At 52.1% G+C, this 54,382-nt stretch overlaps 2 protein-coding genes across 5 annotated transcripts; one reads left to right on the top strand and one right to left on the bottom strand.

The window, feature by feature from the left end:
- The first annotated feature begins 58 nt into the window (after window positions 1–58).
- Window positions 59–18,195, top strand: TMEM259 (transmembrane protein 259). 3 transcript variants are annotated; one of them, XM_053295168.1, is made up of 11 exons: window positions 59–1,764; window positions 4,222–4,491; window positions 8,437–8,554; window positions 9,846–9,956; window positions 10,493–10,615; window positions 11,140–11,240; window positions 12,258–12,315; window positions 12,429–12,512; window positions 12,878–13,010; window positions 14,673–14,772; window positions 15,629–18,195. In XM_053295168.1, the coding sequence occupies exons 1-11, from the start codon at window positions 1,543–1,545 to the stop codon at window positions 16,391–16,393; spliced, it is 2,085 nt and encodes a 694-aa protein (XP_053151143.1). In that variant the 5' UTR covers window positions 59–1,542; the 3' UTR covers window positions 16,394–18,195. The 3 variants fall into 3 exon arrangements, with proteins under 3 accessions (XP_053151143.1, XP_053151142.1, XP_053151144.1); XM_053295167.1 differs by having other exon boundaries at window positions 8,437–8,608; XM_053295169.1 differs by lacking the exons at window positions 14,673–14,772; window positions 15,629–18,195 and having other exon boundaries at window positions 8,437–8,608; window positions 12,878–13,014.
- Window positions 18,196–20,617: 2,422 nt separating this feature from the next.
- Window positions 20,618–53,693, bottom strand: GRIN3B (glutamate ionotropic receptor NMDA type subunit 3B). 2 transcript variants are annotated; one of them, XM_053295165.1, is made up of 10 exons: window positions 52,969–53,693; window positions 42,239–42,834; window positions 41,545–41,836; window positions 38,744–39,505; window positions 37,264–37,409; window positions 36,103–36,218; window positions 30,813–30,964; window positions 29,201–29,365; window positions 28,428–28,495; window positions 26,841–27,379 (listed from the first exon to the last, which is right to left on the bottom strand). In XM_053295165.1, exons 1-10 carry the CDS (start codon window positions 53,467–53,469, stop codon window positions 26,986–26,988), a joined length of 3,192 nt encoding a protein of 1,063 aa, XP_053151140.1. In that variant the 5' UTR covers window positions 53,470–53,693; the 3' UTR covers window positions 26,841–26,985. The 2 variants fall into 2 exon arrangements, with proteins under 2 accessions (XP_053151139.1, XP_053151140.1); XM_053295164.1 differs by lacking the exon at window positions 36,103–36,218 and having other exon boundaries at window positions 20,618–27,379.
- Between the last annotated feature and the right edge of the window lie 689 nt (window positions 53,694–54,382).

Raw genomic sequence — 54,382 nt, 5'->3', positions numbered from 1 at the left:
CCTTGGGCCGTGTCTTCCTCCTCCCAGCGTCCTTTTCGCCTCCGCTTCCCCCCTCCCTCCCTCCCTCCGCCGGCTGACGTCATCGGGGCAGCCGAGGGAAGAGGCCGGGCGCAGACTGAGAACTGTCCAAGATGGCGGCGGCCGGAGCGTACGCGAAGGGGGACTGAGAAGAGGCACCCAGAGAACGGGGCGCTCCCTCGCTGTCGTCGCCGGCGCCGCCGCCCACCCCCCGCAGCCGGGAGGGCCTGAAATTGTGGGGGGGGAGAAGTCACCGCAGCCCACCCCCCTCCACCGGCCTTGGCAGCACCGGGCGTTGCTCCCTCAGCCTTGGCTGCTCCATTTCCGCCCCCCCCCCAGCCTTGGGTCACTGTGGTGTTTTGCGGGGGGCCACACACAGACCTGACTAGGCCCTATTATTATTATTATTATTTTGAAGGGGGTGTGTGTGTAAGTAAAGGTCCTTCCCCTTACCCCCCCGCCCCAATTCAAAAGTCTGTCAAGACGCCCCTTTTAAAATAATAAAAGTGAAGAAGGGGGAGAACCCCATTTGGCTGGGTGTCTCCCCTTCCAGTTGAGGGTTTTGGAGGTAGGCCTTTCCTTTTTGTTTTTCCCTTCTCTCTCTCTCCCCCCACCCTTTGATTTTTCTAGCAAGTCTTCTTTTCTCCCCCCCCCCCCACCCCGCTTGGCACACTCCCATATTTATGTAGAGAGTCCTAATGCCAACCCCCCCAGCCCCGTTTGGGCAAAGCCGCTTCTCTTTCTCCACTCCTGAGCTGCATCTCTCCCCCCCCCCCCAGCAACGCCCCCCCACAACAACTTTGTGGCTTGACAGACAAACTCCCCCCCATCACTTTTTTCATTTCCTCTTGGCAATTGGCTTAACTTCTCCTCCCCATTCTGGTTTCCATTAAACCCCCACCACCACCACCACAACCTGCCCTCCCAGACTGAACACCTTCTATGGGAGACTCCCCCACAGGCTGGACATTTTCTCCTCCCACCCCATCCTCCCAGGGCACTTATTGTGCCCCCCCCGCTTCCCTTGTGATTGTCACCTATTCTGTGCTGTTGGGGGGCATGGCTTTTTAAGAGGCCTTCCTTGGTAAACGCAGCCCTCTTCCTTCTTGAGTAAGAAGTCGCGGCTTTGTGGTGGGTGGATCTGGCGCCTCTCCCCCCACATCTTAGCACAGTTATTTCCCAATCAAACTCCGCATGAAGCAGCTTCACGTTTGCCTCGCTATCTTAGGGGGCTGCCCCGTTCGGCCTCCCTGCCCTGAGCATCGGGTCACTTTCGGGTTTATTGAAACGTGTGTATTGGACCATATAAGGGTGATTTGTCCTCTGTTTTTGTGGCCTCAGGATATTCTCTTCTGGAGTAGCGTTTATTTTTCTCCTGTGGGGTGGAAGTGAGACTTCTTCTTCTTGCACCTTCTTTTTGAGTGCCTTCTCCTGCCAGAGTGAAACTGCTCTGCACCCAAAGCGCCTTTGCACGTGTGAACTGGGCTTTTACCTCCCTCCCTGTGAGAGGACACTGCTGTCAAGATGTCGGAGAATCAAGCCAACCACCACCATCCGATGAACAACAACGTGGCAGCTGGGGCCCCTCCGGGGAACAACCGTGGGGTCCGCAACTTCAACCAGAACCCCCTCATCAATGTCCGTGATCGCCTGTTCCATGCGCTGTTCTTCAAGATGGCTGTCACCTATGCCCGCCTCTTCCCGCCGTCCTTCCGTCGCGTTTTTGAATTTTTTGTGCTCCTCAAGGTAATAGTGGAGGTGGTTGTGGGGCAAACAAAATGTGTGTGTGGAGAATGGGGCAGGAAAACTTTCCCTTCTCTCTGCATACCCTAATATTTATATAGGGCTGCAGAAATAATATACAACCCTAGATTCTCTCTCTGGAGGCTTGTGTTGTTGACTTAGTTTTTAAAAATTCTAGGTTCACCCTAAAGCCCACCAACCTTATTTGGGGGTGGGGGACATACATACATTTCGAATTAAAGGTCTGTCTGGGTTTGTAGTCTGCCCAGAAATATGTTTTCAGCACCAGAACTGAGCTCATGTTCTTTTCTCACTTGGTGCCATTCCTGGTTTTCCTTCACACATTCTTCATTTCAGTTGCTTAATTGAGAGAGAAAAATACTTTTATTATTGCAATGGTTAAATAATCTGGAGTTGGAACCCCTTGCAAATCACCAAGAGATCAACCTTCTGCCCACCCTTGATGTAAAACTGTCAAAGTTGCACAGGTCAAATTAGCTGCCTCTTTATATTAGTTAGAGTGGGGCCTGTGAGCAGATTTTGAGTGGTGTTGAATGGCCCTTTCCTCTGTGAGTGGGTTTTGTCCCCAGTTGGGAAGCTGGGAGCTAATTCCCCCCCACCACAGTAATCTTGTGATGTGAGTTATTTGTTTTGAATATTTCTCTCTCGCCACCAAATGTGGCTTGGCTCACTTCTCCGAGGTATCTCTTTGCTCCAGAAGTACCTCACTGCAGTGCATCTGCAGATTTGATTGTGAGTGGGCTGGAAGGGAAACTGATGGATCCCTCTTTTGCACAGGCCTCAAAAATAGCCACTTCCAGTCCAGATATTCTCAGCTAACTGCCTTTTGATTTGTCTGCAATCAAACCTTGGTCAGATTTTCTGTGAAGCTAAGAATGGTGCTGTGCAGACGGCACCTTGCTTAAAAAAAAAAAAAAAAAGTCATTACACTGTTTTTCAGCCAGGGCAGGCGTGAGGGCCTCACCGTTGCCTGGCAGCTGTTAGGGGGTGCTCTGATGACATATTTGATAAAGGAAGCAGAAAAACCAGTTTGAAGCCAGTGCTGCTGAGGCTTCTGCAGCAACTGGCTTTCATTGCTGTCCTTCTTGCTTTCAGTTTAGTTTTAGTAAATGTGGCAACTGTCAGCTGACCTATGCGCTCCAGGTTAAAAGCCAAAGAAAAGAACTGTCCAGCAGACCATTCAGATGGATAGAAATCTTAACTTTGTTGCAAGTTATAGTGATTCAGAAGTTAATTTTGTTGCTTTTCTCATTCACATGTTGAGCAGATCTTTTCTTTCTTTGGCCACCAGAGTGCCCTACCTTTGTACTGTGACGGGGTCTGCTCCAGCCCACAAATATAAGGGCAGCCCTGCTGGATTAGGCCCAGTGTCCCTCTTCTAATCCAACACCCTGATACCCATAGGGGCTCACCAGATGCCTCTGGGAGGCCCATGGGCAAGAGATGAAGGCAAGTCCCCTCTCCTGCTGTTGCTCCCCTGCAACTGGGATTCAGAGGCATCCTGTTTAGCTGGAGGCAGCAGTAGCCACCAGAACTTGTAGCCATTGGCAGACCTGTCCTCCACAAGTTTGTCTAAGCCCCTTTTAACGCCATCCAAGCTGGTGGCCATCACTGCTTCCCATGGCAGAGAATTCCATTGATTAATGATGGCTGTGTGAAAAAGTATTTTTGTTGATCCTAAATTTCCTGGTAGTCCTCTTCATGGGATGCCCACCCCACCCCTGTTCTAGTGTTGTGAGAGCAAGATGAAAACTTCTCTCTGTCTACTCACTCCACACCATGAATAATTTTGTAGACCTCTATCTATTCATGTCTCCCCTTAGTTGTCTTTTTTCCTAAGCACAAAAGCCCCAGGTGCCGTAGCCTAGCCTCATAAGGAAGGTGCTGCAGGCCCCTGATGATCTTGGTCACTCTCTTCTGCACTTTTCCTGGTTCTACAATGTCCCTTTTAGAGATGGTGACCAGAATTGTACGCAATACTCCCAAGTGTGACCGCACCCTAGATTTGTATAAGGGCATTATAACGAAAGCTTCTGCCACAATTAATTTGCAAGCCTTTCATGCAGCACAGGACTCTTTGTCCCTTTTGCCACAGCAGACTGAGCAGTCTGCGATACTAGTGTTCCCTCATTTATAACCTGAATGAGTTTTCTTTTCTTTTTTAAAATCTGGGTGTTGTGAAACCTCCCTGGCTGGTCACCTGTCACTGCTTCTGACTCTCCTCTGCCAACTAGGTTTGTGCTTTCACTCATACTAATGTGGCTCAGTGGCAGAGCTGCCTCCTTTGCATGCAGAAGGTCCCAGATTCAATCCCTGGCAGCTTCTCGGGAGGGACTTCTGCTGCCAGTCAGTGTAGGCCAGACTGAGCTCGATGGGTGAGAGGCTAGCTTCCGGTGCCACCAAGCTCTTAACCTCACTCGAGCATCCCTCCTTCACCAGGCTCTGCTTGTCTTGTTTATCCTGGCTTACATCCACATTGCCTTCTCCCGCTCACCCATCAACTGCTTGGAGCACGTCCGAGACAAGTGGCCGCGGGATGGCATTCTGCGGGTCGAGATCCAGCGCAACTCCACCCGTGCCCCCATCTTCCTCCAGTTCTGCGACGGCGAGCGGTTTCCAGGCATGGTGGTTGAGATGCCTGTTGGGGAGGAGGAGGAAGAGGAGGAGGAAGAGATGACCGTGGAGATGTTTGAAAACAGCTCCATCAAGGTAGGCGGAGAACAGAGGGTGTCTCTCCCCCCCACCCCACTTGCTGGGTGCTCCCTTCTCATGCTTCCCCCATCTCCTTAAAAGCGATTCAGGGTTGGTAGAGGCCTGCTGGGCGTTTATCTACAGCTTGATCAAGCAAGTACATTTCAAGTCCCTGCTAACTGAGCAAAGGGGCGCCTTTTAAAGTGGCGATTCTTTTCCTTTTAGCAGGGGGAGAGCAACTGTCCCTCACCAGCCCCAGCACAGCATCCCTCCAGGGGCTATTGCCGGTCTCTGCTTCATGTTTCTTTTTAGACTCTGGGCCAGGGAACCCCCTTATTATTTTCTGTGTACACTGTTTTGAGAATGTCTGTTGAAAAGTGGTATATAAATGTTTGCTGTTGTATTAGTTTCAGTAGTGAATGGAACCCACTCCAAGGTCTAAGAATTGTTCTCGTGGCTCTGACCAGAGCAGCTCTGCCCATTGCAGAGCATTCCATGGCTGAGGGGAGTCTTGAACCCAGGCCTCGTTTGTCTGTTGCTCTAACCACTATGCTTCATTGGCTCTCAGTTCCACTGGAGCTGGACCACTGCAGCCATCCTGGGTGTGAAGGATGAGAGCAGCACCAAACTGGCAGGCTTCATTGGGCTGTTCACTCCTAGTGCATTTATGACAGAGCCACTGGCTAACCGGGGTCTAGCCAAGATCAGTCCTTGATGGCTATCAGAAAGGCTACAAAATGCATGAAAAGTTCATAATATACTTGTTTTTGATGTCAAGCGGTGGGCGGAGTACAGCAAGTTTCTGGTCCTTATGGTTATTTCTTTTATTTTACTTTATTTTTACATTCATAATCCACTCTTCCTCCAAGGAACCCAGAGTGGTATATACATAAGAACAGCCCTGCTGGATCAGGCTCAAGGAGGCCCATCTAGCCCGGCATCTGTTTCACACAGCGGTCCACCAGATGCCTCTGCAAAGCCCACAGGCAAGAAGTGTGAGGGCTTGCCCTCTCTCCTGCTGTTGCTCCCCTGCAACTGGGATTGAGAGGCATCTTGCCTCTGAGGCTCCCGGAGGTGGCCCATAGCCCTCAGACTGTTTTTGTTTATCCTCACAGCAACCCTTTGAGGTAAGTTAGGCTGAGAGATAAGTTGACTGGTCCAGAGAGTCTCATGGCTAAATGGGGATTTGAACTCAGGTCTTCCTAGGCCTAGTCCAACAGTGACCATTACACCATGCTGGCTCATGCTTTAGCACATTATTCCTGCTACAGTGCTGCATTGGAAAAGTTGCGGAGTTGAGATTCCTGCCAGAGGTGAGGTTTCCGTACCCTCTCTATTGTTCCTTGAGAACTGGGAGCAGAATAAGTCCTGCAGAGTAAGCGAACCCCTGCAAACGGCTGTTCATAACATTTTATTTTATGTATTTATCATTTTTTTCTATGTAAACCGCTTTGGAAACGTTTGTTGAAAAGCGATATATAAATATTTGTTGTTTGTTCAGTTGCACACTTTCCTCAGAATTTAGCTTTGATTGGCACTGAATACCATCTACGTATTTTTATTTTTTAAAAACGTTACAGCTGTTTCCAATGAAGTTTCCTTGGGACAGTTCAGCAGATGAAGTGTGCTTACAGTTGGGTAGAGATTTTGCCCTGAGGTCTGATTGGGGCCTCTGAGGGGTCTTTCTGCCTGCCTCTGCAGTTTGTGGCTTGGCTCACTCACTTTAGTGACTTGGAATGACATGTCCTGTGGTGCGTTTCTGCTCTAAATCGGCTTGCATTCACTCGTCTGGGCGGGTGTCAGTAGGTAATCCAGCCTAGGTGGATTTGAAACAACAACAAAACCTGGCTCGTCCACAACCAGAATAAATGAATATATTTTTGCTTCATTTTTCTAACCACGTCCCAGGTGGATGAAGAGTGTTAAGGGTTTCTTAAACAAAATTAATTGCTTGTGTGAATGAAAGCCAGTGTCTTGAATACCAGGCGCCCCACAGTGGCAATTTACTGACTTAACTCACTTAATTTACTTCCTAATTTTATTTAACTTTCTCAATATGGTTCCCTTTTATCTCCTAGGCTGCTGGCAACCCAGAGAGGGAATTAAATAAGTCAGTGGAGCGCTACCGTTGCTCTCTGCATTTTCTGTGCTAAAACAAACCTCTATATTAGACCTAATCAAACACGTAGGAGAAGGGTTAAAATTGTCAGTGCCAAGAATCAGCTGTATTTTCTCATTATGAGTTTACTTTATCTTGGGGGTGTTTTGTTTGTTTTTAATGGCTTATGATTTGTTAACTTCTTCACAGTTTTTCAGTAAATTCTATCCCGCTGCGTCTTAATAATGTCAGCCAGATTCTTCCCTTCCTGCGGTGCGGTATTTTTCTATAGTGTAATTGTAACTAATGTTCTTCCTGAGACAGCTGCAAAATATAATGTGTGTGTTTAAGAGAAGGTTGGGGGGAAATCAAGTTAAATGAAACATTTATACTTGTATTGAGAAAATGGTTTTTTAAAAAGTTGCCTAATTAAATTGGGGGTGTCCTTTTAGTCAGTTGCAAAGGTTTTGTAATAATTAATTCAACCAATTAGAGCAGGAATCCCCATCTCCTGCCCTCCAGGTGTTATTGAACTAAAGCTCCCATCATCCCCAGCTGGAGTGGCCAGTAGTCAGGATTAATGGGAGTTGTAGTTCATTATCTGCAGGAGGGCCAGGGTTGTGCAGGCCTGGATTAGAGACTGCACTGCAGCCGTAATGGAAATGGCACTTTGAATTGGTACCGGAGGTCTGTCAGTAGCTAGTGTGCCCACAGGAGAAGTAGCAAAACTGTTAGAATTCGAACTTGCTACCCACTGTCACCTGGAAATGAGCTGCGGCTCCCAAATTGTCTCCAATGGCAGCCATTTTTGCCTGGGCTGGAATCTACCTTCTATCTATCTATATAATTCTCTAAGGCATACCTGTGGCTAAACCCATGTGTGGCAGCTCTTGCAATAGTTTGCGAGCAGAAGCACCTGATTGGGCAGTGGGGATTCCATATGCATATAGGGGGGAGGAGCCTGTGAAGGTTAAGGTCAGTTGGAATGCAACTGTTATTGGTCGGAAGATGTTCTTGATTGTAGAGGAGAGGAATCTATCTATCTATCTATCTATCTATCTATCTATCTATCTATCTATCTATCTATCTAGGATAGTGGGCAGGGGTCTGCGAAGAGAGGGGTGGTGACGAAGGAAAGAGCCCCTTCAGGAGAAGGAGGATGCCGTTGTGTGAATTAAATGAGGAAACAAGATGAACAAAATCTGTTAACTCAAGGAGGGAGGAAATGAAAGAAAAAAAGAAGGGAGGGAAAGAAAGACAGGGGAAGAGCGAGTGGAGGAGAGAAAAGAAGAGAGGGGAAAAGAGAAAGAAGGAAGGACAAGGGATGGGCCCGAGCCTGTCAGTGGCCTGCAGAGAACAAGCAGCTATGGCAGCCGCCGCAGCAAGAAAGGGACCAGGCAACCGCGGCTGCTGTTTGGGGCTACCGAGGCCATTGGCAGAGGGAAGCAGGCAGGCAAGCCATGGTCCTGGGCCTGTCTGCAGCCTGAGGGGAACGAGCAGCCATGGCGGTGGCAGCAGTGAGGAAGGGCCCTGTCAACTGCTGCTGCTCCTGTGGGGAGGAGCAGGAGCGGGGTTCGGGTTAGGGTGGGGAGGTCTCTGAGGATAGGGGGTTGCAGCATGGCCAATAGGCACCAGCAGCGCTGCAGCCGTGACCAAGAGGGGTGACGGGGATGGAGTAAAGGGGTGGAGGAGGAGGTGCAGGATGGGGCTCAGGTGAGGGTGGAGAGATCTCTGAGTGAGGGGGGCTGTGGCAGCGGGTCAAGGCGGCAATCAAGGACTAGCGTGCAGATGCTCTGCATGGGTCAAGTTAGTTTGCTTTAATTCCTCTGGATTTCTCTCCCTCTTCTTTCTCCTCCCACCAACAGTTTGAACTGGACATTGAGCCCAAGATCTTTCTCAAACCGTCCCGGGTGAGCGGCGCTAAGGCGCCATCCCCCAACGGAAGCCAGGAGTTCTCATTCGCCAGTGAGCCGGCTCCTAAAGGTATGCAGCCTCTCAGCGAGACTGTGTCCGAGTTTGAGATGCTAGCCAAAGCAGGTAAAGACACTCCCCTCCCTCTCCCCGTCTCCTGCGTTCTTGCCTCGCCTTTTATCTTTCCCTCTGCATCTTTCATTTTTCATTTTTCTTTTCCTCTCTTCCCCATCCCAAAGATCTGGTAACAAAACGTTTCTATCTTTGATCCAGCTGTCCGGCTGCATTCTGAAAGCTTGCAAGACCAAATGGGCCTTGAAAGGATTTTCCTGGAAATAGTAACCTAGGCACTTTCCCTGGCCTAATTATTCAGCTTTTGCCTGATTCAAAAGATCTCTATTGGCTAATCAAACTATTTTTTTTAAATCAGTGAACTAAATCTACTAAACCTGCAAAAAATATGGAAATGACTAGAAGAGTGTTTTTTTAAGAAACAAATGTTCGTTCTTTCTTTGTTTTTAGATGGTGAATCTTGGAAGAGGCATTCTCTCCTGGATGAGAGAGAAGGGGGAATGCCTTTTCCATGACAAGTGCTTTTACATGGTGTATCTACAGTATATGTAGCAGCAGGAGCCATTTTAGGAGAGGCATTCCCTCCTGAGTGAGAGAAGAGGGAATGCCTCTTCTGTGGCTAGTGCTTTTAGATGGTGCATGTATATGTTGCAGCAGGAGCCATCTTAGAAGAAATATTCCCTCCTGGGTAATCTCAGGGGTCATTACCTCTACTGAGAAGGGCCTCTTTCTGCCCAAGATCCTGGTGAGATGCTGCCAGCTAGAGTAGGCAGCCCTGGGCTAGATGTAGAAATGCTCTAACCCATTATAAAACAGCATCATGTCTCCTCATATATGACTACAACATTTAGTCCCTCAAGATAATATATGAACAATCTTTTGATCAATTTTAAAAAGATGCCCTTGATTTATCAGACTTCAAAAACAATTTTGAGTTTAAAACAAGGACTTACAAAAACCTGCTGGCAACAGGCAACGTTTTGGAAGAGGCAAAGAACTTTCCCATTTGAGGGAATGCCTCTTCTGAGAAGAGGCATGCAAGGGTTGTACCTGTAATAATCTAAAAACAGTTGCTTTTTTTCTTGTCATGAATGTTCTTACTAATATGTTGTAGATTTAATCAATTAACAAACTGAAAGTCATGGGAGTTGCCAAGGAGGATTTCTCTCCCACCAGGCACTATGTGATATGTCTTTAAAGAGAGGAGGCCTTTCATCAGCATTTCTGTCCTGAGAGCTCTCCATTTTGCCTCCTGGCTTTTTACAGTCCTTTTCCTGGCACTCTCTTTCAGTCTGGCCACAGGAAGAGTATATTGTCGAATATTCCTTGGAATACGGCTTCCTGCGCCTGTCTCAAAGTACCCGCCAGCGCCTCAGCATTCCGGTCATGGTGGTGACGCTGGGTAAGTGTTCAGATTTGAAAACAAGCATGCTGTCGGCCCCTCAGATTGCTTGCAAGACACATGGAGGCATTGACTGTTGCGATTCACCTCTTTAAAGTTGAAGCTGTCGAAAGTAGAAACATGTACAACAGGCCTGTAAGGTAGGCCAGTGTTCTCACGGCCCTGTTGCAATCGAGGGGTCATGCAGCACCACCTGGTGAGTCCTTAGCAGAGGTGAGATTCAAATTGAGGACTTCCTGGTTCTCTGAATCGCCACGCCCCATCTGCTCTTTCTACCTGTAGCGCAAGAGTCCCTTCTGCCCCAGGCACATCAGCTTCCGCTTCCATTACAGCTGCTGCTGTGGCATTTAGAATGCTAGTGACCCTTCTGTGACATCACAGCAACCAGCCAATTGCAAAGGGTTTTACCGCTAGGTGTGAAATACATGCCATCCTGGGAGTCATGATTCCCAGCTGGAATGCTTTGGCATGGTCCCACCCCTCCGCTCCCCACTGCAATGCTACGGTGTGAATTATTTCCTTGGTCTCCCCACCAGATCCCACCCGGGACCAGTGCTTTGGGGACAGGTTCAGCCGCCTCTTGCTGGATGAATTTCTCGGTTATGATGACATCCTGATGTCCAGCGTGAAAGCCTTGGCTGAAAATGAGGAGAATAAAGGTGAAAAGACATGCCTGTCTATTGGGAAGGGGTGGGTTTTGGACGCCAAGATGAGGCCGTGGTCAGTGGTCTCTCTCACTTTCCCCCCCATCTGTGTGTGGAATGAGTTTTGTTCTGGGCAGCAGTATCAAGGCAGTGTGTGCGTATGTGCATTCAGAATGGGATCTTCCTGATTCAACCTGAGTGGGATCTAAAATTAACTGAGCGAACATCAAAAGAACTTTGTGCCTTTCCTCTCGCCTGCGCACGCCTTAGAAGGAACACTGGATGTGGGGCCAGCCTGTGTTCAGCTACGTCGTGGGATGGGGTGCTTAGGGTGAAGACTCCCTTCACTGCTTGCTTCTGGGCTCGTGGGTTCTGGCCATGGAGTTGAGTTGAGGGGGGCCTGATGGGTGAGCCAGGAACAGGTCTGTGGTCCAAATCAGAGCAGTCCGTGCCAGGACTGGAGGTGGATGAAATTTTAACATTCTCATACGAGTGCACACCCTAATCCCCCCACCATTTCCTCTCCCACCTACCTTCAGGATTCCTACGCAACGTGGTGTCCGGGGAGCACTACCGTTTCATCAGCATGTGGATGGCCAGAACGTCGTATCTTGCAGCCTTTGTCATCATGGTGATCTTTGTGAGTGTTTTGTTGTGTGTGTCCGTATCCGTGTCCGTGTCCGTCCTCATTACAGAATCAAAGTGAGGGAAGGACCTTGGAGTTCTTCTAGCCCATCCCCCTTGCTTAGAGCAGGAATTTGCCAAAAACTTTATTTATTTATTTATACATCTATATCCTGCACTTCCTCCAAGGAGCCCAGAGCGGTGTACATGTGGTGGTGTTTATCCTCACAACAACCCTTTGAGTAGGCTAGGCTGAGAGAGCTGCAACTGGCCCAGAGGCACCCAGAGAGTTCCATGGCTGAATGGGGCTTTGAACTCAGGTCTCCCTGGTCGTGGCCCAACACGTTCGTACATGCTCTGACCACTCCACCACACTGGCTCTCCAGTGACAGGTGGCTGCCTCAGCCTCTCTTTGGAAACCTCCAGCCAAGGAGAGGCCACCACTGCATGAGGCAGGCTGTTCCGCGGTCCAGCAGCTCTTACAGTCAGGAAATTCTTCCCCACGACTAGCCTAAATCTGCTTCCTCATCTCTTCGGTGAAAGAGCTCCCGAGGTTGCTTCATAACAAAGGCAAATAGTTGAAAACACAATCACCATTGCAGTTCCTCACTTAGTTGTAGTGATGTACTCCTCTCCATATGCGAATGACTGTTTGCAATACTGACCACAGAGCTTGGGCATTGCACACACCTCTGTATCAGTTCACTTGACAGAGTTGGGTCTCCTTGGGAATGCATGGCCCCGGCATCCCTGTGGGCTCTCCGTTTCCTTCGAAGCACAGCTCAAGGCGACCTCCTCTCCGTCCTAAGCAGAGGGTGAGCCAGAACAGTGACTCATGCAGAGATGCCGCTGAGGCTTGGAACCCCCCCTGAAAGTGGGGAGCTCTTGTTGGTGTCCTAGAAGCAACCCTTTGGGGTGATGTGAGAGTGAATCTGGGCCTTCGGTTTCAGTTCGGGCCAAAGAGCATTTCTCAGCGAGCAGAAGGGTGGGTGATGCTCCCTGGGTTCTGAGCCGCCTCTGCCTTCCCTTTCAGACCCTGTCCGTCTCCATGCTGCTGCGGTACTCTCACCACCAGATCTTTGTCTTCATCGGTAAGTGCTGCCAGGTTCCCCCAGCCAATGAGCTCTCGGGCTCTCCTGCTAAGCCCCGGCTGCCCCCCATCCTCTCAGGCATCACTTCTGCTTCTCCTCCTCCTCCTTTTCAGTGGACCTGCTGCAGATGCTGGAGATGAACATGACCATCGCTTTCCCGGCCGCCCCCTTGCTCACCGTCATCTTGGCTCTCGTAGGTAAGGAGCCAGGCCCGGATCTGGGCCCACTTCCCAAGAGAACGAAGTCGGCGTTGGGGACCATGTCTGTGGCTGGCTGGATTTCCTTTGTGTGAACACACACGAGATACTCTTCTTAAACAAACAAACAAACAAAAACCCACCACCCAAGAAAGGAAGGAGGAGCTTCCCAAACTTTCCATGCCCCCTCAGAGCTCAGTCCTGCTCTGCGCTTCAGTGCACACCCTTCTGGAGTGCTGCAGCAGTGGCTCCGATTTCCTAACCGAAACCTCCTCTCTCCCTTGCTCTCCCCGGGGGAAACCATTGATGGGGCACGTTTCAGTCTCCAGCCACTCCTTGACTCTCTCTGTCCCCCCCTCCGGCAGGCATGGAGGCCATCATGTCCGAGTTCTTCAACGACACCACCACGGCCTTCTACATCATCCTCATCGTGTGGCTGGCAGACCAGTATGACGCCATTTGTTGCCACACCAACACCAGCAAGAGACACTGGCTAAGGTAACTAGAGCTTGAAGGCCAGCAGTCTCCTTGAGTGGCGGGTCCCTTCCTCTTGGGGACTGCAGCCAGCCAGCAACCAAGACACAGCGGCTTCTTTGGGAGATGCTTGTTGGCTGGGTTTTCCTTGAAACCTGAGCCACACGTATCAGTGCCGTCTAGGTCCTCTGGATTAAACTTGAGGGAATGCTGCTAAAATGACTCTCGCCCTGCACCAGAGCAGAAACGGGGCCCAGCATCCAGTGTCTTGCTTGCAAGGGGGACACAGAGCCTTCCCATGCTGAGGAACACAGAGGAGGAGAGCTGGTCTTGTGGTCGCAAGCATGACTTGTCCCCTTAGCTAAGCAGGGTCCACCCTGGTTTGCATTTGAAAGGGAGACTAGAAGGGTCAGCGCTGCAAGATATTCCCCTCAAGGGAAAGAGCCGCTTTGGGAAGAGCAGAAGGTTCCAAGTTCCCTCCCTGGCAGCATCTCCAAGATTGGGCTGAGAGAGACTCTTGGAGAAGCTGCTGCCAGTCTGGGTTGACAATACTGAGCTAGCTGGACCAGTGGTCTGACTCGGTATATGGCAGCTTCCTGTGTGTTTCCTGTAACCCCAGGGAAGATCACGGAGCTTCTGTATAGCCATTATGGTTGGCAGCTGTCTCATAGGAATATAAGAACAGCCCCGCTGGATGAGGCCCAAGGCCTATCTAGTCCAGCATCCTGTTTCACACAGTGGCCCACCAGATGCCTCTGGGAAGTGCACAGGCCAGAGGTGAGGGCAGTCCCTCTCTCCTGCTGTGGCTCCTCTGCAACTGGGATTCAGAGGCATCTTGAATGGAGGTAGCCTCTAGCCATCAGATTAGTAGCCAATTTGATAGACTGGTTAATTCTAGACTCACTAGTTAGTGCTGCCTCCTGTGCTGATGGCCTTTTTTATTGCCTCTTCTGGATCAGCTGCTGATCGCTTTCACTGGGTGACTCCAAGTTCTAGTATTATGGGGACGGGAGAAAACATTCTCCCTCTACGCTCTCCCAGTGGGGTTTCTGCCTTCCACTGCAGCATGTGACTGGGCTTGCTTTCTTGACATCCACGTCGGGTAGTGTGACTTGGCCCTCTTTGTTTGGCTTTGTTTGTTTATGGTATTTTTATACCGCCCAAAACGTATGTCCCGGGGCGGTTTACAACAAGATGAAAACAGAAAAAGTAAAACATCAGTTTAAGCAAAAACAAAAAGTTTAAAGCATCACAACATTTTAAAATAATATTTTAAAATGGCATTAAAACAATATTAATTAAAAAGCCTGGGTGAACAGATGTGTCTTGAAAGACTTTTAAAAAGCTGTCCGAGATGGCTGTTGTTGCTGGCTGGACCCCTGGGTACCCTCGCTCTCTCCCAGCACCCTAGAGTGTTGCCTTCAGCTGCCATTTTCTCTCCTTCTCCCCCCACCCCCCATTCCTGCTGTGGAGAATGCCCTGTGTTGCTGCTGTGGACGGTCTCCCTCCATTCCTCTCACCAGCCTGTTTCCTTATTTCACCCTAAACCGGGCACTAGTTTGACCTTGGAAGACAACTGCTGTTCGTTTTCAAGCTGACCCACATCTCTGAAGCCGAATGAGGCTCAGTCCGGGATTCATAGCTTTGTGTCTGTGTGTCTTTTAATTGTGCTTGGCTTCCCCACAGGTTTTTCTACTTGTACCATTTTGCCTTCTACGCCTACCACTACCGCTTCAATGGACAGTACAGCAGCTTGGCCCTGGTCACCTCTTGGCTTTTCATACAGGTAGGCCACGGGTTCTGCAGTGTCCTTTAAGGGGTGGGTGGGAGGCACCTCGGAGGAGAGGGCCGTTGTACCCTTGTGAGACCTCGGAGCACAGAGAACCTGCCGGGTACAGGAGTGAAGTACCCAAGGAGCTAGTCCTCATGGTCATGAAGCTATGCTTGAAAGTGCAGCCCAGCCAAAGAGGCAGCTGACCCAGCTGTGCGTTGGTTGGGGTGGCTGGGGCCTGATTTCCGAGCCCCTGGCTCCCTTCCCCATGTCCAGCGAAAGGGAAATGAAATGGTGTAAGATCTGGAATGGTGGGGCCTGAAGAGATCTGGTGGCGGCGATGGGCTCCACTGTCTGTCGCAGAGAGGCTAGCTTGGCTCTCAGTGGCTGGGCTGTTCTCACCCTGCCTGTCCTTGGATGAGCCGCTCAGAGCCAAGAGAGCAGGTGTGGAGGCAGAGGAGGGGAGGGGAGCGAAGGCAGGAAGTGGTCCAGGGGATGAGGGGAAGATAGGCCCCAACTGTAGAGGGGTGTGGGGAGGAAAGTGGCCAGACAGCTGGATGGGTGTCCAGGAGCTTTGACGTTGAGGAAGACTACGTGGGACCGTTCTCCCATTTTGCTGTGAAATAACATCCAGCCTTGAATAGGGGTAGGGAAGAAATGCAGAACAAACCATGCTGAAGTCTGCAAGTGGGGCATGATTTGACACAGGTCCCAGAATTCAGGTTTTCTCCCCTCCCTCCCTCCTGTGTTGTTTTTTTAAAAAAATTGGGGTGGGGAGAGCAAGGGCCCTGCTTGATACCTGTCCTGCCTTGCTCGTGGAAGGCGCGCTTTGGCAGGCGTGGCCGCTGACATCTCTCTGCCCCGCCCCCAGCATTCCATGATCTACTTCTTCCACCACTACGAGCTGCCAGCCATCCTTCAGCAGATCCGGATCCAAGAGATGCTGCTCCAGAACCAGCAGGTGGGAGCCCAGACCACCCTCCAGGACAACCTCAACAACAACACGGTCGCCCCTGCTGACCCGGCCGGCCAGCGGCCCCACCTGGATGCAGGCCCGGCTGGGAACGGGGGCAACCCCCTGGTTTCCCCCGAGGGCCACGCAGCGGCCGTCATGGCGGCCGCCTCCCTGGGCAGCGACTTGAACTGGGTGGCGGAGACGGCGGCCGTCATCACGGAAGCCTCCTTCCTCTCCGACTTGAGCTCCTCCCTCTTGGACCCGGGCGCAGGTCAAGGCCCAGCGCCCAGCGCCGGACTTCAGGACGCGGCAGCGGCGGCTTCTTCGAGCGTGGTGACCCGGATCCTCGTGAGCAGCGACCACCCGGAGGCTCCCGTGGGGTCCATCACCATCGAAGTCACGTCGACGGCTGCGTTTCCCTCTGCACCGGCCCCTTCCCCTGCGCAGGGGGTGCCTGCTGCCGCTCCGCTCCCGTCGGGCGAGGCCACTCCCCAGCCGGATGGGGCCCCGGAGGACTCCGCCAGCCCAGCCATGCCTCCAGACACAGACTGTGGCGCGGGCCCTTCCTCATCGTCACTGGGCTCCGCCTTGAGGAAGGCCCCGGGACAGGCCCCCGAGGAGTCTGACGCCCGCTCAACACCCCCGGACACTGCAGACCCAGACCCCCGCTGCCTCTCCTGAGTCCCCGCTATCCAGAGTGGACGCGGACACCTTTCTGTTCTTGTTTCCCGTCCTTTCCACGCGCACCCATAGTTCCTCTGAATGGAGCAGCCGAGCTGGAACCCCGTCTCCGCTGGGATCGAACTTCCCCTCTCAGCCCAGGAAAGAGAATGTGAATGAAGAAGCGGGTTGCAGTTTGTAGGTCTGAGTCCCCAGGTCCGAATGAAGGGATTCCGGTTGCTCCCCTCGTAGCCAACACCACGGCTCCTGCATCTTGTCCTGTCTGGCCGACCCAGAACCTTTTCCTGGGAATATCACAGGGAGCTCCCTTTTGGTATCCTCTGGAGAGCTTGACCTAACTTCTTACTTGAACATCTGGGTGTTTTGGCTTCCGGTTCGACCAAGAAAGGGGGAACTGGAAAAGAGATCAGGTATCATAGCAAACAGTATTGAATGCAGGTCGTGTTTGGGGAGGGCTGGACATGTGAGTGGGGGAGGAGGAAAACTAACTCGCAAGTGGAAATGGGTGGCAGAATAGATCTGGAGTTCATTTTTTAAAATCTGGGGCGGCTAGCGAGAGCTGCCGTGTCAGAGTTTCCAATCTCGCAACACCAAAGTCTTAGAAACGCAGCCCTGGTCCCTGGCCGTGTGGGCTTATCTTCTTTTTAAAACAAATAGATTAGAAGAATCTCTTTAAGAGGGAGGCATTAATAGGATTATTATTATTTAGGGGCTGTGGTGGAGTGTAAATCGGGAGACTCGTGCTTGGAGAAGGAGCAGCAGCTGGGCTGGTGGCTGTCTGCCTCCCTCGGAGGCGGAGTGCCGCTTCCTGGGAATGCCTGCTTCCGTTTTGGGAAGCCAGGGTTGTAAAACAAGGATTGCCTGTCACAGCTGGCTGTGTGGGGGGTTTGTGGCTGGGCTGGTGTGTGCTGCTGCTTTCCCCATCTCTTCCCAGAATTCTGCCTCTGCGTAAGTGGGGAAAAACAACCAGCCGCTCTAGGGGTGGATTTCCTTGCATTGCTGGTCCCAATTTCAGTCCGACCTCAGCTGTTGCTTGGAGGCCGGGAGAGAGGTGTGGGTGTAGTCTGTTGGGGTGAGGAGTGAAATTGTGGGTTAGACTAGATCAAACAAAACTGAGTGAAAATTAATTTTCCATTGTATTATTGGACTGTGTGTTCCCTGCCTGCTGCGCCACACATTTCACCTCCAGAATCTCCTTTATGGTGCATGGTGACGTGGGGAGTTTTCCTCTCCTCCTTCCTCCCCCAGTGCCTTGTCCTCTGAGATGCCTTCATAAGCATCCAACCCCACCCCGCACTCCCCTTCCTGGAAATGTGGCTGCATAGAACCGGCCCCTAGAGACTGTGAAAGCCACCACTTGCTGGAATGGAGCTCACCCCATAGATGGGGGTCGGTTGTAGCATCGCAGCTGGCTTTTAGTTGGTCCCCAAATTGTGGTACTTGAGTGCCTTCGTAGACGCACCAAAATTTAGCAATGGCAAGGAATATTGGGGGTCAGAAAGGTCCTGAGAGCAGAGCTGTGAATTCCCCAAGAGGAATGTCCTGCCAAATGTGCAGGAACAACAGTGCCCTGGGGATTTTGGAGGCAGCGTAGGCTGCAAAAAGGTGCCACCCGGGGACTGAGGACAGCCCTCCCAGAGAGAGCGGAAGGAGAACTGCTCCGGGCCGCGGAAAGGGTCTCAGGACTTCATCCTCGCTTAAACTGTAGGCAGCGTCCCAGATTCTTCTGTTTTTGGTCAAGTAGGCGAGAGCCATCTTTGCGCTGCTGTATTCCAAATAAAAGCTCAACATGAAAAATGAAATCATAGCTTGGTGGACTGTGCCTTGGCTTGGAGGGGAGGGGAGTGGGTCACAGGCGGGGTGGCAAGATCTGTTTCATCGCATTGGTAGTGGTGGTAATTCATATGGGGAGGGGGCTAGTGGGTCACTAGCTGTTGCACTACAACTCCCATTACCCCATGCCACCAGGGCTGCTGTGGCAGGGGATGATGGGAGCTGTAGTTCATTTCTAGACCCACATTTGAGAATGTCAGCCTTAGGGTGCACTATGTCAACTGGCCCTCTGATCACCAAATTCACTTAAGAGACAAAGTTGCTTGTGTCTACACAGAGTTTTGGGGTTCCAAGATTTTGTTTGTTTTTTGTCATGGCTTGTTTTGGTGGCTGTGTGGCTTTCACATTTAGTTTCTCTTTTGCATGAAAAGAGACAGAGGGAGGAGCCAGCTAGGGCTCAGGTGAGTCACACCTGGTGGGAGGGGCCACATTACTATTGAGCCTGGTTGCCTCAGTTTGAAGCCTTCTCTCTACATAAGCAGGGTCTCTACATAAGAGGGGCCAGGGAACTTAGCAACCATAACTTTGCAAACAGGAATTAGCAAATGCATATCATAGGAGTTTTGCGTGGAGTTTAGCAGGGAAGTGTGTGGGAAAGCTTGAAAGCAGCCCTTCTTGATCTCACAGAGCCCAGCAGGAAGAGAAGGTAAAACTCCAAATACTCTAAAACAGCCAACAAAACCAGTCATGAAGGTAAAAAGCCTGCAGGGGAGGGGGCACTTCCCAGTGTATTGCACAGAGTGTTGCAGGTATGACTGCTCAATGGGCAGAAACTGTGGGTGTGTGCTTGGTGCAAGGAGCTCCTGGCTCTCAGGCCAGGGAATTTTTTCATCTGTGTGTGGAATGAGTTTTGTTCTGGGCGGCTGTATCAAAGCAAGGTGTGCGCACATGCATTCAGAGTAGGGCCTTCCTGATTCAACCTGAGTGGGCTCTAAAATTAACTGAGCGGACATCCAAAAACTTGTGAGGGTGCACAGGCCTTAGAGGGAACGCTGTCCCCCAGGAATCGGTACTAGGTCCAGTGCTCTTTAACTTGTTCACAAATGATCTAGGAGTTGGGGTAAGCAGTGAAGTGGCCAGATTTGCAGATGGCACTGAAGTATTTAAGGTAGTGAAACCCAAAAGTGATTGTGAGCAGCTCCAAAAGGATCTCTCCAAAGTGGGTGACAAAATGGCAAATGTGGTTCAATGTAAGCAAGTGTAAAGTGATGCACATTGGGGCAATCTCCCTCCACCCCATATATGCTGATGGGGTTGGTGACTGACCAGGAGAGGGATCTTGGGGTTGTGGTGGAAAGCTTGTTGAACGTGTCGACTCAATGTGTGGCAGCTGTGAAAAAGGCCAGTTCCATGCTAGGGATCATTAGGAAGGGGATTGAAAATAAAACTGCTACTATTATAAGGCCCTTCTACAAATCTATGGTGTGCCCACATCTGGAGTACTGTGTGCAATTCTGCTCACCGTATCGTAAGAAGGACATGGTAGAACTGGAAAAGGTGCAGAAGAGGGCAACCAAGTTGATCAGGGGCCTGGAGCACCTTCCTTACAAGGTGGTGGTGGTGGTAGTAATAAATCAATTTCTATACCGCCCTTCCAAAAATGGCTCAGGGCAGTTTACACAGAGAAATAATAAATAACTAAGATGGCTGCCTGTCCCCAAAGGGCTCACAATCTAAAAAGCAACATAAAATAGACACCAGCAACAGTCACTGGAGGGATGCTATACTGGGGGTGGAGTGGGCCAGTAACTCTTCCCCTGCTAAATCAAGAGGATCACCACGTTAAAAGGTGCCTCTTTGGCAAGTTAGCAAAGGCGACAATAACAGGGTTTTTTAGTTTAGAAAAAAGGCAGCTGAGAGGCAACATGATAGAGGGTTATAAAATCATGCAAGGTGTGGAGAGAGAACGTTTTCTCCCTCTCACATCACACTAGAACCAGGGGCCATCCCATGAAACTGATTGCCAAGAAATTTGGGACTGACAAAAGAAGCACTTCCCCACACAACGCATAATTAACCTATGGAATCATTTGCCACAGGATGTGGTGAGTAGCCATCAGCCTAGATGGCTTTAAGAAGGCCTTCGATAAATTCATGCCTGTCAGTGGCTACTAGTCGGAGGGCGATAGGCCACCGCCAGCCTCAGAGGCAAAAGGCCTCCGAATCCCCGTTGCAGGGGAGCCCCAGCAGGAGAGAAGGCATGGTCCCCTCACCTCTGGCCTGTGGGCTTCTCGGAGGCATCTGGTGGGCCACTGTTATGGGAAACAGGAAGCTGGACTAGATGGGCCGCCTTGGGCCTGATCCAGCCGGGCTGTTCTGATGGTCTTACGGTTAAGATTTTATGGAGGGGTGGTGGGGCAAAAGAAAGAAGCAAACCCAATCACACAAGGCTTGAAGAGTAGAGTTATTTTTAATATACAAAATGTGTGTGTTTATGTACTAGAATACAGAATCTGACGTGTCGCTCCTTGTCCTTTTGGGGAGTTTCTTGGGGTTGGGGCGAGGGGTGGCAAAGCAGACAGATACTTCTGAGAAATCCATAATGCTGGACAAGAGGAAGTGAAGTCGTTTGGTGTCTTCTGCAGAAAACTCAAGTTTTCCCTGGGAGCTGCCTGTCCCGTGTTTTGCTCTGGTTAGAACACAAGAGCCTAGCGGCTGCACCCAACCCAAGCACTTTCTAGAGCAGGGGCAGGCAAAAACTACCCTCCAGCTGTTTTTGAACTACTAACCTCACCCACAGGAACAACTAACTTATTGTGGTCGTTCGGCAGCAACTGGAGGGCCAAGTTTGCCCATCCCTGCTCTGGCTTCCAGGAAGTCCACAAACAGGTCATGAAGGCAAGAAGCCACTGGGATTCAGTGGTAGGCTGCCTCTGAACGTGGAGGTTCCACCTAGCAGGAGATCTGCTTTTGGCTCGCCAGGGCAAGTGGGAGGACGGAACCTCAGCCTTCCTCCCAGTGTGTCCCGGGGTGGTCCAGGGCACTTCCTGCTCCCCCCAGTGCCAAGGTGGGAAGGAAGCTTGGGTGGGAAGATATTTGCTACTGCCTGCGCCCATTACAACTTCTCCAGGCTCTGAATCCTCATCCCTGAGGAAGCCCCTGTAGGCCCCATTCAGGATTGTGACGCTGGGAACGGAAGAGGCAATGCCGCCCCATCACCCTTTTCCTGATTAAAATCCACCATTGCAAAGCCTTTATTTGCACCGGGGGTGGGAATATACCTGTACTTTGGGAGGAATCCACCTTGGAAGAGCTCTGATTTCTAAGCCAGCACAGTTTCAAAACATCAGCCGAGAATTTGCACTTTCACTCTAGAACCGGTTACTTCCCCCCCCCCCCAGACGTAGGAAGCTGCCTCACACCAAGTCCGTCTTTGGTCCCTCTTGCTCAGGCTTGAATCCCTCCTGGGTTGCAAAGCGGGGGCCTTTCCCAGCCCTGCCAAGGACTGAACGTGGGACCCAGGTGGTCCAACCCCCTGGCAGGGCTAGGAAAGACCCTTGTCCTGTTTGGGGCTCTACCACAGAGTTATGGCCCTTCAGAGCACTCCCCCAAGACGGGAAACTGGACAGCAGCGGCATGGCTAACTCCCTGGGACTCCTCTGAAGTAGCACCCAGTGGGACTGAACAGGTCAGTGTGCAACCAGGATTGCTGCCCTATAAGAGCAGAATTAAAATATGCCTATCCCTATACTGAGATTAGAACTGGGGCCAGCAGCTAACCTGCCAAAATTCCTCGGTGGTACTGCTCAGGAATGTCACTTTAAGTGGCGCAGCGGGGAAATGCTTGACTAACAAGCAGAAGGTTGCCGGTTTGAATCCCCGCTGGTACTATATTGGGCAGCAGCGGTATAGGAAGATGCTGAAAGACATCATCTCATACTGTGCGGGAGGAGGCAATGGTCCACCCCTCCTGGATTCTACCAAAGACAACCACAGGGCTCTGTGGGTGCCAGGAATCCACACTGACTTGACGGCACCCTTTACCTTACTGCTCAGGAGCTACTCCGAGACCTGCTCCATTGCAATTGGACTCCCACCAGCAAACTTATCAAGCTAGTGAAATTCCAGACTGGAACGAGACAGGGAAACAGTTTTGGTTTCAAAAGCAGGGTTATAACTTTTAATGAGTTAGACTAATTTAGAATCCTTTTTTTAAAAAAATGGCTTTAAAAAAAAAAGCAATATAACACATTCCTCCCATCTAGAAGCATGTTAATTACTTTCAATTAACAAATTAGGGCAAGCACCATCTTAACGAGTGCCACGCTCTCACAGGAGAGAACGCCTCTCCCTACTTCTCTCCTGGGAGTGCAAGAGGCTTCTATCATACATGCTTTTCTCCTTGAATGCCAGCGTTGTCAAGTGTAGATTTAATTAACAGCTGATTAATCTACTAGAATTTATTGAAGAGGGTAGCAGCCCTATAAGCACTTGCTAAAACAGGTGTGCTTAGCTGTATTTTCCAAGGCAAAGCACCTGATTTGTGAAATCTTCTCTACTCTTTATTTCAAATACCGGGGCAACAGCCCAATTCTAGGCATCTTTCTGCAGAAGTAAGCCCTGCTCTTTTCCGGGGATTGCAGAGGACCACAGCTATAAGCAGTCTTTGGAAACAGGTGCGAGAGATGGTGTGTCTAACCAGCATGGTTCCAAAACTACACATTACGGCTTCAGTAAAGCCAACCCTGGTCAACTTCTGAATTCAGTTTCACGTGTGCACAGGAGGCATTTTGGGTCTGCAGCCCAATAAAAAAATAAATAAATCTCAAAATGGGAAGCAGTTGTGCAAAACACAAGCAAGAGGTTCCCTGCTTTGAACTCTTAACATGGGAAGGAGCAATGGAATGAAACAATCGAGCAGCAACAGGGTGCAGATTAAAACAAAGAAGTGAAGAGAAGAAAAGCAACTATGCCTGGGCGTGCTTTTGTCCGTCTCTAACAGAAAGCCACTGGGATCCAAAGATGAAGGCAATTAGTCGGTCCTACCCTGAAGGTCTTTGGACCAGTGAAGAGACACTCCCAGATGTTGACTACAACTCCCACAATCCCCAGCGGCAGTGGCCAAACACCATTGCAACTGAGGATAATGGGAATTGTAGACTAACATCTGGGTACACTGCTTTGGACCTCTACATTCCTTGAACAAACATTTCTGAAACATGATTTTTAAAATCCATATGACACAGGGAGTTTAATGTTTGTTTGTTTTTTTTAAACCAAACCCCATCGGGAGTACCTCAGCTCTGGCTTGTGTCTAGTTCTTGGGGTCTCTGTTGCTAAACAGATAAATAAGATCTATTTTAGACAAAAACAGACCTTTTTTTAAAAGAGCTTTTAAATCTAGGGGTTCTCAACCTGGGTTAGTCCAGATTTTGCTGAACTACAAGCTGTGGATGATGTAGTTCAGCCACATCTAACACAGGAAGCTGCCATATACGGAGTCAGACCATTGGCCTAGCTAGCTCAGGATTGTCTTCACAGACTGGCAGTGGCTTTTCCAAGGTTGCAGGCAGGAGTCTCTCCCAGCCCTATCTTGGAGATGCTGCCCGGGAGGGAACTTGAAACCTTTTGCTCTTCCCAGAGCAGCTCCATCTCCTGAGGGGAATATCTTCCAGTGCTCACACATCAGGTCTCCCATTCATATGCAACCAGGGCAGACCCTGCTTAGTTAAGGGGACAAGTCATGCTTGCTACCACAAGACCAGCTCTCCTCTCTAAACTAGGAAGCTGCCATATACTGAGTCAGACCATTGGTCTATCTAGCTCAGTATTGTCTTCACAGACTGGCAGCGGCTTCTCCAAGGTTGCAGGCAGGAGTCTCTCTCAGCCCTATCTTGGAGATGCTGCCATGGAGGGAACTGGGAACTGGGAACCTTCTTCTGCTCTTCCCAGAGCAGCCCCAGAATACCCCAGGTTGGGAACCCTTGGTTTAGGCAACTGAATTGTCCATTTAGGGTCTTGGGGGACAGAGCACGTGGGTCCCCCAACATTTTGCATCAAGTCCAGCAAGCAAGGGACGACGAACCAGTGTTTTGCGCACACATCAGCCAGGCAACAGACCGAAAAGGGCCTCCTCTTTAAAAAGAGACCTTTAATTTTTATGTACTTATCTTGGTTCTTGCCTGTGTCTATCTTCCACCATTTCTCCCAGATGAAATTATAAGTCTCAGGCAGAGGCTATCCCAAGGATAAATCGGAAAAGGCTCAGACCAGCTCGTGAGAAGAAGAAAAAAACCGTTTTGACTATTTATATACCATTTTTTGTTTTTGTTTTTGCCCAGAGCACATCATGAGGGCAGGACGTGCAGGGCTGTGTCTCATGCTGAGCTTTTCCAATGAGATTTTTCCGGTTCCTGTAGTAAATCACTTTACCTTGTTACTCGGAGGAGGCTGTGTGCTGCCCTCTTTGCTTTGCCATAAATTGGACAGACAGAGGCGGGGGGGACCCCCCCCAGGTAGGTACAAAGTGTGCTTGAAAAGCCTGTGGGCAGAGCCATCAATTGTGACTGGCAAGCGAGAATGCCCCCATCATAAATCAGCGGGGACTATCACTGCATCTTTGTTTGCTGGAGGGAGATTTGGCCCTTGTGAATTGTGCACATGTGCCACGCACAAGTGATGGCTGCACAGCTATGCTTTGCCAATACAGGTGGATTTTGTTTGTGCAGCTGTGTTTTTGTTTTTTAATTAAATAAACTATGAATCCACTCTTTGTGGTGATACACAGCTCTATTGGCCCACTCCATACACACCCACCCACACCCGCACCGGAAGCATTATATTCTGTGGAAAACAGACATGCAACCTGTTTTGTGTGCAAAAGTCACCATCACTGAGCAATGTAGTCAAGCGAACCTTTGCTAAACCTGAGCTGCTCCATCAAAGCTAAGCTTTGCTAAACCTAAGCTGCTTAGAGGGAGGTGGGCGGCTTGTCATAAACTGAGGTAAATGGAGCTGTCGCTTTCTCTTCCTATAATCCTGCTCCATCAAAGCAAAGCACTTGGCAAGACCACCATTTCCCTGCACCCTAGTTTTGAAAAAGCTTTCCAGAACCTGAGCTGCTGGAGCAAAATGAAGCACCATACAAGCCCAACCTGAGCTGCTAGATAAAAGCAGAGCTCCACACAAACCCCTTCCCCTCACTGGCAGGTTAGTTAACCTAACTTTGCTCAAACGGAGCTGCACGTTAAAAGCAGGGTTGCCTGCAAGTCAGCGTTGTTCAGCCTGAGCGCCAAGATCATAATGGCGCTCTGTGTGAGCCCCTCCCCTTTTTAGAAGGCTACTAAGCTAACCTCTGCTAAACCTCAGCTGCCAAGCAAAACTAACCTTTGCTAAACCCAAGCGGCCAGGTCGATCTGGGTTTGCAAGATAATCCTTTGATTTAAGGCAGGGGTTCTCCAACTTGGGTTCTTAGACTACATGTCCCATCACCCCCCGCCACAACAGCCTTTGGCCACTGTGGCTGGGGATGATGGGACTTGTAGTCCAACCACATCTGAGGAGGCAAGTTAGAGAACCCCCTGCCTTAAGGGAAAGTGACATGCCCCTTTTGAACTGCAGCAGGAGAGGGAGGGATAAAAGTCTACCTGCGTATTTGGTCTACCTGCTCTTTCTTCTTTAGTACAATCTGAGCAGAACTACCCGTGCAATCCCTCAGTAGAACCAACCCGCAGTCCTACTCAAGAGTCAGAAGAGCCCAGCCCCCCAAATCAATAAATAATAAACTGGGGGAAGGTGCTGGAATCCAGCCAGGAAGGAAAGAAAGAAAAAATAGGAAGCTGCTGCCTCCTGGGTCAAGCCCTTGGTCCATCTAGTGCAGGGCTGTCTACTCTGACTGGCGGCAGCACTCCAGGGTCCCAGGCAGAGAGAGAGGGCCATTTCCCAGCCCTGTTTTCTAGGCTCCTTTAGCTAGAAGGCCTGAACCTGGGACCATCTGCAGGCAAAGCAGATGTTCCAAAGCTGTGGATCCTCCCTCGAAAATACGATGCTGCCGCATAGAGTCAGGCCATCCAGCCCAGATGGATCAACTCTGACTGGCAGCAGCTTTCCAAGGTCTCAGGAATGGAAAAGCCTTTCTCAGCCCAGTTCCCCAAAGCCTAGCAAACACAAGACCTTGTGCATATGCTCCACCACCAAGCTCTGGCTTCCCCCTGCCCTCCTCTTGAGCAGCTCTTCATTTCAGGGGGTGCTTGTGCAGGAGAAGCACCGGAGGGGAACTGTGTAGGGTTGCCAAGTGGCCACTCAAACCTGCCCCTGTGCTTTCCAACAGCACCTTGCTCTGCCAAAATTATCGGTGGATGAAGATGAAGCGTTAGCACCTGCCGAACAGCAACGTACAAAGCTGCTGCCAACTGAGCCTGGCCTCCGGCCCATCCAACCCGAGACTGCCAACTCTGACGGGCAGCAGCCTTGGAAGACTGCACCCGGAACCTATTGCATGCCAAGAAGGGGCGCCCACAAAAAATTAGCCAGGGAAGGGTGGTCTGGGTGGGGCCAGGGGGAGGAAGACCCGAGTCCATCAGCCTCTCCTAACGCGGCAGCCCTAGGGAGGGCCGACGCGCCTCCGTCGGCCTTGAACCCCCCCGCTGGCCAACGGTGCTGCCGCCCTCCGTGGCCGCGCTCCAGCAGCCTACCTCTGTGGGGGTCTGACCCGAGTCCTTCCAAAAGGCGCCCCGCTCTGGGTTCGAAAACGGAAGCCCCCGCCCCCCCCACCCCCGGGGCGGGGTCTTGTCCGTCCCCACCGGGCCGCCGGGCTGCGATCACCTGTCCTGGTTGCTCTCCTTGATCAGGGCCTTCAGGGCCGGCGGGAGGCGGGGCGCCTTGGGCGGGGGCCCCAGGGCCACCATCAGCTCGCTCTTCCGCACCAGGGCGGCCCGCAGCTGCTCCCGCATGGCTTCGATCTGGCTCTCCAGCGCCTTCAGCTCCGTCTCTTGGGCCTCCTGGCGGCCCTGGGCCGGGTGCTGCCCGTTCATGCAGTGCCAGACGGGGGCTTCCCGCTCGTCCTCCGGCGCCGCCTCCGGCGCGTTCTCGATGTTGAAGTGCACCCGCTTGTCCTCCTTCTTCACGGCCGCCCGGCGGAGATTGTTCCAGCCCGGCTGGTTCGGAGGCGGCTCCGGCAGTGGAGGTTCCTCTGGGCTCTTCTGGATGTTGCACCTTTGGGCCGCGGGAGTGGGGTTGGGAGACGGGACAGAGACACCCATCAGCGACGGCACCTCCAGGCCGTCCCCTAACAGTCAACCGTCCTCCCGCCAGCTGCAGCATTATTTATTTTTATTTATTATTTATTTTTACATTTTATATGCCGCTCTCCCTCCCAGGAGCCCAGAGCGGTGGACTACATACTTCAGTTTCTCTTTCACAACAACCCTGTGAAGTAGGCTAGGCCGAGAGAGAAGGGACTGGCCCAGAGTCACCCAGCAAGTAAGTCTCATGGCTGAATGGGGATTTGAACTCGGGTCTCCCCGGTCCTAGTCCAGCACTCTAACTACTACACCACGCTGGCTCTCATTATTAATAAATTATCATCATCATCATCATCATCACATATTTCTATACTTCCCCCTATGCAAATCTCTGGGAGGCGTACAGTCTAACACACAACCATTAAACAGAGTGGTGTAGTGGTTAGAGTGCTGGACTAGGACCGGGAAGACCCGAGTTCAAATCCCCATTCAGCCATGAAACTAGCTGGGTGACTCTGGGCCAGTCACTTCTCTCTCAGCCTCACCTACTTCGCAGGGTTGTTGTGGAAGAGAAACTCAAGTATGTAGTACACCGCTCTGGGCTCCTGGGAGGAAGAGCGGGTTAGAAATGTAATAATAATAATAATAAAAAATTAACAACAATTTAAAATATAATTTTTTTAAAAAAACCAACCCTCTAAAATTTTAGAACTATAAATTAAAAGCCTGGCAAAACAGGTATGTTTTCAGACCCTTCTTTAAAACATCCGGGAAAGAGAAATTTAAGTATGTAGTACACCACTCTGGGTTCCTTGGAGGAAGAGCGGGATATAAAATGTAAAAATAAATAAAAATAAATAAAAAATAATAAAGTCAGTCAATAAAGAGAAGACAAGCCTAACCTACATCACAGGGTTGTTGTGAGGGACAAAGGAATGTGGCCCATGTATGTCACCCTGTGTTCTCTGGAGAAAGCGCAGGATATAAATGTGAGTAATAAGCAAATGCACAAATATTACCTTTTCTCCAGATTTAGCTGCTTTCTCCTCTGTTCCTCCAAACCCATGTTCAGAGCCCGATGGATTTTCTGGTAAATAGATTGAGAGAGAGAGAGGGAGGGAGGACTCTGGGGTCACAGATTAGAAAGACAGGGCTTGTAGTCTGGACAAGGGGGCCTCTAAACATGTACAGTGTGTGTAGCTCTTGAAACCAGTAAAGTAATATTGGACAAGAGTGCCTCTGAGGAGAGCTGGTGTTATGGTAGCAAGCATGACTTGTCCCCTTAGCTAAGCAGGGTCTGCCCTGGTTGCATCTGAATGGGAGACTTGATGTGTGAGCACTGTAAAATATTCCCCTCTTAGGGGATGGAGCCACGCTGGGAAGAGCATCAAGGCGCCTCCAAGTTCCCTCCCGGGCAGCATCTCCAAGATAGGGCGGAGAGAGATTCCTACCTGCAACCTTGGAGAAGCCGCTGCCAGTCTGTGCAGACAATACTGAGCTAGATGCACCAATGGTCTGACTCAGTATATGGCAGCTTCCTATGTGTGCATGCTTGGGACTCTTGTTTTTCAGTTGCCTATTGACAGCAGGCACTAGGTCCACCAGAAATCTGATTTAAACCATCTCCTCCAGGAGGGACAACCCACGGAAAGTCTCTGGCCCAGGGACCCCATGAAAATCGGGAGGTGGTTCCCAGACAGCTCCAGGATGGAGGGCAGCGGGGGAGAGGACGAGGGAAGCGGCTGCGTTCTCAGAGGCCCTGACCTGGTCTGCCAGGCCGGGGTGGTCTCACCTGGCTGGTATGAAGCCAATAGTTGAACTTCTTCTTGCGCCGGATGCGAGGCAGAATGAGGCGGTAGAAGATGTGCTCTCCCAGGGAGGTGAGCAGGGACCCACAGAGCCCGATGCAGAGCAGCACGAAAAGCCCGGAGAAGTGGTAGATCCCCATCTGCAGAGTCTGGGGCGGGGGGGGGGAGGAGGAGGAGATGAGCATGGCCTCTGGGGCAGGGGGGGGGGGCGTTGCTTCGCTCTTCAGGAAGATGCCTCTCCCCCTCTCTGGACCCTGAACGCTTTCTGCGGCCTCACCTCGGATGCCCCAAACGTCCCCGCCCCGCGAGCATCACCACTCCCATCCGGCCACTCAGACACTCCCTCGGTTTCTCCCCTGCTGCCCCTTGCACCCGGAGCCCTCTCCCAGAGAGCCCGTGCAGCGTCACCGCTTCCCCCACCAATGTCTCCCCTGCCACCCCCCTGTGCCCCCCCCGCTGGTAACGCCCTCCCTCCCCACATCCTGCCTCGAGGCCCACATTGTCAGAGAAGGCGTGGGGGGGGGGTGAGCCCCCTAACGGAGAGGAAGCTCACGCCCCTCCCTGGTTACCAAATCTCCCTCCCTTTGCCCAGTTCAAACTGGATGCTCCTTGAGACAGAGAATCTCTCCCTCTTCACTCTTACAATGATGCCTTCAAGTGCCGTGTGTGTGTGTGTGTGTGTGTCAACAGCATTATCTTAACACTGACAGCAGGAATAATCGTCCTTGCGTCTTGCCAACAATTCTGGCAAAGCTTGTCTCCAGCCACTCTCCGCTCTTGGCAGGCTTCTGAAACGGAGCTTTTAAAGAGGCATTTACCCAGCGCTCAGCTTTGCTTTCTGCTGTCAAGCCCTTATTACCAGCAAAATCAACAACCGCTGAAAGGAAGGGCAGGTGTTTTGTTTCTTTTCAGGGAACTATCTTGCCAAGAACGCTACCTTCCTGGCCGCTACTCTCCCAGTGCCTGGCTGCCACGGGAAAATCCACCCTCCCCAAATTTGAGGGTTCTTAAGGGGTTTGTGTGGAAAGGGGCAGAGAGGTGTCCCATTGGAGAAGCCATTCACACACTTCCTCAGGTTTATGTTTCTGGCTGCCCCCAGAAGCCCTTCCTCCCCCAACCAGAGGATGATTAAAGTACATTAAACCAGTAAACATTGTCCCCCAAAAGCCAACGTGATCAGACACGGGATGGCACTGAGGTTATTTTTTTGTGCTGTGTTTTACAGACGCATGTGCCACATCAGCAGAACACAGCACCAAAATGATCGGGAAGGAAGGAACCCAAGCAAACACTGCATCAGTTTGTTGTTCTGTTTGCAGTATTTCCTCCATGTGCAGGATAACAAGGGGGCGGGGAAGGGGGAATTGCCAATAAGCTGACAGCTGCAGAAGACAGTGCCCGCTCCAGATCTCAAATCAATTTTAGAAATTCACTCAGTGACTGTGGAACGGAGGAGGAAGGTGATGCAACACAGAGCCAACTTCTGGAAAGAACTGGGAGAGAAGTTTGCTTGTCCCTCCTTGCCACTTGGATGCGCCCCCTTTTAAGCAAGAGCCTCTCCCCTCCTCCCCTCCAAACTCTCGAGAGCCTCCGTACCTCGGTGACGGCGAAGACGCGCTTTCCGCAGGGTATCATCTTGTACCATTTGTCGTGCAGCAGGTCCATGAAACCAGCTGACTTGTAGCGGCTGATGAACTCGGAGATGTTGGAGGTCAGGTGCGAGTTCTGGGGGAGGCCGATTCCGTAGCCTGGCATGCAGTGTGAAAATTTGGGTGGTGGGGAGGGGAGGGGAGAGGAAGGGGTAAAAAGGGGCAGGAGGAAGTGTGTAAGCAGAGGCGAATGGACTAACAGTTTAGAACATGCACAGTGTCCTTTGCGTAGGACACAAGGAGTGCCATGCTGGATCGGGCCCAAAAGGTACAGAATCTAGCCCAGCACCCCGTTTCCAGCAGTGGACAAATCCCTTTGTCATTCCTATAGCAAAGCCTCAGCCTGCTGCAATGCAAAAGGTGGCCACAAGAGGGCAGTAATTTGCTACACCAAGAAAATACATGGCCTTTTAGAATTCCTATACTATAGCAAAGCCTCAGCCTGCTGCAATGTAAAACATGGCCACAGGAGGGCAGTATTTCGCTACAGCAAGAAAATGCATCGCCCTTTGTAATTCCTATAGCAAAACCTCAGCCTGCTGCAATGCAAAATGTGGACACAGGAGGGCAGTATTTTGCTACAGCAAGCATATGCATTGCCCTTTGTAATTCCTATAGCTAAGCCTCAGCCTACTGCAAAGCCAGAAGTGGCCATGAGAGGGCACTCTTTTGCCATGTCAGGAAAGCATGTTGCCCTTTGTCATTCCTATAGCAAAGTCTCAGCCTGCTGCAATGCAAAGAATGGCCACGGGAGGGCAATATTTTGCCATTTGTCAGCAAAGACACTGCTACTGGAATTATAAAGGACAACATATTTTCCTGCCACGGCAAAGGAGTGCCCTCATGTGGCCACTTTTTGCATTGCAGCAAGATTAGGCATCGCCAACTGGTACTCAGAAGGAGACTGCCTCTGAAACTGGAGGCTCCATTTGATCATAGAAACATTAAGGAGAATCCAACTAAATCAGGCCATCCTGTTTTCAGCAGCAGCCATCATGAGATGCACCCACAAGGAGGGTGCATAGGCAACAGCCTGCATGTTTCCAGCAGCAGTCAGTCAGAGACACTGTTTTCTTTCCAGCATCAGGCAGTCAGATATACTGTTACTGGACATGGAGGTTCATGGGCCTCTGAAACTCATGCAGCCACACTCCCCTTACTTCTGAAATCCTGCTTTAACAGAACCTTGTGAGACAGATAGGAAAGCCCCCACCCCCACCCCGACTTTTCTCCTCCAAAATCCTCCCCTGCTGTTCGCATCCAAGGTTCTCCCTGGGAGGAGGTGGATTCTATGATTTGTCTCAGCCTCCGAGCGGCATTTCCCTTGCCGGCACAGGGCTTCCTCCTTTCTAGCATCCCAACCGGCAGAGGAGAGCAACTGGGAACACAGGGGATTAATTGGTATTCCGGTCAGCTCCGCTGTTTGCCGCTGAGCTAATGAGAAGCCAAGAGATCAAAAGGCACCCCAGATGATGCTTGGTGAGGCCAGATGGGGAGGGATCTAACGAAGTAATTAGGAATGTCAAGAGGAGGCGGTGAAATGGGCCTGCCGGGGAGGGGGGTCTTCCTTTGGCCTCCCCCTCGCTTCCCCAAAACATCCCGCCCTAGGGAAAAGCCCTGATTTGCATTCAAGGGAGAGGCATTGTAGTGCCAGGACGAAGCTTGCCCATGTACGTTGGCTGGCTGCCATGGGCAACTGCCTCCCCCGCTGATCGGAAGATGGCGAAAGCACGTGCAGGGAACTGGTGGGTTAGGGAAAAGGAAGCCCCACACATTTCTGTCCCGTCCCTTTTTCAGGGTTGTCCTTCCTGGCCGCCATTTGGAAAACACCCCATTGCAAGGGACCTGACCCATATAATCCCAGGTCACAGAGAGGGAAAGATGCTCTCTGCACATGCTCAGAGGTGCAGGCTTGTGTTTACATGGATCAGCCTCAATGACACAAACAGGTTTTGGGGGAAAGTGTAGAAGGAAAAGCTTGAGGGGCGAGAAAGGCAGATAGCTGTTGTCTTATCTAATATATTACAGTTAATAGTCTATATCCATAGATTTGTTCTATGGATCATAGAACAAATCAAACCAGAATTTGACCAGGCTCAAACTGCCATACTTGGGACACATTCTGCGAAGACCCAGCTCCCTGGAGAAGTCCATCATGCTGGGGAAAGTGGAAGGAAAGAGAAGAAGAGGACGACCAGCAGCAAGGTGGATGGACTCGATTAGGACAGCCATGAATGCACCACTGAGAGACCTGAAAGGCCAAGTGGAAGACTGATCATCCTGGAGAGCATCTATCTAGGTGGTCGTAAGAGTCGACACCGACTTGACGGCACTTAATCAATCAATCAATCAATTGTCACCAAATGTTGTGCCTGTCGTCAGGGCCCAAATCCAGCCCAACCATTCCTCTGATGTTTACAGCTGTCCCAGCCTTCCCGAAGGCATTTCTGTTCGTGGCCTTCACAATATCCCATGGCAAGAAGTTTTCTGCTCTCTGGCTTGGGGACAGGGCTGCTAGTCTCATGAAGAATATTTATAAACTGCTTTTCAATGCCAAAATTAATTTTTAAAAATCCAAAGCTTTTGCATAACAAACAGGAATTCGAAGATGGTCCCCTGCTCCAAAGGAGCTCACAATTTAAGAAGAGAGACACCAGCATCAGTTCCTGGAGGGGTGCTATGCTGAGCTGGAGAGGGCTAGTTGCCCTCCCTCTGCCAAAGAGAAAAAGGGCCCCCACTGGAGAAGGTGCCTCCTGGCCCACTTAGGAGGGGTGATTCCCAAACAGAAGGTAGTCCCCTGCCCCAAAGGGCTTACAGTCTAAAAAGAAACACAAGGGAGACACCAGCAAGAGCCACTTGGGAGGGACGCTGGGCTGGGCTGAAGAGGGACAGTTTCTCTCTCCCTGCTATGCAGAAGAAACCAACCACTTGAAAGGTGCCTCTTGGCCCAGCGAGCAAAGTTCCAAGAAGGTGTCAGAAAGAAGTGGTGAAGGTGGGCTCATGAACGAAGAGAGAGAGAGAGAGAGAGAATGTGAAGGAGAAATAAACTCGGTGCGGTGGTTTGTGTTTTTAAGACTTGAGGAGAGCTGGGCTTGTGGTAGCAAGCATGAATGGTCCCCTTTGCTAAGCAGGGTCTGCCCTGGTTTGCATCTAAATGGGAGTCTAGAAGTGTGAGCATTGTTAGATGTTCCCCTTTAGGGGATGGGGCCACTCTGGGAAGGGCACACGCTTGCTTGCATGCAGAAGGTCCCAGGTTCCCTCTCTGGCATCTCCAAGATGTGATGAACCACCTTGGGATTGTTTTAATGAAAGGCAGTATACAAATTTAACAATGAAAGAAAGAAAGAAAGAAAGAAAGAAAGAAAGAAAGAAAGAAAGAAAGAAAGAAAAGTCTGAGAGTAACTCCTGCCTGCACCCTTGGAGAAGCCGCTGCCAGTCTGGGTAGACAATACTGAGCTAGATGGACCAAGGGTCTGACTCAGTATATGGCAGCTTCCAATCTTTGTAATTCAAGACTGTACCATTTAAGTGGATTGAAAGCATAGGGAAGTTTGGCATATAAAAGGGGGAAAAGAAGCAGCAGTGCATGTGATTTCGCTTAGGCTGATTCAATAAAGTATTTGAACATTTCTTTTGCCTGCTTCTGGATAGAACACTAGGTTACTGAATAGCTCAGGTTTAAGGTTTTGCAAGGAGAAAGAGAGAGAGGAGAGGAGAGGAGAGCAGAGCAGAGCATGGGAAGCTGCCATATACTGAGTCAGACCACTGGTCTGTCTAGCTCAGTATTGTCTTCACAGACTGGCAGCGGCTTTTCCAAGGTTGCAGGCAGGAGTCTCTCTCAGCCCTGACTTGGAGATGCTGCCAGGGAGAGAAAGAGAGAGAGAAAGAGAAGTGTGTACATGCACGTGCTGAGGGGACGGTCTGAGCACAGCCTCCACCGGTTTGGTTTGAAAGTGGGTGGATAGACAGACCCTTAAAGGTTATCAGCTTCCACAGCAGAGCGGCAGACATTCTTCCAGCTTTAATAATTAACAGCAACACTTAAAGATTAATTGAGATGACCCATTTTTCAAAAGAAAGATCATAGTGATTGTAATGCCACACTCCTCTCATAAGAACATCGGAACAGCCCTGCTGGATCAGGCCCAAGGAAGCCCATCTAGTCTAGCATCCTGTTTCACACAGTGGCCCACCAGATGCTGCTGGAAGCCCCAGGCAGGAGTTGAAAGGGGCATGCCCTCCCTCCTGCTGTTGCTCCCCTGCAACTGGGACTCAGAGGCATTTTGTCCCTGAGGCTGGAGGTGGCCCACAGCCACCAGACTAGTAGCCATTGATAGACCTCCATGAATTTGTCTAAGATGACCCCTGGTTCTAATGTTGTGAGAGAAGGAGAAAAATTCTCTCTGTCCACCCTCTCTACTCCATGCATCATTTTATCTATCATGTCTCCCCGCAGTCATCTTTTTTCTAAACTAAATAGCCCCGGGTGTTGTAGCCTTGCCTCATAAGAAAGGTGCTCCAGGCCCCTGATCATCTGGGTTGCCCTCTTCTGTACCTTCTCCAGTTCAACAATGTCCTTTTTTAGATGTGGTGACCAGAATTGTACACAGTACTCCAAGTGTGGTCACACCATAGTTTTGTATAAGGGCATGATAATATTAGCATTTTTACTTTCAATCCCCTTCCTAATGATCCCACCCCAGCAAGGAATTGGCCTTTTTCACATCTGCCATGCACGGAGTCGACACTCTCAACAAGCTGTCCACCACGACCACGAGATCTCTCTCCTGGGTCAGTCACCGACAGCTCAGATCCCATCAGAGGAGAGCTGGTCTGGTGGCAGCAAGCCTGACTTGTCCCCTTAGCTAAGCAGGGTCTGCCCTGGTTGCATTTGAATGGGAGACTTGATGTGTGAGCACTGGAAGATATTCCCCTTCTTAGGGGATGGAGCCGCTCTGGGAAGAGCATCTAGGTTCCAAGTTCCCTCCCTGGCAGCATCTCCAAGGTAGGGCTGAGAGAGATTCCTGTCTGCAGCCTTGGAGAAGCTGCTGCCAGTCTGTGAAGACAATCCTGAGCTAGATGGACCCATGGTCTGACTCAGTATATGGCAGCTTCCTATGTTCCTAGTGTCTATAATGGGGTCGTCTCCCTTTGCCTCTGAGTCCAGCCTCTTTCACTGGGCTCCTTATTCACTGCTCTGGCTTGCAGCCTCTGCCCTGAAATGCCTTCTTTTGTACCTTCAATTGCAAAGGGCTTCCCTACAGTCAGCAGCTTGCAGTCCGAATCGATGGAGACCTCATAATCCAGCAGAGACTTGTCCATGATGAAAGCGTTCAGCTTTGGTGGGTTGGTCCTAGGGAAAGGAAAGAACCAGGAAGCTGCTGTTTTGTAATGTTTGTGACGGATGCCAGCAAGCCAAATAAGAGAGATATGACCAGCCAATGGAAGTACTTTTTCACACAATGCCTCATCAACCTGTGGAATTCTCTGCCACAAGATGTGGTGACAGCCAACAGCCTGGATGGCTTTAAGAGGGGTTTGGATCACTTCATGGTGGAGAGGTCTATCAACGGCTACATGTCTTGATGGCTACAGGCCACCTCCAGCCTCCAGGCACGATGCCTCTGAGTCCCAGTTGCAGGGGAGCAACAGCAGGAGAGAGGGCATGCCCCTTTCTACTCCTGCCTGTGGTTTCCAGCGGCATCTGGTGGGCCACTGTGCGAAACAGGATGCTGGACTAGATGGGTCTCCTTGGGCCCGATCCAGCAGGGCTGTTCTGATGTTCTTGTGGCTCAACCTAAGCTGTCAAATAGCTCTAATCTAAGGTTTTGCAAGGTGGTGGTGTCTTATACTTCCCCTTTGCTGCAAACTGATTGAGATAAACTCATCCAAAGCAAAGGTTTTGCACCAGGGAACAGGAGATACTAACTCTGGTGCGAGACAATGGAGATAGTTGCGATTCAGATGCAGTCCACCCAAAAAGCCTCTCTGAGCTGGTTCTGCATTAAAATTCAGTTCGACTTCCTGATTATACCGAACATAGTGAGGATCCTTCCAGACCAGCCCTAGAGTAAAAATAAAGTTGTGCTGTCGAGTCGGTGTTGACCCCTGGTGCCCACAGAGCCCTGTGGTTGTCTTTGGTAGAATACAGGAGGGGTTGACCATTGCCTCCTCCCGCACAGTATGAGATGGTGCCTTTCAGCATCTGCCTATATCACTGCTGCCCGATATAGGTGTTCCCCATAGTCTGAGAAACATACCAGCGGGGATTCGAACCGGCAACCTCTTGCTCCCTAGGCAAGTTCCTTCCCCGCTGTGCCATTAGGTGGCTACCAGTCCAAAAACGTTACCTGCATTTCTGCCCAAGAGTGACCGTCACTGAGCGGGACCCAACTTACTTGAGCATGGTGACCCCGGCGGGGGTGGTGGGGACGCTGTGCCTTCGCATGTACTCGTGCATGTCTGGGAAACTCTTCTTGATGTATTCCTCAGCGCTGCTCTCCCAGACCGTGCCGAAGCGAAAGCCCTGCGACGGGTGATGCAGCTGCCCAGGGCAGAAAGGGACCAGAGAAAAGACACTTTTTTTAAAAAGGAGAAGGAATAGCAATAGCAATAGCAATAGCACTTACATTTATATACCGCTTTATAGCCAGAGCTCTCTAAGCGGTTTACAATGATTTAGCATATTGCCCCCCAACATTCTGGGTACTCATTTTACCGACCTCGGAAGGATGGAAGGCTGAGTCAACCTTGAGCCCCTGGTCAGGATCGAACTTGCAACCTTCTGGTTACAGGGCGGCAGTTTTACCACTGCGCCACCAGGGCCACCAGGAAGCCCGCGGAATACTCTTGCTTGTTTATCATCACAACCGCATGGACTGCGGAGGAGCAGGGGCCATGGAAGGGAGGGAACAAGAAGGGAAGGAGGAAGCGCTGGGAGCTGCCGGCCTCCCTTTGCCTGTTCGCTGAGCTCCTGTGAGGTCACAACAAGTTTGCAAACAAGTGTCAGCAACAGAATGTGGATCAAGCACAGCGCAGGGTCTGCAAGCAAAAGGGAAAGACCGGGACTTGAAGGAACGGGGCTGGAATGCTTTATTGTGTTGACTTATTTTAAGCATGGGAAGGCCACTTTTCTGTCCCTGCTAGGACATTTTTTTAAAAATTTAAAATATTTCTGTACCGCCAAAAGCTTGCGTCTCTGGGCGGTTGACAATTAAAATCATTTAAAACATTAAATCAATTAACAATTAAAATCATTTAAAAGACTAAAAACATTTAAAACCCAGTATTAAAATTATTTAAAACTAGAAATCCAATTAAAAGCCTGGGTGAATAAATGTGCCTTCAGCGCCTTTTTTAAAAGCTGCCAGAGATGGGGAGGCTCTTATCTCAACAAGGAGCACATTCCAAGGTCCAGGGGCTGCAACGGAGAAGGCCCATCCTCAAGTAGCCACCAAATCAGTGGGTGGCAACTGCAGACGAACCTCTCTAGATGATCTTAGCAGGCGGTGGGGCTCATGGCGAAGACCGCCGTCTTTTAAATACATTACGTTCAGGAAGGCTTAACAAAAGTGTCGCTGCTAAAGGGGAAAGCATCAGGGAACGGCTGTGGATAAGCAAAGGAGGGTTTGTGAGGGAAGTGGAAGACAGATGGGGATCGGAGGAGCATTGCATTGGAGAGGCCGAGGAGGTGGAGGGCGGCTGGGATGTTCCGCGGGCAAAGATCTGGAAAGATGAAGGGAAGGTGCAGATGGGGGCTCTAAGGCAGGGTGGAGGGAAACAGGGTGGTGGCGGGAGGCAGCATGGCTGAGAAATAGCCTTGCGGGAGTGATGCGTAGAGGACAAAAAGGGACGGAGGGAATCCTGCGTGGTCCCAACCTTGGGGTCGTGGATGCCCGAGAGCTCCTCAAAGGTCTTCTCGCCCACCATGACGGCGGCCAGGTTGGCCGTGTAGCTGGAGAGGACCAAGAGGCAGAAGATGGCCCAGAGGTTCATCAGGAAGCGGCCGGTCCAGCACTTGGGGGTCTTGCTGGAGACGGTGCGCCCGAAGAGGATGGCGTAGCAGAGGTTGAGTGCCGAGGAGTAGGAGAAGATCTTCATCCGGTTGCGGCCGTGCGGGGTCATCCCGTAGGGGCTCTTCCACTCGTAGAGGGTGAGGAAGAGGGCGGTCAGGTGGAGGGCCACAAAGATGCCCACCCACATGGTCCAGTGCAGCGGCCACATGAAGGCCCCGATGGGGGAGGCCGTGTCCCGGATCCTCACCAGGATGCCCAGGCTAGTGGAGAAGAAGGGGCTGGTGAAGTCGATCACCCGGCTGCGGGCGGAGTTGATGCTGAAGGAGGTGACGGCCATGTGGGCGGTGCCACTCAAGAGGTCCCCCACCAGCCCCGTCCAGCGCCCGTTCTTCCACGCCCCGTACTTCCCGTCCCCCACGATGTAGAGGTCGAAATCAAAGGGCAGGTCCTCGGCCAGCTTCTCCAGGAGGTCGATGCAGTAGCCGTAGCAGCACTTCCGGGAGTCGATGGGCACCGAGCCGTTCTCCGAGTTGAGCTCCTCAAAGAGGGCGTCCAGCACGGCCGAGTCGTTGGTGCGGGGGTCCAGGCACAGCTGCCCGGCCGGGCAGTTCCCTTCCTCGTCCACCTGCACAGACCACAGGTTAGTACACTTTTGATCTTGGAGAAAAGAAGCTGGAGAGGTGGTCAGGGGCATAACTACTATTAGGCAAGGGGAGGCAGCTGCCTGGGGCCCCCCACGCCTCGAGGGCCCCCCCAGAGGCGAGTCACATGTGAAGTGTGTGTGTATCAGCGAGGGGCCCATTTTAAAATTTTGTCTCTGGGCCCACTCCAGCCTTGTTACGCCCCTGGAGCTGGTCTTAGGAACATGGGGAGCTGCCATATACTGAGTCAGACCATTGGTCTATCTAGCTCAGGACTGTCTTCACAGATTGGCAGCGGCTTCTCCAAGGTGGCAGGCAGGCGTCTCTCTCAGCCCTGTCTTGGAGACGCTGCCAGGGAGGGAACTTGGAACCAAGATACTCTTCCCAGAGCAGCCACACCGCCTCAGGGGAATATCTTCCAGTGATCACACTTCTAGTCTCTCCCATTCATATGCAACCAGGGTGGACCCTGCTTAACAAAGGGGACAAGTCATGCTTGCTACCACAAGACTAGCACTCCTCTCCACTTCTTGTGGTAGAAAGCATGAATTCTCCCTTTTGTTAAGCAGGGTCCACCCTGGTTTGCATTTCAGTGGGAGACTACATGTGAGCACTGTCAGATATTTCCCTCAGGGGATGGGGCCACTCTGGGAGGAGCACCTGCCTGCTTGCATGCTGAAGGTTCCAAGTTCCCTCCCTGGCAGCATCTCCAAGACAGGGCTGAGAGAGACTCCTGCCTGCAACCTGGGAGAAGCCGCTGCCAGTCTGTGTGTAGACAATCCTGAGCTAGATGGACCAAGGGTCTGACTCAGTATATGGCATCTGCCTATATTCTTATGTGAGACCAAAGAATCTCAGGAAAGCTTTACTAGGTCTAGCCAAATGGCCACATAGCTATAAGAACATCAGAACAGCCCTTCTGGATCAGGCCCAAGAAGGCCCATCTAGTCCAGCATCCTGTTTCACACAGTGGCCCACCAGATGCCGCTGGGAGCCTACAGGCAGGAGTTGAGGGCATGCCCTCTCTCCTGCTGTTGCTCCCCTGCAACTGGTGTTGAGAGGCATCCTGCCTCTGAGGCTGGAGGTGGCCTATAGCCCTCAGGCTAGTAGCCATCGATAGCCCTGTCCTCCATGATTTTGTCCAAGTCCCAATTACAGCCCTCCAAGATGGCGGCCATCACCACATCCCATGGCAGAGAACATTCCACAGATTAACGATGTGCTGTGTTTCCAACATTGGCCAGCCCTTAGAAAACCCGCAAATATGGCACGACGAAACCTTTCTTAGGACAGGGCTTTTCTTAGGACAGCTAAGGATGGAAGCCTCTCCGGTCAGGGGCAGCATACCTTGGAATGCCGACTGCTGGGGGCAAAGAGCAGGGGATGGCTATTTTGAGTAAACAAAAAACAAAAAACTTGCCGCCATGAAAAACAAAAACAAATAAGGAAAGAAATCCTTGCACCCACCTCGTCTTTACCGCTATGTAAGCTGAACCAACTGATTAACCAGCTCAGCGAAAGCTTCCTTAGCTTAGACTAAGGAAGAGGAGAGGAGATGAGAGCTGGTCTTGTGGCAGCAAGCATGACTTGTCCCCATAGCTAAGCAGGGTGTGCCCAGGTTGCAGATGAATGGGAGACTTGATGTGTGAGCACTGGAAGAGATTCCCCTCAGGGGATGGAGCCGCTCTGGGAAGAGCAGAAGGTTTCAAGTTCCCTCCCTGGCAGCATCTCCAAGATAGGGCTGAGAGAGACTCCTCCCTGCAACCTTGGAGAAGCTGCTGCCAGTCTGTGAAGACAATACTGAGCTAGACAGACCCATGGTCTGACTCAGTATATGGCAGTTTCCTATGTTCCTAGACAAAGAGACTTCCATTTTGGGCGGTATACACATATTTATTTATTTATTAAATGTATACCCCGCCCAAACTTACATCTCTGGGCGGCACATATAAATACGTTCAATCAGTCAATCAATCCTGGCCGTCCGTGGCTTCCCCCAAGCTTTGAAGAAGACCCCACGCACCTCCCGAGTGAAGACGAATGGATGTTCCACCAAGGTCACCACCCGCAGTTTCATCCGGGAGAAACCGCCGCCGCCTTCCGCCTGGCTCTTCCGCTGCAGGTGCTGGGGCCACGTCCCTTCCTCGGCTTCCATCTCGCCCCCCTGCCAGCTCCCCACAGTCACCCACGTCGGCTGGCCCACCGAGTCCCTCAGCAGGCTCCAGACTTTGTAGCGGTGATCTGTGTGGACGCGGGACGTGTTGAGGACGTAGACGTCGCCCGTCTGTCCCCGGAAGGACGTGTTGGCCAAGAACCTGGAGGCGGGGAGAGGAAAAGCAAGACTCTGGAATCCGGGGCATGCGGTGCTTAGAACGGGTCCTCTTAGGGGAAGAGGGCCCCGGAAGGAAGGAAGGAAGGTCTTTTAAGGTCATGTTGGGGAGGGGGATATCGCTCAGCAGTGGAGCCCCGGCAGAACATGCAGAAGGTCGCCAGGTTCAACCCCTGGCAGCATCTCCAGGTAGGGCTGGGAAAGACCCCGACTCTGAAACCTTGGAGAGATGCTGCCAGTCAGAGTTGACAGCACTGAGCTGGGCGGACCAAGGGTCAGACTCAGTAGATGGCAGCTTCCTCTGTTCCTATATAAGGCTCCAACGTCTTAGGAGTCCGGAGGAGGAGAACGGCGGGGGCATGTGGCGGGAACGGCTCGCCTTACTCACTGGGAGAGGTAGCGCCCGGAGGACTCCGAGCCGACCACGTGCTTGTCGTTGCAGTTCACCATGCTCTGGATGAGGGTCAGATCCGGCCGGATGTACACTGCCTGGGAAATGGCGCGGGCCACCAGCTCCAGGGCGTCCTGGATGAACTGCTCCAGAGAGGGCTTCTCCACCTCCCCGTAGGCCAAGAGGCCGAGGGGCAGCCCCTCCGTCTGCAGCTCGTCCACGTTCTGGGGCTGCCCCAAGACCCAGTGGAACTCCTGGGCCACCCCCAGCTCCTTGGCCATCTGGAAGACCAGCTGGGAGAGGTGGCTGTCGCACCCGAAGAGCAAGGCCGGGCCGGACAGATCTCGGAACCGCTCCAGCTGCTGGCGGAGGCGGCCAGAAAAGTCCGGCTGCTCCAGGAAGCTCAGGTCGACCACGTCCGGCCTCTCCAGGTCGGCGTGGCTGGTCCAGGTGTCCAAGAAGCCGGAGACGTCCCAGGCGTGGCAGAGCAGGAGGGTGACCTCGTGCCAGTTGTTGGAGCGGAAGATGTTGGCCCACAGGTCCAGGAGGGTCTCGAAGTCACTGCTCCGGTACATCTGTAGGTGGAAGGGGTTCTGTGGGGAGTGGGGGGGGTGCAAAAAGGGCAAGAGAAGTCGGGCAACGTTCCTGGATTTCAGCCACGATTTTCACAACAACTGGCAGAGATGAGGCGCTCCCAGAGATGAGGCATTCCCAGTTCACTTTCGTACACAGGAAGGAATGCCTCTCCTAAGAGGCGACATCCCCTTTCTCTCAGACATGAGAGAGAATATCTTTTCTCGGATGAGGCATTCCCTCTTCTCTTTCATTCACAGGAGGGAATGCCTCTTCTAAGAGAAGGCATTCCCCCTTTTCTTTCATACACTGGAGAGAATGCCTCTTCTCTGCCATACACATGAAAGAATGCCTCTTCTAAGAGGAGACATTCTCTCTTCTCTCAGAGGCACACCAGGGAATGCCCTGAGACAAAGCATTCTCTCTCATACATGGGAGAGATTTGGAGGGGGATATGTATTTTATCTTCCCGCCTCCCACAGTTTAGGACAGGTGCGCAAAACCCTTCTGATGTTCCAAAATGCAGAAGTCCTGCTGGAGTGGAACCAAGATGCCAGATTCTGGGAACATTGACAGAACTGAACGGAGGAAATCTGCTCGAGCACCAAGTGCACTGGCCGTATAATCAGACCCTGGTGAAAATGAAGTGCAGGAGAGAAGCACTATGCTCAGAGACACTCTTGGTTTATGATTCACAGGTAAGGATCCTGGGCTTTTCTCCAGCTCAAAGGAAACTCCCTCAGGTCTCCTTCAGCCTCACTGCCTTCCGCCAGGGAACCCCAGACATACAGCCCAGAAGGGAGGGCGGGTTGGGGTTCTCTTATAGGAACTCCGCAAAGAGCTGGGGGCCCCAAGTGGAAACAGGAGTTAAGCGGCCACTAGAGGGCAGCAGAGTCCGGTGGCTAAGTTGCAACAAATATCACACAAATCAGGGCAAGCAGAGAAGACCAGAAAAGTGTGTGTGGGGGGGGAGTTCTATTTGCGGGGAGGGAGGGCTGCAATCCATTTCAATTCCCTGCCTCCCACCCCCACCCATGAAAGACCAAGGAAGCAAAGGGTTTTGCAAAAGCCCCCGGGGCCATTTTTCTTGATTGCAGGGTGGCAGCGTCAGTGCGCAGCCCAGAAAAAAGACCCCTCCATTCTCACGGTACCAAAGAGCCGTCTCCTGATCCCCATGGCCGGAAAGCTGAGCTGAGAAGGGCCAAGAAAACATCAAAGCAAGAGGGGACTCCGAGGCAGAGTTGCGGCAGGCACCCTCCTCCGAGGGCGAGGAAGGGCCCTGCGTCTCTGTCCTGAGCAGCCACACTGCCAGGGCAAAGACGAGGGCGACAGACCTGCCTTTAGGAGCCTCCACTTTGACTCCCCAGGAGAACCGGGAGTCTCCCCTCCCCAAGACGCGCCTAGAACCTTCCGGGAGATATTTCCGCGCCTGGTCCTTTGCCATCCCTTTTTTAGGAGTCTGTCCGGAACGGAATTGAGAAATACAGCCCCATAAAACGCCTCGCTCCAAGTCGCACCGTCAATTTATCGCTTTCGACAGGAGGCAGAAGGGATGTAAAACTGCCCAGACAGCACTTCCAGAGCTTGGCCAAAATCACTCGGACGCCCGGTTCTCATCCAGGGCACGGTCCAAGGGGAACGACAAACCCAGGAGAGATTTGTGGCCCAGTCTCCCAACTTTGCCCTGCTGGATCGGGCCCATCAAGCCCAGCATTGTGTTTGGCCAACAAGACAGGAGAGGGGGAGAGCCAGTCCCGCGGCAGCAAGCATGAATTGCCCCCTCTGCTAAGCAGGGTCCATCCTGGTTTGCATTTGGATGGGTGACTACACGCGAGCTCTGTAAGATAATCCCCTCAGAACTCAGTGGAAGAGCTTCTAGGCTCTCGTTTCAATCCCCAGCAGCATCTACAGGTAGGGCAGGGAGAGACTCCTGCCTGCAACCTTGGAGAGAAGCCGCTGCCAGCCTGGGTAGACAATTCTGAGCTAGATGGACCAAGGGTCTGACTCAGTATATGGCAGCTTCCTAGGTTCCTAAGACACCAGCGAGAAATTCACAAACAGCCTTCGCCAAGTGTCTGTCCCTCAGGACTTAGTCTTGTAAGGTAGACTACCACTGCCCACAGAGGTTCTATTTAGCCCTTGTGGCCGACAACAGCCAAGGGATTCATCCTGGATGTATCTGTCGAACTTCCTCGTTAGAAGTTGGGCAGATAGTAGCCGACGCTTCACCTTGCAGCAGTGAATCCCATAATTCTATGGCAAAATTAAGCAGCGCTTCATGGCAGTTCTACAGCCCTTTTCCCACCCCACAGCCAGATATATGTCCACACCGGGCCACGCCTCCACCTACTCCATTTTGTGGCTGTGAATTTCAATTCTGGGGATTAATTTCAGAAATTCTGCCAGTGAAGCCAGAACCCAGGAAACGCAGGACACAGAGCGAACTTCCAGAACAATAAAGGGAATGGAATTGGGCAGAAAATGCTCACCCTTAATCTGGGTTGATTTTTAATGACTCCCGGAGGTGACCTTGACTCAGCTGCTAATGATCTTATTCGGTATTGTGTTTAAGCTCTGCGCGAATCACCCTGAAGCTGTGTGCAGAACGAGGGGATAGAAATGTCTTGAAAATAAATCTGGGCTAGATCTATTTGGCCAATGAGACAGGAGAGGAGATCTGCTTTGCACACAGAAAGTAGAAAAAGAAGATACTCAAGAAGAAAAGGAAGGAAGGAAGGAAGGAAGGAAGGAAGGAAGGAAGGAAGGAAGGAAGGAAGGAAGGAAGGAAGGAGGACCGTGTCCTTGACCATGTACAGAGTGTCTTTCCTTTACCACTAAATAATTAAAGCATGCCGTAACATCTGTGATATGAAGGGGCCTAGAGCTTGCCAACTTTTGATTTTGGAAATACTCTCTCTCTCTCTCACACACACACACACACACACACACACCAGATCTAGAAAAGAACTTGCCAGACTATGGGAGGAGCCTGAGAGAAGCGGGCGGAGCCTGAAGGTTATAGGCGGAGCCTGAGAGAACCTGGCGGGTTATAGGCGGAGCCTCACCCAGCTGAGAGCTTTATGGGGCCAACTGTGTGTTTCCTCTTTGGACTGACAGTGCACTGACCCTCACAAGGGTCAGTGTTTCCTCTTTGGACTGGCTCCTGACCCTCACAAGGGCTTCCCATGCCACGAAGCATCCACAGGCCGCCTTGATCCTTCTGTTCCATGATTTTAAAAAATGATACTCCATTCCAGCCAGTTTCTTCCCAGCCTGAGGTAGCCTGGGGCAAGCAAACACCGGCCTCTCCCCCTCTGCCCCTTCTTTGGGAACTCAGGACCCTACAGTCAGCGGCCGCCAGGAACTCTGCCTTTCGCTTCCTCTGCATTACAGCCACCATTAATTGGAGCGCTCTCGAGGGAAAGGCCCTCGAGGGCATTCAGGTCCTTGCCCACGAAATCACGACATTAGGATCACCCTCGGCCTAGAGCGGACGCGAAGACCTCCGGCGGCTGAAATCCCAAGCCAGCCTCTCCCCCAACGCCCCCTAAATATGCCGCGGCTACTCCAGCCTGCTGAGGACGCGTCCTTTGGGAATATGCCTCTGCAAGGAACATCCTTGAACGCGGCTCATGAACGCTGGGATCTTTTCCGATCAGCAGAAACGTGGGGGAGCCGGCAGGTCAGCCAGAAACGCCGGCTTCTTCCCTCTGCACTTTGCAGGGCTCCGTTTTGGCCTCTTGCATAATTCACCACTTTGGAAAGCAGAAAACGAAGGACAGGGGCGAGGGGCAGCCACGGATGTGGCCAGGCACGCCCTGGGGAAAGTGGAATTCGAAGGATGCTTCCGAAAGGGGAAACTTCTGAGAATCTTTGAGGAGTGCCAAACGGGTTTCTGTGGGACAAGTGACATTTCTTAAGGGGTTTTTGGCCCCGAGCGTTAGTACCGCACTGCACACACTGTGAACTGAGCAGGGGGTTGGACGAGAGGACCTAAAAGGTCCCTTCCGACTCTCAAATTCTGTGATTCCAGATTGGGGGGGTTTCAAACAGAGGCTGGGTGGCCACTTGTAGTAGGCTGTCAGGGTTGCTGTTGCAGATCTCTGCACTGAGCGGGGGGGGGGGTGGTCTAGAGGACCTCTGGTGCGCCTTCTGACTCTTACATTCTAGGAACTTGGAAGCAGATTTCAGGGTTCCTCAAAGTGAAATTCCTCTCAGGGCATTTCTGCGTCTCTCTATTTCTCTCTCTTTTAAGCCAGTGCTGGCGTCTGCCCGTTTTTTTTCCACCCAGGGCTTCTTGGGATGGCCCCAGGCAAAGAGCCGAGACAAAAACATTTGGGGGTTTGGGGACTGGAAGGGGAAGAAGAACAAGGAGGAAACAGGATGGCGGTTCACAAAACCTGGAGTAGGACAGAGAGGTCCACCCTTCTCTCGCAAGGCCAGAACTTGTGCTGCTGCAATTCTAGCAAAGCAGGCTACCAGGACAGAGACAATAAGGGGGTCATTTTGCACCCTGCACGGCTAACTTGCGAACAGAGCAGAAAGCTCCCCATTGGCGCATGAAGGCGATTGTGGGCTACCTCCTGTGCACCTGGAATTCAGAGGTACACTGCTCCTGTCCATGGAGGTTCCATTTAGCTATCACAGCCAACAGTCCTTTCTTGGATGAATCTGTCTTGTCTTTCTAAGAACAAGTCCACTGTGTCAGACCAAAGGTCCCCCCGGGGTGAGTAGGCATTGCTAGACCTGTTCTTCCTTTGTGAATCTACAAATCTAGGAAGCTGCCATAAACTGAGTCAGACCATTAGCCCCTCTGTCTACACTGACTTGTAGCAGCTCCCCAAAGTTTCAAGCAGGGGTCTCTCTCAGCCCTACTTGGGGATGCTTCCAGGGATTGAACCTGGGACCTTCTGCGTGCCAAACAAGGGCTCTACCACTGAGCCAGGGCCTCACTGCCATCCTTTGCCTGAAGTTATCTGAACTTATCCATCCTTCTCAGAAGCTATCTGAACTTATCACCACGTCATGTGGCAGTGAGTTCCACAAGTTAACTGTGAATGCATACTTCCTTGAGGAACACCCTCCTAGTATTATGAGAGTAAGAAATGTCCCTCTCTCCACTCTAGCAACAGCCTTTTAATCAGGGAATCATATGATGGGTCTCACTTACCAAGGGGAAACTGAGGCTGAGGGTAAACAGACTGCCAAGGGCACACGATGCACCCCATGGCAGAGAGGGGTCTGAACATAAGAACAGCCCTGCTGGATCAGGCCCAAAGCCCATCTAGTCTGGCAGCCTGTTTCCCATCGAGGCCTACCGCATGCTTCTGGGAAGCCACACAACCAGGAGATGAAGGCATGCCCTCTCTCCTGCTGTTGCTCCCCTGCAACTGGAATCCAGAGGCACTCATGAGCCTGGAGGTCACCCAGGGCCACCAGAATTAGTAGCCACTGATAGGCCTGTCCTCCACAAATTCATCTCAGCCCCTTTTAACGCCATCCAAGCCGGTGGCCAGCGCCACGTCCCATGCGGAGAGTTCCACAGATTAACTGGGCACTGTGTGAAAAAGCATTTCTTTCTGTCAGCCCTAAATTTCCTGGCAATCAGTTTCACGGGGCGACCCCTGGTTCTAGGGTTGTGGGAGAGGGAGAGAAATTTCCCTCTCTCTGGCTTGAACCCCCACCCATGAGACCCAAGACAAATGCGCTCTCTCTTTCTTTTTCTCCACTTAACGACACCGGCGCTCGTCTGAGGACAAGGGACCTCGCCGTGCCAAGACCTGGCCATGTTGCCTCATCCTTCATCTGTTGCTGGAGAGATCTACAGCGCCACTTTACCTTGGATTCAGAAGTTATCTCCTCTGTAATGACCATATTTTTCAAGCCACAAGCGAACCCTGTCAAAAACTCCCAAAGTTGCAGATTATAAGTTTTCCAATTCCTCCTCTTGGGGAAAACAAAACACACACCCCCGCCGCCAACCAAAAACAAAACAAAAAACTGCCAGTGCTTGTGACCGCAGACGGCAGCTTCAAGAACACCCCTTCCAAAAAACGGTGGGTGCAGCACACACACCTCCCAAGAGATCTCAGCTTAATGAGAACCAGTAGATATCCTTGCAAGACCTGAACGGCCTGGCGAACAAGTGACCAACCGTCCTCTCTTCTTTCATTTGGGGGACGGAGCCATAGCTCAGTGGTCTAGCCTCTGCTTTGCATGTGGAAGGTCGCAGGTTCTGGGAAACTTGCTGCCAGTCAGTGTAGACGGTGCTGAGCTAGGTAGACCAAGGGTCAGACTCAGTAGGAGGCAGCTTTGTTTATTATTATTATTATTATTATTATTATTATTATTATTACATTTATATCCCGCTCTTCCTCCAAGAAGCCCAGAGCGGTGTACTACATACTTGAGTTTCTCTTTCACAACAACCCTGTGAAGTAGGCTAGGACGAGAGAGAAGTGACTGGCCCAGAGTCACCCAGCTAGTCTCATGGCTGAATGGGGATTTGAACTCGGCTCTCCCCGCTCCTAGTCCAGCACTCTAACCACTACACCACGCTGGCTCTCGTATATGTGTGTGTATATATAAAAAGATAAAAACAATTCAAGGAAAACATACCAACAGAATGCAGCTAGAAATTTAAATGGAGCACAGGACAGCTCATCGTCCAAAAGCCTAAATAAAAAGGGCAGTCTTCACTTCATATTTAGAGGAGATTCTATATAGCTCAGGGGCAGAGCTCCTGTTTTGTATGGAGAAGGTCACAGGTTCAGTCTGGCAGCATCTCCAGATAGGAAAAGACTAACTGGGAAAGACTCCATTCAGAAGAGATGCTGCCAGCTGGTGTTGGCAATGCTGAGCTAGAGGGACCAATGGTCTGACTCAGTAGAAATCATTGCTGTGTTCCATATTGTGGTGTGACATACACGAGGCACAACTCCACAGCAGTTAATCAGAGACTTGCCAAACAGCCCAAGGAATACAGGGGGCCTAGTTGGTTATAACTGGGGGAAGTCAAGGGGTGGGATAAAGGGCCCCCCAAAAGACACCCCCCCCCAAAAAAAAATCTAAGCACGGCCAGTAAGACTTTGAAAAGTGTCTTATTTCTCAGCACCACTTTGCATTCATACTGCACTTCTGGGCACCCAGATCCCATTCCTATTGTCTGGTTGTAATTTGCACAACAACCCTGCAAGGAAAGGAAGGGTCATTGATATGCCCCACATTGCAGCTGAGGCCGAAAGGGAACGGCTTGGCAAACCTCAAGATCTGAGGAGCTGGATGCATTTTGAGAACTCAGCTGGTTCTCACATCTGGGCCGAATGGATGGCTACATCTTGGTTCCAGAACACATGATCGCGATCCAGAAAGTGTCAAGACTAAAACTCTAGAAGATAAGTAAGTGTACAACAATTCTCTGAGCATATACAGAGTGCTTTTCTCTCCGCTCCGAGCGATAACCCCCATTTGAGTCTTCAGTGTGCTAAATTAAAGTCCGGGGGCTGTCTGGGTCCAAAGATATGAGGTGGGTTCAGTTTCAATTGAAAGTAATCAGAGAAGTGGATTTCAGACTGAGCCTTTTGCCCGGGTGCTGGGACGAAATTGGCGGCTTGCAAGCTTGTGAGAGAAATATAAATTGCCTACAGGTGAAACAGGCAGCAAGGAGCTGGAAGGATGTTAGACAAAAGGCGAGATTCTCCAAGATTGCCCGTCTCAGCCGTGACTGAGAGGGGTGCACGATTAAAAAACGCACACAGGAAACATCAGGGTGCCCCTCCAATCGTGCTGTGCGACCTTGGGGAAATATCAAAAGATTTGCAGATATTGGAGGGAGGGAGAGAGAGAGAGATTCCCCAACACCACCAGCAGCTCTGGCTGCATATTTTTAGCCAAGGCTGGATTTGAAAAATAGAGACAGGAATGGAGACATCTGCATCCTGGGGTGGGGTGGGTGGGTGCCCACCACCCACCTGATCTAGCCTCTTCTCCCAAAGGCACAAGGTGTCTGGTTGCACCAAAATATGGGCCCGGATTTGGGGCACGCTGGTGCATAGAGATCATGGACTGCCCCCGGGGGCCTCCTTCTGGCTTCCCTAAATGATCCATATTTTTCAAACCATCAGCTGCAGGCTGTTGCAGAACAGACGGGGGGGTAGGTTATACAACCAGCAACCATCCGTTTCAATGTGACCGTGTGCCAAAGAGAACGAGAATCACACACACAAACACTCACACACACACCCCAGTTCTGTCCTGGGATTGCTTCCCATCCCAGCGTGCAACCCCCCCCCCAAGCAAAACTTCGACTGGAGGCCTGATGGATTACAGTAGCTTCGGGGCATTCTGGGCAGGGGGGTCTTGAAAGCTAGGCTGATGCTCAAAACCCGCACTCTCCTCTCTCCCAGGCAAGAAAAGCTTGTTGATCTGACGAAGGAGAAGGTTGTTTCTGGTGCAAGGAGGCCCGGTTTCTGCCCTGCCGGTTCTAACACCTCTTGGAACAACACCTGGTTGGGAATGGAGGAGCCAGACCCAAGACAGACCAATTCGGAGAAGCAAGCAGCTAGTCCTCATTGCCCTATGAGCCAGTTCTAGGCAGGAGGACGGAGAGCCCCACTCAGCACCAAGCTCCCAGCATGGAGCCCACCGGGCAGGCAGAGGTGAAGCCTGAGAAGCGAAGCGCAGCGAAGACAGGGTCGCCCCAGCAGGAACATGTTTTTCCCAGCCAAGGGGCCACCAGATCCCAGCACAAGCAATGCGGGATGTCAGCTGGCTACTAGATCTTGGCACGGACGTGGTCCCTAGTGGCAAAGAGCCATCTGACTGCAGCAGGAGGCACTGGCTTCAAACGAACGAACAGCTGCTGGATGGGGAAAGCCCCTAGGACCCAAAACAAAACACACAGCAAAAAAAAAAAAAAAAAAAAAGGATCACCAGATCCCAATATGAACTGGCCCTAGACAGAAACAAGTTGGAGGGCTCCGACAGAAGCCGGCTCTGAAAAGCAACAGGCCCCCGCCGAAAACAGGCAAACAGGCGGCCAAGTGCCGGGTTCCAGTCTCCGTCCTCCAAGCCCAGCCCAGAAGAGATTAATGCAGACAGACCACAGAGGCTGGAGTTCAGAGCCTGCCAGGACACCACTTTGGCGCTGGAAGGATTCGGCTTTCTTTTAAGCCAAGGATTCTCAGCCTTGGCTCCCCAGAGGTGGTGGGACTACAACTCCCATTGTCCACCGTTATGCTGCTGGGGGTGATGGGAGTTGTAGTCCCACCACTGCTGGGGAGCCGAGGCTGAGCGTCCCTGTTTGAAGGCCTTTCTTCCAAGATGTGTGGGCCTCCTATCTAGTAGCATGGAGAGAGGAAGGCTCTGCTACAGACGTTCCTACTTTCCACTGGGAAACAGCTGAAGACAAAAACAAGCGTTAAGGCAGAAGTTCTTACAGATGTACCCCCCGAACCCAAACATGTTGCATGAACTGGGCAGGAATTCAAAAGCAAACTGGGTAAATTTGTTGGACTATCTCGAACACTATCTCGGACTAACAGAAAGAACCCGCATTCTGCTTCCAACAGGGGACAGCTGGATGCCTCTCGGAAGCCCACTGGCAGGGCAGGAAGGTGGCGGCTGCCCCCCCCCGCCCGCTGGTTTTTGGTGCAGCTGGTACTCGGAGGTAGACTGCCCCTGCACACAGAGGCTCCACTTAGCTTTCAAGATCCCCAGCTGTGGACAGACTTGACCTTCACATGGTCAAGGAAGATCTATAACGACATTTGCGGACTCAGATCAACACACACCCAACTAACCGACAGGAGGTAGCCGGAGGTGGACTGCTCCTAAACACGGGGTTTGACTGAGAACCTTGGTGGATCAGACTGAGGGGCGGGGGGGGGCAGCTAGTCCAGTACCCTTTTTCCAATGGGGGACAGCCGAAGGCCTTTGAGACGCCCATAAGCATGACACTCTGTCCCCCCCCCCCGCTATTATCTCGACCCTCCGCAGCATCCTGGCACCCAGAGGTAGACTGCTCCTGGCCCTGGAAGCCCTCAGGCGCCCACCATCCTCATTGAGGCCGGACCTGTGTCCCCCGCGCAGCACGAAGCAGGTGGGCTGCCCCTGGCCCTGGAGGCTCGACGGCGCTGCGTCTCGGAAGGGCTTACCCGCGCCCTGAAGGGCATAGGGGGCTCCTGCTGGGCACCTTCCTCCCCCTCCTCTTCCTCCTCCTCCTCCTCCTCCTGGCGCTGGACGATGCTGACGAAGGGGATCTCCAGGAAGGCGGCGGCGAAGTCGAGCTGGAGCAGCTCGCGGCGGCTGGCGGGGAAGGCGAGCACGGCGGCCACGCCTCGCACCACCAGCGCCTGGCACAGCCAGCGCGCCAGCGAGGCCGGGTCGCGGTGCTGGGGCGCGCCGGGCAGCACCTCCAGGCTGAGGTTGTAGGGCAGGGCGGCGGCGGCGGCGCGGCTGGCCCGGGCGAGGGCGCTGCGCACCCGGCTCTGCTGCGCCCCGGCGCCGCGGGGCAGGAGGGCGCCCAGGCGCACGGTGTGCCCGATCCGGGCCAGGATGTGGCAGGGCTGCGGGTGGCCCCGGCCCGGCGCGGGCGGCAGCAGCAGCAGCGGCAGCAGCAGCAGCAGGCTGCCGGCCAGTGCCCGGCGCAACTCCATAGAGCAGGCGAGGCGCAGGCAGGCAAAAGTTTGGGGGCGCCCGGCAGCCCGGCCTCCGCCCTCCCCCCGCCCGCCGGCGCTGGGGGGAGGCGGCCGCCTAGGGGGGCAGTGGGCAGGGCCCGCCCATGGGGGCCCCGGCAGGAGGGGGGGCGCCGGAGAGAGAGCCCCGGAGCAGCAGCAGCAGCAGCAGCAGCTGGCTCCGCCGGCACCGCCGCTTGTGCGCTCTCGCTCGCCTCTCTCCCTCTCCGGGCGAAGCTGGGGGCTGCCGTGGCGCCTGTGCGCCACTGGGGGCGCCAGAGCCGACCGGAGACCCGCCACCCCCCCCCCCCCAAATCTCATTCTTTTTGGCAAGCCGGCGGGTGGGAGGCTCGCAGCATTGGCTGCCCACTGATCAATTAATGCCATCAGCCCAGAGAGGCGGGCCGCCCGCCTGCCCGCGTCCCCGAGAGCCTCTTGGAGAGAGAGAGAGGGGAGCTTTGCTGGGGGGAAGCGGCGGCGTCGGAAAGGCGCCTCTGAGCGTGTGCAGAGAATACAAGGGAGAGAGAGAGCCCACGAAGGCGCCAGAATCGGAGGAGGCGGCGGCGGCGGCGCAGAGGTGAGGTGACGAGGCTGAGCCAGCTCAGCTCCGACGCTCTGGGGTGGAGGGAGGTGGTGGCGGCTCTCGGTGGCTCTCTGAGCATATGCAGAGTGCAGAGACGGGGGGGGCAGGCGGGGCGCGGCGCCCGGGGAACCCAACGCAGGGGGAGGGGAAGGGCTGGGGCATCTCTGAGCATGGGCAGAGAAGGGAAGGGAGCACGGGTTGGAGAGAGGCAGAGAGATCAGGCTAGACTCCGCTCCAGGGCAAGAGGAGGTGGGCGGGCAGACCTCAAGGATGGGAGAGAAGAAGGAACTGGGGAGGAGGCGGGGAGGCAAG

Source organism: Hemicordylus capensis, chromosome 2 (genome assembly GCF_027244095.1).
Source record: "Hemicordylus capensis ecotype Gifberg chromosome 2, rHemCap1.1.pri, whole genome shotgun sequence".
In the NCBI taxonomy this organism is placed as follows: domain Eukaryota; kingdom Metazoa; phylum Chordata; class Lepidosauria; order Squamata; family Cordylidae; genus Hemicordylus; species Hemicordylus capensis.
The sequence above is the reverse complement of the archived record's forward strand: the minus strand, read 5'-3'. Positions and strand labels throughout refer to the sequence as shown.

Bases quoted from the DNA above. Each gene is read 5' to 3' on its own strand.
- TMEM259 (XM_053295167.1), top strand. From the start codon at position 1,543: ATGTCGGAGAATCAAGCCAACCACCACCATCCGATGAACAACAACGTG. The intron at 9,957-10,492 runs GTAAGTGTTCAG...TCTCCCCACCAG, and splicing joins GGTCATGGTGGTGACGCTGG to ATCCCACCCGGGACCAGTGC. The intron at 12,513-12,877 runs GTAAGGAGCCAG...CCCCTCCGGCAG, and splicing joins CGTCATCTTGGCTCTCGTAG to GCATGGAGGCCATCATGTCC.
- GRIN3B (XM_053295164.1), bottom strand. From the start codon at position 53,469: ATGGAGTTGCGCCGGGCACTGGCCGGCAGCCTGCTGCTGCTGCTGCCG. The intron at 37,410-38,743 runs GTTGGGACCACG...TGCCCTGGGCAG, and splicing joins CGGGCATCCACGACCCCAAG to CTGCATCACCCGTCGCAGGG. The intron at 29,366-30,812 runs GTACGGAGGCTC...CCCCCGCCCCAG, and splicing joins GCGTCTTCGCCGTCACCGAG to ACTCTGCAGATGGGGATCTA.